At 48.0% G+C, this 70,699-nt stretch overlaps 2 protein-coding genes and 1 long non-coding RNA gene across 8 annotated transcripts; all 3 read right to left on the bottom strand.

Annotated features, from left to right (window-relative positions):
* Positions 1 to 4,311: 4,311 nt before the first annotated feature.
* LBH (LBH regulator of WNT signaling pathway) lies at positions 4,312 to 16,686 on the bottom strand. The gene is made up of 3 exons (XM_063328149.1): positions 16,468 to 16,686; positions 15,579 to 15,681; positions 4,312 to 6,825 (listed from the first exon to the last, which is right to left on the bottom strand). The coding sequence occupies exons 1-3, from the start codon at positions 16,491 to 16,493 to the stop codon at positions 6,628 to 6,630; spliced, it is 327 nt and encodes a 108-aa protein (XP_063184219.1). The 5' UTR covers positions 16,494 to 16,686; the 3' UTR covers positions 4,312 to 6,627.
* Positions 16,687 to 42,994: 26,308 nt separating this feature from the next.
* On the bottom strand, positions 42,995 to 53,464 carry LOC134513787 (uncharacterized). The gene is made up of 4 exons (XR_010070509.1): positions 53,386 to 53,464; positions 46,470 to 46,599; positions 44,805 to 44,917; positions 42,995 to 43,787 (listed from the first exon to the last, which is right to left on the bottom strand). It is a non-coding gene; the product is annotated as an uncharacterized LOC134513787 (long non-coding RNA).
* Positions 53,465 to 56,337: 2,873 nt separating this feature from the next.
* On the bottom strand, positions 56,338 to 69,350 carry YPEL5 (yippee like 5). 6 transcript variants are annotated; one of them, XM_063328142.1, is made up of 7 exons: positions 69,234 to 69,334; positions 67,675 to 67,767; positions 65,597 to 65,739; positions 65,428 to 65,492; positions 65,099 to 65,250; positions 60,166 to 60,338; positions 56,338 to 58,486 (listed from the first exon to the last, which is right to left on the bottom strand). In XM_063328142.1, the coding sequence occupies exons 6-7, from the start codon at positions 60,304 to 60,306 to the stop codon at positions 58,262 to 58,264; spliced, it is 366 nt and encodes a 121-aa protein (XP_063184212.1). In that variant the 5' UTR covers positions 60,307 to 60,338; positions 65,099 to 65,250; positions 65,428 to 65,492; positions 65,597 to 65,739; positions 67,675 to 67,767; positions 69,234 to 69,334; the 3' UTR covers positions 56,338 to 58,261. The 6 variants fall into 6 exon arrangements, with proteins under 6 accessions (XP_063184212.1, XP_063184214.1, XP_063184213.1 ...); XM_063328144.1 differs by lacking the exon at positions 67,675 to 67,767 and having other exon boundaries at positions 65,597 to 65,633; positions 69,234 to 69,350; XM_063328143.1 differs by lacking the exon at positions 67,675 to 67,767 and having other exon boundaries at positions 69,234 to 69,349.
* Positions 69,351 to 70,699: the final 1,349 nt, after the last annotated feature.

Raw genomic sequence — 70,699 nt, 5'->3', positions numbered from 1 at the left:
GGGCTCCTGAGCTGGCTGAGGGCAGAAAAAGAAGGAAGTATTGAAAATAAAAGCAAAGCTGCTGTGACATTTTCATGCTTGGCTTCTGACATCCTCTCCCTCTTGTACAGTTGACTTCCTTGCTTATTTTTATCAGATGAAGCTGATGGTCGCTGCTACGGTAACCCTGTGTGGTTACAGCTCTGGCAGTGAAGAAGTGCTCAATGCATATTTCCTTTGTGGCTTCCCTCCCCGCTCCGTCTTCCCACCCCTCAGGGCTCTCAAAAGAGCGTGTTCGACTTTGTTATGCCTTAGTTGTGAACGCTGCCTGTTGTGATGGGCAGGAGTTCACCCCTCCAGGCTCTGCTCACTTGGCCCACTGGCCACTGTTGTCACCCCTTCTTCTTGTCCTACCTCTGCTGTCTTCAGTGGGCCTAAGTAAAGGTCCTTGACCCCAAGTACGGGGTTGCGTTTTTCCTGTTTTAACGTCAAAAAAGCACAAAACAACTCTCCCAGGGCTGAGAACTTGGGTTGGGAGAAAAAGCTCTTCATTGACAGGATAAAGTCTGATTTGAAAAAACAACAACCAAAAAAAAATACTTCTCTTGCTTTAAGCGCACTTCTTCCCCCTTTAGAGTCATTATGGGGAAGGTGGCACCAGAAGATAAAGGCTGGTGCTCCCTCCTACACCATGGAGACCAGCTCATCTCCTAGGGTTTCCCATTTCCCCCAAGTGGTGATGACCCATGTCTCCTGGGGTGGTGCCAGAGCTCATCAGTGGATTTACCAGTGCTCCAGTCTCATCAAAGCCATTTCTGTTGATGGTGTTTTACTAGCAAGGGTCATGGCTTGTTGTACTTGAAGAAATTTTCAGGCTCTCAAGCTCTTCCCCAGCTTGTGGGTCTCCAGTTCTGGTACCCAAACTGCACCAGGGTCTTACACGCAGCTACCCCAGGCCTTCAGCTTGCGTGGTGGCTGTCAGTGCAGCATGACAAAGCCAAGCCCCACTCGCCCCTTCCTCCAGGTGAACTTCCACCAAGTAAACATTAGAAGCTGTGGAGGCGGATGGGTGCCCTGGGGCATGTCCTGGCTGCATGTCCAGCCCTTCAGGCATGAAACCACGGAGCACAAAGGACCTTCAGCAGCACAGCCCCCCGCTGTCGCACCTCACAACCCCATCCTCCTCTCCTTGCTGCCTCTAGCTAGCAGCCACCCACGGTGCCCTTCCTCACTTGGCAGCAGCTCTCATTTTCTCCATCTCTGCTCATCACCATGTTCACGCACGGTACTACCAGCAGTCCTAGGCATTTCCTGGGCGAAGGTGCTTTCTCTGAACTCAGTTCCCCCTTAGGTGTTGGGCCTGAAACCTCTTCCCTCCCCCTCCTAAAAACAACGCTCACAAGCTTTCATTTTTGCTATGACCAGTTTGCACTTGCTTCAGCAGAGCTGCTTTCCAGCCAGGCTTGCACAGCCCTTTCTCAAGGTGGATGACAGTGGTAGCTGTAGAAAAGAGACACCTTTTTAAACAGAGTGGCTGAAAAGCCGATGTCGCTGTGCTGTCGGCAGTGCTGGCCTCTGGCAGGCCCCGGGCAGAGCTGAAGATCAGGAGATGCCTTCAGAGGCAGTGCTTCTGCTGCTGGGATCCCTGGCACGCTTCACCGCTGCACAAGCATACCCGGGCACAGAAACCCTCAACAGGTCACAACCCTCACCCTTTAATTCCAGCTTTTCAGCAGAAGACACTGAAACACAGCAGCAACAACCTCGCAGCAAGATGGGTAGATGTGTACCCACAACGTGGCTCCTGGAAGCACAGATCCATTTACATGCAGCACACTTTTCTACCAACACCGGACTGGAGAGTAGTTAAACTTTGTGGTGCTTCTGTCAGGTCCAGGCCCAGCTCTTTGCTTCCCTTAAACTGTTCCTTTTCTGTCCAAACATAAAGAAAAAAAGGCATCGTTTGAATGATGAAACGCTCAGAGCTTTTCTCCTCAAGCGAGGATTTAGGGATGGTAATTGCTCTTGTTCACATGGGGATGCTTGGTGCCCAGGATTGCTTTTGGAGAGCTTGAGCCAGGTGCATTACAGGCCATTGCTCCTTGCATCCCTTGTTTTCTTTCAGGTGACTTCAGTTAGGGGACTTTGTTTTGGTTTTGATTGTGCTTCAAAGCGTAACAAAGCAGATCAACACCACAGGGCTGAAACTCCATGTCCTCAGCTGCTGGGAACTTCCTGCAGGAGCCGAAATGGGAAGGAGAAGGCCCAGTTTATCCTCACGCGGCAGCTGGAAGGCCATCCGATTCTCCTGTTGTTCTCAATGATGAGGAGGAGTGTGGTTACAACAGAGCAGGACTTTGATGCACGCAACGTGGACCTGTGTCCAGGGCATGGCTGCTCCCCGTATGCAGCGTTGATGGTGAATTATCTTTGCGCTCCTGCACAGCAACAATTTTGCCTACCTGCACCCAAACCTAGGCAAAGCCAGGTGCCAAAATTTCATCCCTACAGTGTGTTTCAAGTGAGTGTGTGCTTTGACGAAGCCGAACAGAAGTGGATACACACTGAAAACAACAAACCAAGCATTTGGTCGAGTGAGCACAGGCTGACCTAAGCAGGGCAGCAGTGCACAGCCTGCAGTGTCATCAGTTGCAACTACAGGGTAAAGCTTCAAGGAGGACAAATGCCTCAAGTCTAAATGAGATCCAGAAGAGGAAACATTGCTCTACATGCAAAGAAAGGTCCCTATGCCACCCATTAAGTTCTTGGGATGACTCAGGGTCACCCATTCAGCAGCCAGCCCATTTTCATTTGGTTGTGAAAGTTCCAGTTTGACCGTAATAGCTGGAGCCGAGGACCAGGAAAGTGTCCCCATCCCACCATCATTCTCCTGCCAGCACTGCTCCAGGCTGATACAAGGCAGAGCAAGCCCTGCTCAGAGGCCAGCCCTTCTGGTCTGGCCCCACAACAGCATGATGCATCAGGAAACAAAGTGAGTGGCTTCACTCTGACATGAGCCTGAAAAACCTGTTCATGTGAGGCACATGGAAGTAGCAGACAAGTTCAATTCATTTGCAGTGAATTAAAATACCCAGTGCTGTGTATTTTAATCAGAAACATTCTGGGGCAGGACTAAACTTCTTCACTGATTTCAAACCAGCACTTCAACTTGGAAACGCTGCAGTGGCTTCTACAAGGAAAGTAACTCCATGCCTAAGGAGGGGAAGAAATCAAGGCACCTTAGCTAGAGGTTGATTGAAGAAAAGGAGAGGGAAGCTTCAACATTGCATTTATACTTCTATGGCTTAAAAAAATCCACCAGGGTTGAGCATGACACAATTCATCTTTGAACTGCAGGGCTCGTGTTCAGCATGCCCTCAGTTCAAGCATTAAATCTGAGGGTCATTAGTGTATTTAAACCAGTCTCATGTAAACATAACACTCTAGCCTCAGCCCAGCTTGTTTGCATAGGTAAGATTACAGTCTGTTACTTGCCAAATCACAGGAACTTCTCTCCATGTATCTGAAAGATAGGGGTATTCCAGGGTATTTGCTTCTTATCACCTGCTTTTAGTGGAAAATTTAATCCCATTAAGCACACAATTTGAATTACTGAATCCTGGCGTGGTCAGATTTCTACACTCGGGACACTGCCTTGGTATGAAACAAGCTCAGAATTGCACTCAGAAAATGCAGTCTCCTCCAACAGCACTGCGAGTTGTAGCACACAGCCATCGGTGTGTGGCAAGGCACAACTGCCTACTCAAGAGTTGACCTCTAGACCCAAAACAGGCAAAGCAGGCAAGCCCAGGTAGCTCAGCTGAGACCACAGCAGCACACAGCATGGCAGGACTTATCTTCACACTTGTTGCCCAAGTACATGCACAGGGAACATGCACAGGTACTACAATAGTACTAAGAGCAGCTAAGAATAGCCTCCACTCTCCATGACTTCATGCTCTGTAAGGCTAGGTAAGGGGTCAGACATAGATTATAGATATATAAATACAGATTTTTCAGGACCACGTAAGTTGGAGCACCACTTTGCTGCAGCCTTTCACACAGCAGTAAGCAACCATAGGAAGGTGGAAGGCAAAGATGCCGCCCATCACTCTAAGTCGATTTAGGCTTACAGTCCCATAGGGCATGCTCTGATGTCAACCACATGTTTGAGACAAGTGTCTCCAGGTTTACAGAACAGCCTCAACTGGTAGACATAAGTCTCTTCAGATATTTGCATTAACCTTGCAAGTCAGCACACACAAGGACTGGTCATTATCTGGAAGGCTGACCATCCCACCCCGCTTTGGCAATAAGAACAAAGCCAGTATGTTTGGAAAGCATTTTCAAACTTTATTTACAACTGTCACAGTGACAAAAATGTAGTTTGAAAAAAATGCTAGCTTCTCCCTGAGGCTCAAAAAAGAATTACAGAAATATAGAATGTATATCATACAACAGGAGGAGTTTTACTGGAGTGCTTTGTTCTTTAGATACGTTCAACAACAAATAGAAATATACACAATACTTCCAAAAAAAGGATGCAGACAGAAATATGCAAGTCTTTAGGGCAGACAGCAGGTCTGAAGTCCAAGGATTGCCATCTCATTGCTGCCCACATGGTAATATCTTTGATATACAGCTTTGACTTGGTGGTACAGACGGTAGAGACCAATAGAGAGTAACACTTAGAGATAAGACGACTGGCTGGTATGCAGGTGTACAAGCTCATTCCAGTAAAACAGCAAGACTAGAACAAGTGTTACAGATACAACAGCTGAATCCATCACTAGAGAAAATGGTATCACCATATCATGACTGTTCGGTGATCAACTGTCCACCAAGATGGGCAGGGAGCATGTATAATCGGGTCTGCATTGCTGGACCAGAGACCAGCCGCAGTGTAGGAACACTGAAGTTCTCCTGCTTTGTGCTAACTCATCTCCAAACTCCTATCTGCCTGAAACAGTTATGCAGAGCTGATAAGTTATTGCCATTATGTTTAAACACAAGCAAGACAAGACTAAAACAGTATGTTAAAAGCAGTTCCCAACCCCCACCAGCGTTTAACTACTCATGAGGTATTAAAAATACAAATACACACATGTCCAAATAGATTTTAAAAATGGAACCAGTTATAAGCAAAGGGGGGTGGCATTGGGATTATTATGAAAGTTTGGTTAAGGCCTTGACATTTCTTTTTCTCTTCCATGATCCCAGATTTGGTTTAGGTGGTAATTGTTCTCATCCTATCCCAAGACCAACTGGCTCCCAAGCTGGTCCCCGAAGCTGCGAGATCATCACTTTCCAGGAAAGCAGAGGGTTACCCTGTCTGGCAGCAGACTGGCCTCCTCCCCAAACAGAGACAGATGACTTCTCCTTGGAGCAGGACATGGTGAAGGGGACACAACCACAGACTTCACAAGCCAGTCTGCACTTCATTAGACATGCATGAACATTTCACCTTTGCTATGAAGTAGAAACACATCTTGGCTCAGGACTCCTGAGCTAATCCTCTCTCAACAGACCCCTCCTGCAACCCCCCCCCCTCCCACTGGTGATCCACACTAGACCTGGTGTTTCATCTTTGGGTTACCTCCAGGTCTGGCAGTACTCCCCACCAGGCATGACCCTACCAGCCTGTCCTGCACGGCCAGGGCTCTGAGGAGACTCTGCAGTGCAAAGCTGGAGGAGATCCCCCACAAGCCCATTATTGACCAGCAAGTTGGAGACATGAAACCCTACAGCCTCAAGGACACCAAGGTAAGGAGGTGTAACCCCCACCCTCTGGCTTTTGGTGCTGTACAAGACAAGACCAGCCACAGCAGCCTCAGCAAATAGGAGAGAAAAATCTGAGGTGTTCAAACCTACACGAGCTCTTGCTGCAGACAGAAGCATCTTTACATCCGATGCGCATTACCCCACGCTAACCACCTGCAAGATAAACTAGGGCCTCACAGTAGAGATGACAAGCAGCAGCCTAACATTATCCTGCAAATACAGCTGTTCAGCATTGAAGAGTCTAAAGGCAAACAGAGGGGAAAACTGCTTTGGGAAAAGTGGCTGGAAAACAGGCTCAACAGCGAGAGCAAGAAACCCAACTACTCCTATGGATGCTCACGTTACCCCAGGAGGTGCTGAACCAGGGAGAGCTACAGGCCCCTCGTCAGTAGAGCATTTAGCCATGCTTTGCTACGGACACCCTTCCACCCCCCGATACACAAAATGGAAGCTGTAAGAAAGGCAAATCTGAGAGATGACGGCTCTGTTCTCACACTTTAAGCCAGAGGCAGCTCCTGGCTGCGAGGTCCTGCCTCCGACTTTCCTCCCCCTCCCCAGGCTCCCCCCTCCAGCAGTCCTTCCATGGTCACCCTCTGCCATGTGCTTGGAATTTCACTGCTGCCTCCGCCTCGGAAAAATACAGATAGTGATCTCGAGAACAGCAAACATTTCTCTGCGTTACTTCCTTCCTTCCTCAGGAGGTCTGGTGACACCGAGGGCTTCAGTTCTCAATACAGAGAATACAAAAAAACTAAGATCTCGCAGGTGCAAAATTGAACTTGTCTTTTTTTTTTTAAAAAGACTTTCAAAAGAAGTGTGGCTCTTCCTTCAGAAGGGTGCAGTCCCTTGCCTTTCCTCAGATACCATTTATTGCTCCTTGTTGTCCTTCTTTGCATCTTCACAGTTTTCTTCCTCCTCTTCCTCCTCCTCCTGCACAAGGAACTCTTCGGGTGGCCATCTCAGCTCACCGCTCTCCACGTCGCCCTCCGTTGGCTCCACCACGATTGAGGGCAGGCGGTCCTTCAGCTTACAGTAACGGTCAAAGTCTGAGGGATCAGGGAAGATCTGAAAGAGCCAAGAAAGAGTCTGTGAGAGGGGCTGCATTCAAGCAGTCTTATCCAAAACCCAACTCTCAAGACACCTGGGTCTTCAGGGCAGAGTAGTCTGGACACAGAGTAAACCACTGAGCGATGGGAAGACTCTTGAACTTGTAAATAAGCTTCTCTAATCTCTGAGTATTGGAAATAAGTGCTACCCAAGAGGCTTCCAAAGCACATGCTTGCCTGGATAGTGCTCAGCAAACAGGCATCTGCCCTTTTGGATATTTATCCAAACACCTCACACGCACACACACCACCACTTTTGCATTAAGCTCAGTGAGCAAACTCATGAGCGTATCTCAATCTGACATCTCATTTCCTGCTGCTGGTCAAGCTACACAAGAGAACAGGCTTGTGCTCCAGGCTCTGCTGCTGGAAGGGAGAGGAGGTACGTGGCAACTCGGCGCTAGAGCAGTCCAGGCCCTTGCAGCAATGGCCTGCATCTGGTATTGCTCCAGGGCCACAGCACCACAAGAGAGAAGTTCAACTGCATTTTAAAGGTAGTTTCAGCAGCATTCCGCATGCTACAGCTACTATATATCAGCAGTGAAACTTATTTCAGAACACTTATTTAAGAACACTCATTTTGTGGAAGGGTTGAAGACTGGACTAAATTTCTTAGGGCAGGAGGTTCCTGTGGCATAGCTGGCAATTAAGTACCCTGGTGTGGAGGAATATGAGGACCCCCTTATTCCCAGCACAGAGCAGTACCTTGCCCCTTCCCTCCCACCCATAGCTTGCCACATGGGTGCTCAGGCATTGCAGCAGCACCAGGACCCATACTTGCTGGCAGACCCACTGGGAGGCACACTCTGATCCCACTAGGAACCAAGGCGAGGACATGGGTGCAGGAAAAACTGCCAGTGCAGCGTTAGCAGGAAGTTCACATGACTGAATCGCAATGTGACCAGAAGAGGTTGATGTTATTTTATAGGGATGCCCTAGGAGGGGAACAGTTTCAAACCCCAGCTCATCCAGAAGTGAACTGATGGGTGACAAGAACCAGCCACCACATCAGATCCTGGTTGGTAACCAGAAGATTAAACAATCGCCACCTATTTTAAACAATTTTATCAGAGTGATGATTTCACATTACAGTTGCGTTTAAACACCCCAAAGAAGATAAATCACAAAATGCATTCTCCCCTCCAGGCTGCAGATGAGATGAGGAGCCAAGCACAGTGCTCTTTGAAGACCAGCTGCACTCAAGCAAGCAGTCAGAGCATCCTTGCAGGGAACAGCACTGCCAGCCTCACAGAGGCAAACTGCTCATGAGTACCTCAGCTTGAGAGCAAGATTTGATCTGCTTTGTTTTTTGTGGTTCCAGTTACAAAAGCAGGTTCCCCATCCAGAAGCATTAACCATGAAGCATCATTCTCCTCATGCCAATCATCTAGGTACCCACCACCTTGGGAAGCCCCAGCCCAAACCCCAAGCAAAATATCATCGTACAGTCTAGCAACCACTAACCACACCACTACTTCCTTATCGATATTCAGTCTTCTACCGTCCAGCCAGATTTCCCCCTCACATCCAAAGCTTTGTGGCAACCAGGCTGCCAACCTGAGAAAGCCATGGGGTTGCTACTTCATGCAAAATCAGGCAAGAGGGGTGCCTGGGAAAGGAACTCAGCATGAAGGTGGTACACAACAGGTGGGCTCTTTGCACAGAGCCATCTGGGCCCAGGGACAGTAGTGCCCAACTCCTGTGGCACCCACCATCCCTACGCTTTTCAGGAGTTGGGCCTTTGAACGCAGCCACATTAACATGGACGCTGCAGTATGAGCTACTTGCTATTAGTCACTGCCAGCACAAGCGAGACAGTAACTGTTTCTTGGAGCTTTGTGGCTTCTGCTTGGCCAAACAAAGGCAGTTTCAGACACACAGTGCATTACTGGAAGTAGAGTCAGTGGCTCTTCAGCATCAACTTGTTATCTAAACTCAGGATAGGAAAAAAATACCCTTGACATTGCACGGTTTAGAACACTGCAATGGAAAAAGAAGTGTGGTTCAGGAGGTTACATAAGCTGATAATGTCATGAAAATAGCCTCCTGTGCAAGAAAAATAGCCATATAATAATTAAACTAACCCTTGGCTGCTATCATTTTAAGCACATTAGGTCAAATTGGAGCAGTTTCTTTGAAAATAGTCCGCCAGATTTTTTTTCCAGAAACTAAGTAGTAGTCATTTCCTTACAAACAAAGATCCCCGAAATGTGGTGCGCAGCTTTTTTAATAAAAAAAAAAAACCTAGCACAATCTTATCTCAAACAGCTGCAGGACAGGCCGAACCCAAGAAGGTCAGGATTTTTTCCACTAAGTCATGCTTTTTAATCGTCGAGGCAGCATGAAGCGAGATGTTGCAACTGCACTTTCAAGGGGTGTGGACAGTCAATGGAAAAAATACACAAAGGCAGATTTCCTTGCATGTGATGAGCGGGGCGACGCAGCAGGCCAAGCACAGGGACCCAAGGAAAAAGGGTTTCGGATTAAGACTCCATTTAGCACATCTAGGGATGCTGGGTGGAAAAGTTACCCCAACCCACCTCCCCACTTCAAAATAAGCTGCGTCGCCAGACTCTTTATAAAAAAAGATAAGTGAACACTAGCTTTCTGCTGTCACACATGAGTAGTGCCATGCTGCATTTGTTGGTCCCATATGCCCCGTATCTGGTCCCACTCCAGATTTAGACAATGGGAAGAAAAAACAACTCTAAAACTTGCAGCCAAATCCCCATTGGGAATGCAGCAGCTCAGCTCTGACATGTGAGCTCAGCACCCTTTCGCACAGCAACCAGGACAGCTTGGCCAGCAAAACCTGCCTACAAGCCTTCCCACTCACCTTACCCAGCTCAGGTGTGTGGGAGGAAGCCTCTGCATCTCCCCACCACCCAAAGAGTACAGCAGCAACAGGTTAACTTCTCCCCCTCATTTGTCAGAGGGAGCCACCTCGCACACAGCTGAAGCAGATGCCTACTTCTGGCTGACCTGGTCACTTGATGGGGGACAAACGACAGCCACCAAGGCAACCTAAAAGCAAGTTTAGCAGCAGTTCAAAGGTATCTTCCTCCCCCTCCCTTGCACGACACAGCACAAGGAGCTACCACTGCTTCTGCAGAGCCCCCCCCTTCCATAGCTGAGCCCCATCTCCTGGCCCACAGAGAGACACATCCAACTCCTTTTAAGCCCATAAAGGACACACATACTGCTTCTTACACTACTCAACACAGCTTCTCACTCACAGCAAGACTACTTTTCACGGGCCTGTCCAGATTATGTTTTGGGAACTGCTCTCCTCATGGATTGATTCGGATCACGTACAAATTGACCGAGCTCTTGCCTTGCAGCTGGAAAGGGCAGTGAAAAGCAGAACTTGAAATGAAAGCTTGAAATGATTTTAGAAAGATCATGTTTGCCTCTGTTTCGGATGATCTAGCTCTACTATCCTTGAATGAAGTCTTGGCAGCAAGAATGGAAAGTTTTCATTGCCCTGGGGAGGCTCATACCCTCTCTCAGCATTCACAGGGATGGAGAAACACCAAAAGCAGGAGAGATGTCAGACAATTAAGAGGATTAGCTCAGAGCTACCATAATCCAAGTGACACTTGCAAATTCAAAACAACTTCCACATGTGTACTCCATACCAACAACCATAGTTAAAATGCTTGTCTCCCCTCTCAGGGGGCTGAAAACTATTTCAATTATATTGCAGGGAGACTAAGGTAATGAGATCTTTCCAAATTGAGTTACTGGTTTGGGGGGAGGCTTTGCTTCATTGTGGTAATGCTATACAAGACTAAGTCTGCACCAAGAAGCATACACTTCAGGTATAAGATACACCCCTGATGTACACATATCACTCATCCTCCCAATACTAAAAAGCTAAGTTTTGTGTCTCTTCAGCAGTATCAAGTCAACATCCCAAATCAGCATTTAAGTTCTTCAAATAAAACTTCACTGCCATCGAAAAGCATGGCTAACTCATTTCAAGAAATACTTAAATCGTCTCTCAGCATCTTCTTTGGAGGAATTTTCCAGCTATAAGCAGCAGTGCTAATACATACATTTACTCTCACAGTAGTCATGAGTCGAAAACAAGCTCCATCTAGTAAGCGCACAGCAGCCTGTGACTCAGGTTTATGAACTATGACAACTCTCCAGTCACGGACAGATTGCCCTATCTTGGGGGACGGTGGCTGGGAAACTTCATACATCATAACAATTTTCCATCAGAGTAACAAGGGAGGAAAAAAACATGCACTGCGATGTTCTGATTAGCTGCTGTCTTCAGTCTGCATTTCAGTGGAACACTTTTTTTTTGGCATAGCATAGCTGCTAACATGATTAGTTTTGGCTCTGTTTATCCCACATCCTGCTTCTTTCTTCATTTAAGGTCCCAGGCCCTGGAATACACATTGACTCAGCCTACTAATCTTGCCTAGTAACCACGCATCAGATGTGCTATGTGAATAAGTTATCCTAAACTCGCTTGCTATCACCACCTTTTTGCAGCCCAGTCTTAAGACCTTCCCCAGTAGCGAGCGCCAGCCCTAATTCAGGACCTCCCCTGCACAAATCGAGGCTGCGCGGACGCAAAGGACCTCAAACAAAACGATCACAAAGGAAGCTCAGTTTCCCCCCTTTGCCATCAGCCCCCTGGTCAGTAATGTGTTGGTCCCCCAGTTTAGATGGGGAGATGCAGCCCAAACCCCCCAGCACCGAGCATCACAGCTCCCCGAGGGAGTCAGTGCCTCACTGGTGCTGGCCAAGAGGCCCTGCATTCACCAAAAATTCTTTCCCCACCAAGACGACAACCCAGATCTTTCGCCATGGACACTGGATGGAGCGTTAAGCCTATTTACCTAGATTCAGTCAGTCTGACGCGATTCACAGCTAGCTGTGGCTGCAATTAACCTAGACAGATCCCAGCGTGATGCGATCATGACATAAAGAGCTCAAGCTCCCCATGACAACCAAACCCCAGCTGATGGCATGAGGCAAGCTCAGCCTCCGCATGCCAATCTCCTCAAAGGGCGCCTGAGGTCCCACAGGACCAGCGAGCTGGCCAGACAGCCCGTCTGCAGCCAAGCAGCACGCTCAACCCAGGACACAGCGTTTGCTCAAAATAAACGCTTTGGGCATCAAAGTGTTTTCGGTTGCGCTCAGACTCCGCTCCGCTTCCAAGAAGTGAGGCAAGATTCGGGTGGAGGCACTGCTTTGACAACAGCTCTGCGAACTGATTGATCAGGCCATGTTTTCAGTAGCATCGTTCATGCTGCTGCGAGATGGCATTGGAGGACAAGCTGGCAGAGCACTGATGAGGCTTTTCGGAGAAGGGATATATCTAGGGGCTGGAAAACAGCAAACGGTACATTAGCTCCAACTGGCAGTGAAAAAGGCCTGTCTCACCGGAGACTGGCAGGCAGGAAGCACGTGAAGCGCTCCGTAGGCGCATCTGTTTGTAGCAGGGGCATCTTGAGCCATCAGCTGCATTTCAACGAGTTTTTTGTTTAGTAAGTCCCATGGGAATTATGGGACATCTATTAAAGATCCAGAAATAGCTCTTCACTGCAGGCACAAGACCCAGCATGACATCATCTCTTCAGCTGCATCTTCTGTTTCGTCTGTGCCGCCCTGCTCAGGCTCATGCCCCGGTTTCACCATTCACTTCTGCTCAGGCCCTTTAAATCTGTCGGCTGAACCATCTTCGGGGGGCTCAGAGAGCAGCTTTACATTGCAAACACAGTAATAAAACAGCTTTATGTAGAAAGGTTTTGAAATGAGCGCCCTAGCTTACAAGCATTTTGTCTATTAACTGGAAAAAAAAATTTCTATTTTTAGATTTCTATTTCATTCCTATGCTGAGAGAGCACATTTTGCAAGTGAAACTGTACAAATTACTAAGCCTACACAGGCCACTTAGTTATCACTGAGACGACTGCTGCAGTCTGAGTTTTGACATCATTGCTTGAAGAGTAGCGATGGCCAGCCCACCAAAAGGCCAGGACGCTTCGGCAAGGGGGTGCACACCTTCCGCTGGTGTCTAGACAGACAGACACTCCAGGGCACGAGCGGAGGCAACAAGGGGGTGGAGGAGGCTGGAGGAAAACCTTAACAAGTCCAGTTCCCTCCACAGCCAACGAGACAAACAGGAGCCCTGAAGTTCAGTGAACTCCATGAGGCAGAGGAATCAGATTGCTGAAGTTCATACTCTGTAGGAGGTTGTTTCCTCGGTTTACTTCCAAGGCAAAAAATCCTTTGAAACAGCGCTGTTGGTTGGACAAGCCTGTCTGCAGTTGATACTGGTGTGCTTTACAGTTCCAGCAAAGCTGCCGTACCACCTCCTCTGGTCCAGACAGTTTCATATCCCCATATGGTGGTAGAAGCAGCCCCCAGGCTCACAGCTGGGATTCTACGGACCAACTCCCAGGCAGTCCCTGCTCTACACAGCCCAAAGGGGGACATTTTGAACCTCATTTTGAGGTCATCTCTGCAGTGAAATAAATACAAGCTCTACTACTAGAACAAGAGAAACTTTTAAAACCAAAAGCTTGCCTCTCCCAGTTCTGGCTCCACTTTTTTTGCCTCTTGTAGCCAGCCAAGGGCTGTTACACTCACATCGTGAGTGCCCAACTCCGCAGATGAGTGAGTGGAGGAACATGTTGCAGCTTAGAACAACAAGCCTCAGTGTAGGAGCAGTCATGCACCATTAGCCCTGTCTGTTTTTAAGTTATTGCACTACAGCCCCCAGACTAGCATACAATTTTCCATGTACCAAACTCTCTCCACCAGCAAGATGAAGCGCGAAGTGCCAAAGTCTGAGGTAGAACAAAGAGCTCACACTGTGATTTGCATCAGATTTGTCCTTGCTGTTCTAACTTGAATTTTCAACTCTTTAAGGATGCTTTCAACTTACCTTGATGCATACTGTGACGTTCTCAGCACAGCAGCCAGAGGAGGAGGGCTGGAACCAGCTCCCCAATCCTCTTTACACTAACCTGATTCAGAGCCAGACCTCATACACAGCCCACACACCACTAGTGCCCCATCAGGATCTTCCATTTCAACACCTCAGCCCTTTCCACCATCAGTTTGGTTTATATCAAGTACTGGCAGGCAGTTCCCAGCTCTTGCAGGCATTTGAATAAAAAAAAAAGTCATCCATGACTAGACCACTACAGAGGAGAGATCCAGGATGCATAAACCCTGCATAGATATGAGTTGTCAGCATTTATGACTAACACACCTTCAGGTTCAGATGATCCACTCAAAACTGAACAGGCCTGTTCCCCAATTGGCCCAAGCAGACTTATCAAGGTCATTAGCACCTGGGGAAAAACCTCACTGAAGCAATCATTAGAACAAGCAGAGCACCTAGATTCTGCCTCTCACTGGAAAATTTGGGTAGGTGGAGCCATTTGACCTGACTGTGTTAAGCCTCTCCATCTGGTGACCCATAAAGACAACTGAGCATCCCATGCAGGCTGGTTTGATTGCTTCAGGTTTATAACCATTCTCATTGCTGTACACTCCCTAAAGGAAAGAGAGGCCATATGCTTTCCACTAACTCAAGCACTGAAGCACAGCACAGCTATTTCCACAGAAAGTCAATAAACCAAAGAACTTGGACTATCCAGATCCAGAATTCTGACTGAAAAAAAAAGCAATGCATCCCCTTTTCCTCCTGCAGCTTTGGCTTCTGCTGGAGGCCTCAGCCATGGCCCAAAGTTCAGTTGATTTCATGCTTCAGTGCACTGTTACTGTCCTGTAGCTCATTTTTCAGATGTAAATATGCAAGTACACAACAGCCCACCTCATTTGAATGCACACTTAGAGCAACTGCCTCTGTGCAGGTTGTGTAACATCTGCAAAGGAAGAGCCCTGCATCAGGATCTATTGGTAAGAGTCACCCAATGCACAGACCAGATGTAAGTCATCTGCATGCCCTCAGCACCTGTGTTAAATCTCATCAACAAGTCTCCTGGAAGAGTAGGAAAACATGGATCTAGTAGGCTAAGATCCACAATCCCTTTGATTAACTACCAGCTAGGGAATGAAAGTGATATGAAGACTAAAGGATTAAAGCTCAAGCTAGTTTTTAAGACCACCTCTTCACCCTAGTCATTGATCTTGAGGTTAATAGCTAATTACATTGTTCAGAACTTTCAGAATGAATGCAGCTCATGCCTTCAGCTGGCTATCTCCAGTGACATTTCGAGGCTTGTTTCAGCTGTCTCTGGCCTCACTGTATCTTATAAAAGATGTTAACCCTCTCCAATGAGCCCCATCACTCATGAAAACCAATACATACATCAAAACAAAAAATCTAAGCGCCACATAAACAACTCTCTCCTGTTCTAGGCAGATCATTTGTATGCTGTGTTACAAAGTATCAAGAGTCCTCCCAGTCCAGTGAATGAGGTGACACTTCTTTAACTGATCTCCCCGCCTCCCACTGAGCCCCCACAAATGCTGAATGAGCGAGGGCTCGATCGCTTCAGAAAGCACCAAGTCCTTCACCAATCTGGTCTGATACCGAGTGATATTTTAGACAACTGGCTACTGCCAAGCAAGCATTCCAGTCTGTTGACTAGTTCTCACTACAGCAAGACCTGCTATTAGGTCAGGCTACGGAAAGGTACATTAGACCAAGTTTGCAGTCCAGCCCAGGCAATTCCACAGGGGATTACTGCCCTAAGCAGCCAACAAAGCACTCACCTGATACGACAGGCCATCCTTGCGGGGGCTTAGCCCAATCTCATCCATAGCTGGGGTGTTCATCATCACTTCAGTCATTTCAGCTGATCTCAGATAATCAGGGCTAGAAACAAAAGACAGCATTCAAATCATCTGAGGGGCTCCAGAAGGGCTGAGCGAGTAGCATCGGGAAAGAAAAGCAGGCAGAGGAGGCTGTCGGCAGTCTATTTCTGGCCCCTTCCTTCCTGCCCCCCCTCGGAAGGGGGTGGAAAGAGCTAGTAGAGACCGGCGCTACATCCCCTGCCCCTGGGAGCAGCTCCCTGACTTTCTCCCCAGGAGCACAGCCCAGGAACACCTCGGGAGGCTTTAACAGCAGCCGTTCACTTCTAACTCCGCTTCCTCCAGCTCTGCCCCCTAAGGGGGGAAAGTAAAAAAACACAGTAAATAAGTGCAAACGCTGGGGTGGTGTTGTGTTTTGCGTTTTTTCCACTTTTTTTAAGCTGGTGTGTTTCAGCTCCTGCTGACTTATTTTACAACCTCAGGGACTTCCACACCAGCGGAGCGCCCGGCGCCAATTCCAGCCCTGCTTTTTACAGCCTTTAATGGCATTTCCAGCCGGAGAAAGCGAAGCGAATTCCCACAGTCCGCATTACCTTTATTGCGGATCATCCCGCTATTGCGGGATCAACCCCGCCGCTACCAGCCTCTTTCTCCCCCGCTATCGGGAAATCACGTCCCGGGACTTCACGCCGCCCCGCCTCCCCCCGCGGCACACGGCGGGGAAGGGGGCGGCTGAAGCCCCCCTCACCCCCGCGAGGGCTCCGCTTCAAACCCTCACAGCCCACAGCAGCGGGATAGAGCCTCCTCCCGCCCCCCTCGCCTCCCCCCCACGCGGGAAGCGCCCACTCACCAGGGCAGGGGACACAGCACAGACATGAAGTCCCGGCGGAGGCTGCCCCGCGCCCTCGGGGGGGGTGGGTGGCGGGAGGGGCACCCAGGCACTGCCCCGCAAACGGAGGGGCTGAGCGGCACCGGCGGACGCTGCGGGGCGGGAAGGGAATCGCTGCTCTGCCCGACGCTGCCCCGCACCGACCCCGCCGCTGCCACGGCCGCCGCCGCCTCCCGTCTGAGCCCCGCAGCCGCCGCCGCGCCACTTTAAATGGCCCCGGGGGGCGGGGCCCGATCCGAGACCCCGCCCCCTCGCTTGACGTCAACATTTTCATGAATGACTTCGGCGCGCGCCACCTTCGGCGGGGGGCGGTCGCGGGGGGGGGGGGGGAAATGCGTGTCCCCGCGGTCGCCCCGTCTCCGGAGCGGGAGGCGGTGGCGGGCCCGGATCGGCCCGTTCGTTATTTTTTACCCCGGCTGGTGCGGCCCCTCCGGCCCCCCCCCCAGGATGGCCGGTGGCTGCCGGCCGGCGCCGGGACGCACCGAGCATCACCCCGGGCACCATCGTCACCCCGGCCCGGGCTGGGTTTTCATCCGCGGGAGGCGAAACCCCCTTCGTGGGGGTGATGGCGAGGGGAGGCCCGGGGCAGGCTAGGGGCTAAGCCGGAGCGGGAGCCGGCCCCGTTGCTGCCGCCGCCCGGGGGAGGGCTCCGGCACACGGTCACGGCCCGGGGAAGCGGCGGCAGCCGCCCAGCCCTGCCCTTCTGAGCACCTTCCGTGCCCAGCACCTCCAGCTGGAGTAAAAGCTGAGTGAGAAGCTTCACGAGGCAGGGCTATATTTAGCAAAACAGTGTGAATCAATAACGGGAAGGCGCGGGAGGAGAAGGAGGCGAATCCGTTTGCCGATGATGCTCAGGCAGCCTCCGAGGAAGTGCTCCTTAAGGGCAGCCACCCAGGGCAGGTGCCCCCTGCGCCACTGCTCTTGGTGAGGGGACGGGCCAGGCCCACCAAGGCTGCTGAGGGATGCCCGGTGGGTTTGGGGACTGCTCTCCCCTCTCTTTTCTCACCTGGCGAGCGGTATCTTGCTATACGCTGGCAGGTAAAGTTTAGCGCAGGGACTGGGTTTGTCCCGCCTGTGGCTGCTTGGACTTTGGCAGCAAAGTGGATGACCAAGCGCACAACTACAAACGCTTCTCGCAGTTACCGTGCCTCACCTGCTGCAGCACTTCATATATATGGCTGTGCACAGGCATATATACACTATTTGCCCCAGTGTTTAGGCGCTAACAAGTGCAAGTTCAGTGTTTCTGAAAGGAAGCTTCATCCTCAGCTCCACTCAGCCAACCCCCGGACCATATAGAAATGTGTACATACATACGTGCATGTGTTTCCTCAGACCGGATAGTTTAATCTTCTTAGATTCATATTATATAATGGGAGCGTATGTGGGTGTTTTACATCAGGCTTCTGCAAGCTGCTGCTTTGTGCCAGATTAAAATGAATCACAAGGAGCTGATCTAGACCCTGCAGACGTGTGGAAATTCAGACGGGAACGGGTGAATGCGCTGAGAAGGGCTACCAGTAACCTTACTGGTAACCTTCTCCAGCCTTCACGGGAGGGCGGCAGCGGGGCAGACTTGATGTGCACAGCCCCCCTGCCCCCACCCAAACCTCCTGGCAAAGAAGTTTGGAGCTGGGGAGAAGAGTAAGAAGGCAACCAAGTCTCCAAAGTGCTGGGGAAACGGCTCCCCTGCACTTCACTGGCCTGGCTGCCAGGACCCCCCTCTCCCTGCTGCGTACCCCGGGACACACATGCTTGTCCTTACTGGCTTTGCTGATTTCTGCCCTAAAAGAAGACAAAGGCTTGACTTTTAAAAGACTTTTTTGAAGCTGAACGGCCTAAGTCAGTGCCTGATGGTAAATGCAGGGGCTGGGAGACCACTCCGGGAGAAGGAGAGAGGCATGGTGCTGCTTCAGGCGGTGTCGATCCATGTCATGAGGTCTCTTCAAATTAACTTTACAGCCTGCCCCAGGTGCTCTCATCTCCCACTGTGTCCAGCTGAAACGTGGAACATGAGATGGGGCCATAGCTCAGTTCCTTGGGATGTTTCACCAGAAACAAGCCTGCCTCTCTCCCCCAGACATACACATATTTGCTATGGATTTCCTGGTCCTGTTTGTAGAAAATAAAAGCTGACAAAAAACCCACATGCTTCCCTGAGTCACTCTTGCACCAGGCACACCAAGTTGTCTCTCTAAATGTCCTCCTACACTTGGCAGGGCTTGAGGTCCAAGATTTTCCGCTCCTTGGAAAGCATGTTCCTTTAAATATCTAATTCTTGTTACACCCGAGCCCCCAAAGGAGATCTAAGGACAGGACTGGGGCTCTCCCTCTTCTCCATCCACCTTTCAGGGCTCCCGCAGCCACCGCTGAGAAAAAGCAGCTCAGATCAACCCTTCATCCATGTCCTCTGGACACCCATTTTGCCATTCCAGCTGGCACAGGCAGATAGTTTCATGGTTCCACTTAGATAACGGGCTTTTGAGGGAGAAAAAAAAAGGACCTAACAAAAATCCCCAGGCGCCTACGTGCTGAGGGCGCAGATTATTTCCCAGCGGCTTGGTGAGAACATCAGCCCCAGCCCTGGCCAATTCCCATCGGGAGGCCTGGGGATCGGTGCTTTTATTGCTCGCTTTGGCTCTAAGCCACTGCGAGATTTATTCGTGTGATTAACCATAAGCGCGTTAATTAAGTCCTTTTGAAAGAAAAGGCACACCTCCCGTGATTTCCATCAACCGCGCTCGAGTGCTTTGCTGGATCAGGCGTAGCTTAAACCCCCCCCCAGAAGCGTGATGGTTCTTGGGTGAGGTGTGTACCACAAAGGGCACCTTTGGCCCTTCCCTTGAGGAAAGTCTTTGTGAAAGTATTGAGGCATCCCCAGGGATGGGAGATGTTTTATAAGCCTGGAGAGGTGTTTTCCATGCAGGGGAGTTGTCCTGTAATAGCTGTGCCTCCTCCTTCTTTGTTTACCCCAGCCAGGTATGAAAAGCTGGGGCTACAGAGGCAGAGCTGTTGTACCCTCAGCTGCAGCTCCTACCTTAATAAGAACAAGCTTTCCCTCGTAGATAAGCCTTCATAGCAACATCTGGGCTGAAAGTGAGGGAGCCCATTAACCCTTGAGCTGCTGAGCCACTCCCTTAGAAATCCGCGTGTCCAAGCAATCAGTTTTCCTTACGTCCCAGATGCTAAGAGGTCAAATTCTCACTCCTCTCGGGGGGCAAAGCAAAAGGATTTTCCTGCCATCCGTGGCTCCACAGCCGTGAAGCAGAACATGGGAGGACAGAATAAAATGGGATCAGATCAAAGTCTTTAAATGCAAAGTATTTAACTGCAAATGAGAACTGTGCTCTTGCCTGCTCCAGGGACGGGAGCAAGATGCAAGCCCTTCAAAGTGCTGGGTTTTTGCCTTTTGTTTTCAGCCAGTTTTAGCAAACGGAGCCCAGCCTGCCCCGATTTCCACTTCTTTCCTCATCTCACACACCCACCAGACCCCTGTTTGTTTCACTGCTGCGTGGCTTTGCATTAGACGCTTGGGACTACCTGGTCACCTGGGGGTAGAAGCAGCAGCAGCTCTTGGACTCTCAGCTGGGGTAAACTGATTTCCAGGGCACTGAGCCGACTGCAGCCAGATGAGCTCTCCAGGCTTTTGTTTCGTTTTGTTTTTCTTCAGTTACTTTTATAAATCTCTGTAACATTTGGGGGTTTGGGACAGTATAAACAAATGGAAGACAAACAAGGGCTAGCAGCCATTCACTCCTACGTTCCGCATCAGCAGCAGTCTAGCAGGAGCAGCACGCCGGTGAAGAACAGACCATGGTTATCCCCACAGAAGGCGCTTGTGCGTAACCGCAGCCGAGGAGAAATAAAACAACTGCGGGGGGTCATTTCCCCAGGTTTTCCCCCTAACCTGCTTGCAATGTAAGAGTTTTCACTGCGCTTACCTTCCACCATTCAAATATAACCATACTACCCGTCCAGATTTGGATGCATCAAGGGCCACGGGGGCTAACGGCACGATAGCCATGGGGCTGAGCATCCCCACAGCAGCACTGGCATCCCAGACCCTCCGCAGCCCCACACGCTGCCATCTCCCTTTTGCCGAGGGGGTAAGTAAGGCTTCATGAGGCGACGTGACCGGCACAGGGTCGCTCCCAGGGTCACCTCCATTTGGGAGCAGAGCTCGCCGGCTCCTGTCTCCCAGCCAGCGTCGCGAATCCTACGGGGAAAGTTTCCTAGTGAAAAAATAAACTCTTCTCACTCGGAATTTAAAAACAAAACCATGGAAACATTTCTCTCCATCCTAATGTTTTGCAAAAAGTTATTTTAACAAATTTAAATTTGGGGCTTGATTTGACCGGCCGGTGCCCTTTGAAATAGTTGAATCCAGGCCATGGCCGCAACCGTGTCAGAGCCAGACCTCAAGCTCCGGCTCGCCTGACACCCCCGCCAGCACCCGGGACATTAAAACCCCTCTCCTCAGGCGAGAGGGCCGTGGTGGTCAGCCTCTCCCCGATTCCTGGTACCTGCACACACGGGAACTGCCGTGCAGCGTGCAGCAGCTTGCTTTGCTCCCCCTCCATGTTTCATGGCCCCCTATAAATAGTTTGCATGCCCGGGGATGCTACGGACAGGTTGAAACTGCTGCCAGCCGCAGCCTGCCACCTCAATAGCATCAACAGGGACTGTCCCATATGCCTCTGCCCAGCAAAAGCTTCCTAAGGAGCAGTGACTAATGCTCAAACAAACTCCCGGTTGTCCCTGTGTGGCCCTACCTGCGCCTGACCCGGCACGAACCCTCTCCTCTCCGTGCTTGTGGTGCACGGTCTATTTATTTCCACGGAAAAAAAAAAAAAAAAACAAACGCTCTCACGGTGTCATTCTTTCCAGCCGCTTTCCACACAGCATCGCATTTCGCGGTGACTTCCAGATGGTGCTTGAGAAGAAAAAAGCCACTCGACACGTGGCCGTCCTGCCCCGCACGCCTGGTTGCAAGGTGGGTTGGGGGGGCAGAGAGGAAAAATGGGGTTTGTGCCCCATATCAAGAAGCAAAGAGGGTGGACACAGCCGGCAGAGCGTAGGGGGCTGATTTTATGGACCCGTATGGGGCTGCTAAAGGGGATGGGAATTGGATCTGCTTTTGCAACGTTGCCTCTGGTTTTATTTTACACTGGCCCCCAGGAAGGAAGGGGCCGTGGTGGGAGCTGAGCCCGCAGCCCTCTGGCGAGGCTGGCCTACGGGGGAGGGGGGTCAGCAGGTTTCCAACCAGCTCTGCGGGCCCAATTCTGCAAAGCCCTTAAGCTTGTCCTGATAATTAAGTTTGTGCTTAAGGGCTTTACTGAACTGGGGCCTTTGCTGGTGTGGTGGCAGCTGCTGTGGATAACCAGGAGGAGAGCAGAGGGGGTGGCAATGGAGGGGAGGAAAGGACAGAAGACACGATCACATCTCTGGTTTGAGAAACCTAAAATATGACGACTTTGTTTTCTCCATGGCCTTCCTCGCTTTTCTCCTCTGTTGCCAAAGATAGCACAGCTCGTTGGCCCCATGTCCATCCTGGCCAGTGTTTCACCCAGCACCTGGCCCTGGCCGTGTCCCCATGTAGCTGTCAGGCTTCCCGGGCACGTCTGTCCCTCGGGGATGGTCTCCACAATGGGGACAAGGGGAAGGCAGTGCCTGCAAAGCTCTTCCCTGACTTTCCATGCAGATGCAGCATAAAAAGCATGGAGGATGGGGAGAGGGGCAGAGCAAGGGGATATAAAAACAGTCCATGCCCTTGCTTTCTGTGCTGTTAAAAACTAGCGATTGGTCGGGGTTTGGTTTTTTTTGGAGTCAACAGCCAAGGGGCTGAAACAGCGTCATCCTTACTCTTCCCTGGCCCTCTCCCTCGCCCACAGTTCCCACCAGAAGGGCAGAGGCTCACAGCCATTTTGCAATAAGGTCAACTCCACTGAGCAGCAGAGAATTGGGCTCAAAACCCCGGGCATGGTTTGATGATGGGGACTTCCCATGGCTTAGATGTCCCACTAGCACCTCCTTCAGGTTCCTGCAAAAGGAGGTGTCATCTTCATCCTTCTGCTGAACCCTGACAGCACTTGCAGGAGATGTGCTCCGAAACAGCATGGATGAGCAGTGGAGCCCCACCTTCAAGGGAGAAGAAAGCGTTCCTCACTGCTCTGCTGTGGAGATGCACCAGGAACCCAGAGTCCACAAGAGAGCCAGCAGGAGATGTGAGCTCTCAGCGCAGCTCCGGATCATGCCAATACGAAAGGACACATGAAGAACAAAGAGTGTCTGGGTTAATATTTATATTCTGTCAGGGGAAGTGAAATGCATTTTGGCTGGAATTGGTCTATGGAAAATATTTTCATTTAAAAAATTGAATCCTTTACTGAATCACTGCACTTCGCCTTTTCATTATGCTAGGGTTTTATTTATTAGCAGTTGGTTGTTTTTTTTTAACAGGGTGTCCCGCTGGTATTTATTTCCCTTTTCTAATCTGTTGGTCAGATGAGTAGTTCCCTGAGAAGAGCTGGCCCTAGAGGCAACACCAGCCCTTCCCACTTTCCGGCAGGTCACTTGCCAGCACCAGGGAGACAGCAGGGCCCTGAGAAATGCAGAGGCGAGTCCCCTGCCCAAGAGGGAGAGAGGCAATGTGTAAACCCAACTGTCAGGAAGGCACCAAAACACAGGAGCTGACCAGGGGAATTTATTGCTTCTGTAGGATCTCGTCTCTTCTTTGGGTCTGCTGCCGTAATTAAAGCAACAAGGCTCTCCGCTGTGGCTGCTGCTATAATAGCACAAAGCAGCTTTTACACCAGTAATACTATTTTTGCAAGGAAAGAGGACTAACATTATCAATGTCAGGCACATCTGTCCCGATATAACCGAGCCAATGCTCTGGCTTTGGCTGCTGTAAGTGCAGCTAAACCATCGCATCCCCACCACAAAGCGTGGGAGAGGCTGAACGGGTGGGTACAAGGCAGCCCCCAGGAGCTTCCCCAGCAGGGTTGGCTTCATTAAGAAGAATTGAAAGGACTGGGGAGAGAAAATCAGTACTGAAAGTTTCATGAAGTTAGGAGGATAGGTGCTCACCCAGCACTCGGCCCCACACTCCACTGGTTGTTGGATAAAAGCGTTTTAAAGGCAGACTAGGAGGAGCTACGGCCACAGCGCAGGTGAGGGGCACAGGACACCTGGACTAGGTGATGCTGGGAGGTCTGACTCCTCACACCCACCCAGCTCCTCCAGGGTCGTGGTACTTCCAGACTTTGGGAGCAGATCCAGGCACTCAGGTTAGAAGGACTCCGACCTCAGTCTTGGTGGTGATCATCTTCCCGCTCTCTCCTGCACATGCACATGCGTGCAAGAGCCAGCGGGTCCCATATGGTCATGAGCCTGTCCCCATCCTGGTCTTGATGAAAGGTTCTTATTGGTGCCTATTAAGTCAAACCATGATGCTCAGCCCCAACTTCACCTCTGACCTAAAAAGACCTATATCTGTCAAGGAGCGAGAAGTAATCCCGTAAAATCCTCAGCTTCCTACTTAAGAGCAGAGGCTAGTTATCCTTTTTCCTTCTGCCCCAAGAGGTCACTAAGACAGGGATCGATGCAATAATTGCTTCTTTGGGGACTCGAGGAATGAATAGCTAAAGTCGCTCAGCTCTGCAGTCCTGCGCCTACTCAGCGGCAGCTCTTCCCGCCCTTTCCAAAGGCGGCAGCCTGGCCCCAACAGGGACCAGGGTTCCTGCTCCCAGTGAGGCATCTCGCCCCCTGCTTCATGACCCACCGCCCAGAATAACGATGTAGCAGGATGGTTCCTCCCTCCCCTTGCCCACCACTACTCCTGCTGTTCCCAGAGCAGCAGGAAAAGGACCCCGGCCCCAGCTCCTCACATCCCATACGGTTACAGACGTGGGGGTGGGACACAGTCTTCACCGTGTAACCCCTTCTTCCAGCAAGGCCCCCAGCGAGGGTCCCCGCGGTTAGTTTTGCACAGTTCTGGGTACTTCCCATGGCAGGAAGGGGCCCGATGGCTGCTGTCCTCTGGCAGCTGCATCGTCCTGTCAGCCCGCAAGGGACGGGAAGGGCTTTATCCTAAACCTGTCACTACTGTTGAAAAATTGTAATCAGCCAGCCCAGTCATGCCATGACAGAAGAGACAAATTCTCTGCTCACCTACCTCACCTACAATTGCACCAGGGGAAACCCCACCTCCTTTGCCCCGCTGCGGGTACTGCTCCCAGCGGCTGGGGGCACCCAGGACACATGGCGGCCCCCATCCCACCCTGTGCCCGTAGGTGGGGGCAGCCCCCCTACCTGCCCCCGAAACCTGGGCACTGAAACTCACGCAGAAAGCGTGTTAGTGGAAAATTGCCTCCAGATCTGCACCAGCGGCACAAGCTGATGCTCGTCCAGGTCCAGTCACTCCGGACCGGTGTCAGGCACGCTAAAGCTGCATCCGCAGCCCTGGCGAGCAGGGAAAGCAGCTGGCTGCCGAGGCCTGGATCCACGGCTCTCCTCCTCCTCCTCCTCCTCCTCCCTGTGTGCGAGGCCTCCTGTGCTCTCCGGCGTGTGCGGGACACGCTCTCTGCCGGGAACGTGAGGCCCTGCAGCATCTCCACGCTGTTTCCTCTGCGGGAAGCGGCCGCATCCCGGCCCAGGGCGGGCGTACACATCTATTTATCTTTACGTACAGGACAGACGAGCCACGCCATATGCAGAGCTGCTCAGCGTTTTCGCAGCTAGGGAGAAAGCCTGTGTGGCGGTTCTGTGGAGGGGACCCCCGTGTAATAGGCAGACGGTGCCAGAGGGTTTGTGGGTGGGAAGGTGTCTTTCCAAACACAGCCTCAGCCGCCACCAGCTCTGTCTTGCAGTCAGGGTGCTTCTGCAATACGGAAAACTATCACCATGGCTTCCCCCCCACCCCCATCAAAAAAGAGCACTTGACAGCAAGTTGTGAGCACAGTCACAACCGATGCTACAAGAAGTGGCACTCATCCCACAAGCAGCCTCTCAAAGTGCTCAGTGAACCCCACGCATGGGCACTGCCAACACCTCCATGACATGCAGCCACCCCTGCAGGAGGGTTTGCTAGCTGGGCTCCGTAGCAGTTTGACAGGTATGGGGAAGGACGAGGATGGCCTTCACTTGAAATTAAAGGCTACATAAGCAGGCAGGAGAACTTGCAGCCACCCCTGCCAGGGCTGAGTGAGGCGGCTGGAGCTGACATCAGGTGGCAAATGTCCCTGGACCTTCAAAGTATCTTGGTTTTGTATGGAGGAGGAATCATCCTCTGCACCTGGCCATGGACCACAGGGTCTCACCGTTATGAGACATGTGGGGGCCAAGCCTGCTCACACGTGGAGCCACAGAATCACTGAGGCATGCTGGACACGGACAAAACCTGTGGCTCAGCTGCAGTGCCTGGATGCAAGGTATGGGATAGGGCCCCAACCAGGGATGCTCTTTCTTATAGTAGTACCAGCTACTGCACCGCCATCAAAACCAGCACCTTGTTTGAAACATGGTGTTCCCTGACCTGGCCAAAATCACACTGGGCTTGCAAAGTGGGACGGGCTGGATGAACATGGAGCTGCAGAGGACTCAGGCACCCGCAGCTGTGTCTGCAAGGAAGCTCCTCTGCCTTATCAGCACCAGGGTTGACCCAGCCTCACCAGCGTCTGCGTCGTGAGAGCTATCAGCCTCGCCATCCTGAGGGTGCGCCTGGCACGGGTCCCTGCAGAGATAACCCGGCTCCGCGGCGGAGAGCATTTCTGCTGCCACAAAATGCCCCACTTCTTGCAGGGAGCCCTTGGACCAGAAAAGAGACCCATCGTTGGGGAGATGGGAAGGAGGAAGGTAGAGCAGCGGGGCTGGCAATCACTCACGCTCCATCTAAAGGCCTGTGATTTAATCCCGGGGGACCAACAAGGAGAGATCCAAGATAAACAACATCTGTGCATTCACAAATAGGAAATGGAGTTGCTTTCATGTCCTGAGCCTGTTGATTAACCAGGGTTATTGTTTGGCTTGGCGCTCTTGGAAGGAAGGTAACTAAAAGGGAACGTTTGGTTACACTCCCTGAATTCAAGTATCTCTAAATAGTGTGCGGGTTTGCGTTTTGCCTGCAGAAGACTGATGGGAAAAGGTAGCAGAAGAGTGCAGATGGCTATCAGAAGGGAACCTGTGTTTAGTCTGCTTGTGCCAGATGGGAATGGAAAGTCCGTTCTCTTGCCAAGTGTTTAAAAGAGGAAATAGGATGTGATATTCTGCCTCCCACTCCTTTCTCTCCCCTGAAACCAGCCCGCTGCTCTACTTCCATTTGTTGTAAAAAGGAAAAAAAAAAATGCCACAGCTTGGCCCACGTAAAGCCTTGGAGACGGTTAGAGACACACCTCATTCCTTTTCAATGTGTTTATTATGTGGAGATGGATGGAACAGTATATTTTTATACACAGCTGGGTCCAGCACTGTGCAGCACCTGTCTTTCAGTCTCTCATATTAATCCCTGTAACAGAAACAAAACTGCAAGGTCCCTGAACCGCAGAGACGCTCTGCTGTCATCTCCTTGTCTCTGGCAAGGAGGTGATGAACCCCTACCACAGCTCTCTTCTTCCAGCTCCAGAACAAGATTTGTGTCAAACACTGTGGCTGAGAAACCTACCTGTGAGACAGACCAAAACTTCTCACCCGAAACTCCCGTGATTTCCCCTGGTCAATAAAGCCATGTCTGCCCCGAGCTGCGGCTGCCTGGGGACTTGTGGAGGTGGTGGAGGCTGAGATGTCGCAGGGCTGAGGCTGGTTCAGGGCGTTGTTTTAGGGAGTCCTGGGGGTCAACCCCAACACTGCCCCGTTAGCATCAGTGCTGTAGCAACCTCGGTGATGTGGTACATCATTCAGCTTTCAGGTTAATCTCAGAAATATCTCATGCACGTGGATGACGTGGACCACAGAATCACCAAGCAGCTTCGGGCAGAAGGGACCAGGTCCAGGGTCTCCTGTCCAGCCCCTGCTTGGAGCCAGGCTGCTGGAGCTGCTGGAGCAGGTTGCTGAGGGCTGGTCCAGCCGAGCTATGAGCACTTCCCACCGCCTACTCGGGCACCAGTTCCAGGGCCTCACCATCCCCACCGTGAACATTTTTCTCTCTCTGTAACCAGAACTTCCCTCGCTGCAACTTGTGCCTGTTATCTCTTGCTGTGTGCCTCAAGAAGAGCCTGGCTTCACCTTCTCACCAACCCCCCACAGGTGGTGGATGACAGTAGTTACTTCCCCCTCCTTTGCTTCTTCCTCTCCAGATGGGACCAACCCACCTCCAAGTAACTTAATGTCCTAACCACAATAATACCCACCCAGCTGGTCTCAAGCACGGCCATTTCAGCAGTGTCCTACAGCTGTGCGTTCTGTAGGCCAGCTGTAATCACTTATTTCTTAAGACAATTAAAGAATATTTCTATGAAACCTTTTCATAGAGGTGAACGGCCTTTCTCTGTGCGCACCCGGCAACAAAGCCGTGACGGAGCGGGGCAGCAGCTTGTGTAACGCTGGAGCCATGAAGAGAAAAGCAAGCACGACTTTTATCGCGTCTTCCCAGACAGCCTCCGGGCCGCCCCGCCAACACGCCTGTCCCGTTCACAAAGCCATGGGGCGCTGGGTCTGGGCACGGTCGCCACCACTGCAAAGGCCCCGAGGAGGAGAGGAGCAAAGCCCAGAGCCCGCCTGGCTGGGGATGCTGCAGACACTGGGCACTGGCCACGCGGCCATCTTCAGCCTGGAGGGGACACAGGTCCTCGGAAGGGGGACAGGGCACAGCCCGGTCCCCAGCCCTGCGTGGGAAGCCACTGGGCAGCTGCTCGGCTCCGAGGAAGCAGAGATTTAATGAGCAGTTTCGGGAACACTCTCAGCTTTCCTGCAAAGCTCTTTGCTATCTCCGGCGCTAATTACTAAATGTTTCCAAAGCCTCCGTCTGTGTGAAACAAAGCCCTTCGTTATGGCGACGTTGTGGGTAGCAGGGCGATACTTGGCGGGTGTCTGCTCTGCCCGGGGAGGGAGGTGTGGATGTTATTCTTATCTTTTTCTCATGGGGAAAGAAAGGAGAAGGCCTCCCTCTCGCTCTGGAGAGCGGCACTCCTGCTTGCCTTGCCAGGGGATGGGGAGCCCCGCCGCTGCTCTGGGAGGACGCAAGGCTCCCCCGGTGCGGGGTGCAAGGGAGGGGGCAGAAATAAGGCTGCCCAGGACATGCGTGACGACCTGCCTCAGACAGGCAGGAAATCCAGATGGAGACTGGTGAGACCAGTTTAGTAGAGACTGGATCCCAGGAGAGGAGGGGAGAAGGAAAGACAGGGAGGGGGAGAGATGAATCCGAGCTGGCTGGGTGGCTCGGACCTGACTGGCAAGAAACGAGAGCTGTGGAGTTAGGACAGGGCTGGGTTCACACGGGGACAGTTGTGGGAGCGATGCTTGGGTACTGCCGGCCTTTTTTGCATAAGAGGTGGTGCCGTGAGGAATCGCCCGCCAAAGGCCAGCCTGGCCCCTGCGAGTGCCTTTGCCTTCAGCACGGGCAGGGCACAGGCAGGCAGGGGACAGGGCTGTCCCCCAACTCTGCCCAGCAGCCAGCCAGGGTCCCATCCCTTCTCCCTTTCCTTGCCCGTAAGAGGCAGGGAGCAGTGCTGAACTGCATCCGGAGCCGGGTGAAGCCCTGCTGCTCTGCAACAACCTGTTTTGCGAAGCAACGTTCCCTAGGTCATGGACACCTCGAAGCTGCTGGATGGTCACATCCTCCCGACAATAGGCAGCTCGGCAGGGTCCCGCTCCCCAGCTGCACACCTTGCTCTCGGGTACGGAAAGGTAAAATCTTTCCAGGTGCTTTGGGCTCCTGAAAGGTAAAGTTCTGGTTAAGGAGAGCTCGCGACAAACAATTTGACACGCCAAGTTAGAACTGCAGAGAGCAGCGGCAGCTGAGCAGGGGTGCATCTGGGGGTGCATCCCTGCTGCAGGGCTGCTGCTGCCTGCACTTAGGCAGGGAAGGATTTAGCCCTAAGAGCCTTAGTGACGCATCTTTGGGAGACTTAGGCTGAGCCCGGCTTGCCGAGACGTGACCCGTGCTGCATTTCCTGTGGTCACCTGCCAGTCAGCATTACGTGAGCTGTCACCCGCTCCCGGACCCAACACGTGAGCGCGGTGGCACAGGGGCTTGGGAGACAAGGATGGGGGGAACCAGCCCAAGCCTTTACTGGGTCCAGCCTTATGCCTGCGCCGAGGCTGCCGAGACAGGACATGGGACTGGTCCCAAAGGACAAAACCCACTGCTTACAGCTGGCAGGGAACCAGCGGCCAGTTTGCTGTTGCTTTAACTGGAAAGAGGACTCTCATCCCCCAGAGATCCCTCATCTCTCAGTCATCAACAGGAGAGTTCTTCCCGCTGCCTTGGGGCATTCAGCATTTAGGATAGGGGAGAGCCAGGACTGTGGTCGCTGAGCACTGGCTCCTGTTTGACCCAAACTTGCAAGAATTACAATATTAGTCACTACAAACAAAGCAGCACAGACCAAGGCAGGATTTAATGACATATTGTTGATGATAATCCCATCCATAGGTGTACTTTTATAGCTGGAGAAAATGAAAAAAGGAAAGTAAATGTCTTACTTCGACTGGCAAAAAAGGCAGCTCCAGGGCCAGCGACAGCATTCGGAGCAAGGAGCACCCACAGAGAGCACCCAGGCGGTTTTCAGTATGCGGATTTGCACACAGGGAGTCTGTCCGCCCCAAGAACCGACCTGACTTCGGTCACCACGTTCAGCTGAGATGAAAAGTTGAAATAAGGCCGACTGTAATCCCCAAGAAACCAGGCCACTCTCAGGACAATCAGGTCCCATTAAAAAGCATCTGCCAGTCTGATGTCCCGAGGGTTTCATTAACTTTCTTAGCTAGAAGTCATTGGTGAGGACTGATCTCCTGCAGACTTTGGAAGGAGATTGAAAGCCACTGCGTGCCAGCGTCGGCACAGGGCAGTTTCAGGGCAGTTTCAGGTGCAGCGATGTTCGGTTTTCCAAATTTCTCAGCTCCCAAAGGCAATGGGGATGGTGCCCCGGCAGGCGGTGCGCTTGGCTGACGCACTGAGACACATGGAAACTTAGGAAGAGAAATCTAACAATCTGGGAAGTGAAAAGGGAAGTGCTTGTAGTAATCGGTACAGGACAGGGCACAGCTAATGAGCAGCAAAGAGGACACTGTGAAAATCCTTGCTGTTGTTTTCTTCTTTCTTCGGCATCCATTTGTCTTTTGATGACTGCAAAGTCTCTGAGCCATAATTAGGAACGAACTCATTGCAAGAGTTCCCAGATCTAATTGAGCTCTCTTGAAACTAAACCATTTATAACAACCCTTTGCAAGGACAAAACACTGTGTACTCTCCTTCGGTACAGCCAAGAATATGCTGTCCTGGGGCCTGACGAGTCCCACTGCAGCTCACAAGTGACAGGCAGCAATTTGGAGACCAGCTCCTTGCTCCAGCGGGCAAACGGTTAAGCAGCTTGAACCCAATCCCATTGAAATCAATAGGAATTTTAAGATCCCCTAGGCGGGAATCTTGGGATGAAGAATCTGGCTGCAGGGGATGTTTTTGGTGGAGAGGAACCAGAGTGGGCTGTTAGGAAGATGTTGTTTTCATTTCCAATGCATCTGACTTTCAAAAGGCAGTAAGTGAGATCCCAAGCCCAGCCCCTAACTGAAGTGCACCTAATGGGACGTTTATTTTCTTTTTTTAAACGACCAGGCACACTAACCGCCCTGCAGGCCGGACAAAAAGGCTCACATTACAGTGGTGGAAACATAGAAGGCCAGATGCAGAGCTCAGCTCATGTTCTGGACCCCTTGCTCCTCCTCTCTCTTGAACAGCTAGACCTGGGTGGCAGCTGAGGATTTCCTAGTGTATTTTTGGAAGAGAATTCTGCTAGCTGTCTAGAAATCATCCATTTGCCTTTCTGCCTGTCTGGGGCAAGCGCACATGATGCCAAAGTCACAAGCTGGCCCTAGCTGACACTCGGGCACCCCTGGCTAGTATAGGAACAGAGCTTAGGGCCATGGGGGTACCAATCATTTATCTATACACACACGCACACAAAAAAAAGGTTGGTTTGGACTAAAGAAGGTTTGCAAATGCCACCCTAAGTCAGCAGACAGTTACACCACGGCTGCAGACAGTAGGGTTAAAACCAGGTCCAAGGAAGCCCCTCCTGTCTGGCTTCAGACCACTTCTTTTGGGAAAGATTTTTCATTTTGCTGACAAAACCGAACCACCAGAAACGTTCGCTTCGGCTTGATCTAAAATGAACCCAGTTGACCTCCTTTCTGATTTGATTAATAGGAGGAAGAATTTATTATTCGTACAGTTTTAATAACAAGCCATGAAGGAAAAGCCCTGGATTGGAGGTAAACCGTGTGGAGAGCCTCCTGGAGAAGGGAGAGGTGTCCCAGTCTGGCCCATAGTGGCTGCAGCACCACGAGCTCCCCAGGGCTCAGCCAGGTGCTTGCTCATCCCAAAGCCCAAGCCCTGCACGTTGCAGCTGGATGGCACCCCTCATAGTTTGGGGGTGCTGCCAGGAGTGCCCACATTATCAAAAAAATCCTCGTCGCAGCAGGCTTTACAGGAAAGAGCAAAGCCAGCCCTGGAGCATTTGGAGTGGGGATGGAAAGAAGAAAGACTTGCAACATTCTTTTACTATTAAAGTTATTTTAAAATGCTGAAATGTTTCTAAAATACAAAAGGCCACCAGGCGGAACTGGCCAAAACCAACATGATAATATAACAGGAACTCATCTGCCCTTTTTTATGCCCTCCTGTCGTCCATCCTCAGCAGACTAAGCCCAACACCAGACAACTAGCCTCATGTCCAAAGAGGTCACGATTTGCAAGAGCAAAGGGATTTGGTGGAAGCAGCAGTTGCAGAGCAACATGGTAGAGCAGCAGCTTGTTTCTTTTGGGAATGGGGAGGAAGGGGCGTTTTTAAGTAATAACCGTTATGCCTTTAATCCTCATCTCGCTTTTCTCACCCTCAGCCCCTCCCCTACCAGTAAATTTACCTGCCATCACACACAGGTGGCACAACAGTGACCAAGGCACAGGAGCCCTCAAAGAATGACCTGAGCAGCAGCTTTACCCGAGGGCCAAAGACTTCAGGTGCTACTGGAAACAAGCAGACGTTGCTAACGGTTGCTCCTCCTCCTCTTCTCTCCTGACACAGACTTTTTTTTAGGCTGTAGCTGGAAAAATGAGTCGAGCCTGCTGCATTTTGCGGGGCAGGGTGAATGACCTGCCAGGGGGTTTTATTTTGTTTTTTTCCCACCCCCGACGAAGAAGAGCCGCCGGCGGTGCGGAGATGCCCTGCCGTGGTGTTTCCCGACAGCAGAGGGGGTTATTGGGCTGCTTTTCCTCCGCCTCCCCCCGCCTTGCGGAGCCCGCCCGCGGAGCGCCGTGCGGGGCTCACCCCGGCACCGCACCGCACCGCACCGCCGGGCACCCCGAGGGGCTTCCCCGCTACCCCGGGGCTCGGCGGGGTGGGCGGTCTGCTGCTCTCCGTGCCCACGGCGGCAGCGGAGCCGCCCCACGGGCCCGGCGGCTGCAGGGGCGCGGGGGGGTTTCGCTCCCCGGGTGGCGCCGGCTGGGCGGCTTTGTCACCTCGTCTGTGCCGGCGGGGGGGACACACGGGTGAAAGGGGGGAAGGGGCGCAGCAGCTCGCTGCCCGGGAGGGAGGTCTGAAGGGGCTTTTTGCCCCCTCCTCATCTCCAAGGGCCTCGGGTGTGGGAGGGGGCGGTCTCGCCCCGGACCCGCCGGGGAGATGCACCGCCAGCCTCTGCAGCTCCGGAGCTCTTCTCGCTCTCCGTCTCACAGCAAAACCCCGCCGTGGGCAAAACTCAGCAGCACACCTCGATGTCCCCTGACGTGTGTGTGTATGTGCGTGTGTGAGGTGTCTTGGTGCGGGATGAAAATTCATTCCCACCGCAGAACTGGAAGTCCTCGGCTCTGCGGGACCTCAGGCTGCAACCGTCCCTGGCCAGAGGCAAATGCAGCAAATGGACTTGGCTCTGAGCAGATACCAGAGCAGGACAGTGGGACGCAGTGCTATACACCCTCCCCAGTGCCGGCCCAGTCATGTAACTGGGCCTCATGTAATGGTGGATTTAATGGCAAGAGGAGACCGAGTGGGGTAACAGTACACCTTTTATAAATTGCTTTAGCTCCTGGGGATGAAAGGTATTCTATGAAGCTAAAATATTAAAACTACCCTGGATTATTCATTAAGCATCAATTATCATCACATTTACTGTCAGATGTTTCAACATTGCTATTCTGCTCTAGGAGGGAACGTATTTTTAGGGTGCTTTCTGAAGGAAGGAAGTTCTTGGGGTCATCACACAGTCTGTCTGTCCTCACCAATTTGGGAAACTCCTAGTTCATTTCAGACAAAGTTTACAGAAGGCTGGAAGTCTCCAAAATCATAGAATGATAGAACGTGTTGGGTTGGAAGGGACCTTTAAAGGCCATCTAGTCCAACCCCCCTGCAGTAAGCAGGGACATCTTTAACTAGATCAGGTTGCTCAGAGCCTCATCCAGCCTGGCCTTGAATGTCTCCAGGGATGGGGCCCTCCACCACTTCTCTGGTCAACCCGTTCCAGTGTCTCATCACCCTCACTGTAAAGAACTCCTTCTTGATGTCTAATCTAAACCTACCCTGCTCTAGTTTAAAACCGTTGCCCCTCGTCCTATCGCTACATGCCTTTGCAAACAGCCCCTCCCCAGCTTTCCTGATACTATATTCTATGTTCCTGCAAGTTAATGAGCAAAGGGGATGGTGGGGGAGCCCCCAGACGCAGCTAGTGGCATGGGTGCAGGAAGAGCAGGCACCGGGTAGGGCGGACACAGATGCTCCCAGCTGCAGGAGAAGCTTCAAGCAGGGTGGCCATCACCACCGGCACCGGCAAGCTTGGCCACAGGACACAATGCCACAGGAGACCAGGCTTCCCTGACTCCGCTGCCCACCGAAATCATTTACATAAATACCTGTCAGGTATGAATTGGCTATTTATTTCACGTTCTTCCTGCTACTGCTGCCGCCCCTCGTTTGTACTTTTATAGCATTACAAAGTTGGAACAAGTCTTGGTTTAAGAATAAAGGCAGCTTCATCCACAAAACAGGATGTTCCAAAATAAGATCTAATTTTCCTTTGCGAGAACCTAAGGCAAAAGTAAATTGATACCCACTCTAAAGGCAAACACAAACAAGGACTTATTATTTATCACTAAAACATCTTAAAAAGACTCTAGAGCCCTAAAAGCAAAAGTTTGATGCTGTATAAAAGAATTATGTTTCTGAGATGTATCAGTTCAATAATTAAAACAGCATCTATGAAATATAAATGTAAGATATTAATAAATTAAATTAAATTAAAGCCGCTGAAAGCCAATTATCTAGTAAAAGATCTCTGATAGCTAAACTAATGAGATGTAGAAAGATTAATTTAGATCCCCATTTTAGGAGGTGGTTATAAATTGCTATAATGCCACATCCAGTTACTAGGTTGTTATTGAAACTTGTGAAATACATTTGGAAGGGCTTTTAAATATTCAGAATGAAGTAGAAATTAGAAAGGAGTTAGAAATAATTAAAAATTAGCTGTCTTGTCACATTTCAGCTTTAATCCTATTACCTCTTCTAGTTTACAAAGCTTCAGATGTCTCTCAAAGTATTGATCTGGGGGGATGGTGGGGTTTATGAGCAGGGATTTATGTATTTTAATAATTGCAGAACTTCGGATATTTCTCCTTTTTTCACTTATTTGGGGAATTGTTTCTTTGAAGGATTATTGTGCTTGCCACCAGCGCTGCCTGATGGATTTCTTTGGCCAAAGGGCAGGTCAGGCCATCACCTGAGGTCCCACCAAGCCCCCAGAGACCCACTTCTTTTCTTGCAGCTCCTGGTGAAAACACTGAGGAGCATCAGTCGTGGTCTTTTTGGTGAGGGCGAAGCACAAGGCCTTTGCTCCTCTATTCCTACGGCTGTTGTAGCTCTAAGCAAAACACAGGGCTCCTGGGGAAAACAGAAGGATGATGGTGGTGCAGTGCATGCCTATAGCCCATGAATGATGGTCTTGCCACTGCCAGAGGCTGGCCACAGAGGCTTGTGAACCGTGCTTTGGTTGGGACTTGCCATGTGGGGAGCTTCCCTCGAGCTCTGTAGCTCTAAGAGCTACCACATAATGACACGGGACCCTCACCCACCTGCGCTCAGGCTTTGCTTCGCCTGGTCCAAGAGGTGCCGAAAGGCCTCCAGCAGGACGGCGGGATGTATTTCTCTCGCACAGCAGGAGCAGCAGCGGGCACAGCAATCAGCCCCTGATCCAGGAGGAAAAACCCAGTGTGGGGGTGCAGGCAAAGGAGGGCAGCGAGGCCTTGAAACCTCCAGCACAGGGTGATACCGGCAGCCCCGGCGCCATAAACTACTCCCCCACGGGCAACCGCTGCTTCAACAGAGGGAGGTGACCTTGGGGGCTGGGAAACACCACTCTCGGGCAGCAAGGAGGGCGAGGAGCAGGTCTGCAAGGTGTGCACAGCTCTGCCTGGAGGGTCAGTGCGGATGTACATGGCTCTGGGGACCGAGGAGCACGGCGGGGTGGAAACAGCCCCAGGCAGACTCTAGCAGAGGAGGAGGCAGAAACCCCCCCAGCACCACCTTGGAGAGGCAGACGGAGGGGCTCCATCATCGGCATCGCACCGCTTGGAGGTGAAGGACTTCGGGGGCCGCGACGCCCGCAGCCTCCCCAGGCAGCGGAGGGGTGAGCATAACCCGGGGAAAGCCGCAGCGGCTGAGGGAGGGGGTGGTTCTGGTACTGTTAAAGGATATTTTTTTTTCCTTTCGTCCCCTTTGTCTCCAATATTCTAGATAACATCGTCTATCGTTGTTAAGTGGATTGATGAGCACTCTTTGATCAGACTGTTAAAACTTTTAAAAGGTCAAACAGCAGGTTCTCCTGTGTACGAGGGGTTTCTCTAGCCGACATAAAGGCAGGAATCGCGGTGCCTTGAACTAGCGGAGAGGGCAGCAGCCCTCCTGGGAGCCCTCTCGGCATTTTTGTGAGCAGCCCTTCTGGGAGGGCCTTTTTCAGGTGCCATCCTGGGGCAGTGGGGGACAGCCAGCAACAAGGCTAACCCTGTGTTCCCATAGCCCCAGCAAGCGTCTTGCTTAAAGCATAGCACCCAGTTTTGGGGGAGCAACAGAGGCACTCCTTTAAAGACTTGTTGAAAATCTGGAAGTGGGAAATCCAGCAGGAGAGAAAGGCCTCTGCCTTCTGCCCAGGAAGAGAAATGCTCAAGGGATGCCCCTAAGTATCCCCAGACAGGGGAATGAAAGCCCTCTCCCTCTCCTGTGAGAAGAGCTAAAATAGAAATCTCTGCCTGGGGGGTTTCTTGGTTGAGAAAACCTTTTGGGGGATAGAAGTACACTAGAAAAACAAGAGAGGAGCAGCCCAAACTTGGGTGAGCCTCTGCTATCTTCTCTCAGCCTTTCTGAGTTGTAGTTTGGAAGCAGCCTTTTCTGTAAAGCCTGAAATACCTTCAGGGCGGCCAAAAAGATGTCAGAGCTGGCAAACTGGGTTATGCAGTGGGGACCAAACCCCTGGGGTCCGAACTCTTGCAGAAGTATCCAGCAGGCAGATCTGGAGTTTGCCAAATTAAAAGAGACGGCTAAGTCTAAACTCTTCTCCCAAAAATCCTTAAAATGTGCAGGAGTGTGGGCTGTGTGGTTAGTGGCCAAAAGTTTGGTTGAAGAAAAACAGGCAGCCCAGGTAGAAATTCAGAACCTACGGGAGGAAAACAACAAACTGAAAGCAGAAGTAAAGGCACAGCGGCTTAAGCTTGAGGAGAGTAAAACTCGAGAAGGAGTTGCGGCTGTGGAGCAAATGCAACGCGCTCTCCAGTATCAAGAGGTGTGTGAACAAAAAAAGGCCATTTTGACTGAGCATCAGGCATTGAAGGAAAAACTAGCTGTCAGCACGAAAGCTGTAGAGGAGATGCACAGAGCAATCCGGCTGTTAGTGCAAAAAATACGGATCCTAAAAGAGAAGGGCGCAGACCACCGAGCCTGCGAGGCCAAGGTGGAAGAGTTAAAAGCAGCGTTAGTGGCGCAGCACAACACGGTCACGGCCCTTATGAAAGCACCCTACCAAGGAGATGATGAGTGGTTGGACAGACAAAGACGGTTTAATCCGGAGGGCAGCCCCTCGGTAGAGGAGTGCAAGCCTGCGAGCCCACCTTCCGTCGTTTATGAGGTGCCGCCGGAAAAGTTTAAAGCAAACCTCGTTTCGCTTACCAGCGCTCAGGTGGCTGTGAAAAGGGAAGGTGGAGGAGCAGAGGGGGGAAGCCAGGGAAACGTGCAGCCACAGGCAGATCGGGTTATCGGGGGGGAAGCAGCTACTCTCGAGCCGGCTCCGCAGCAGCTCAAACTGGGGAGCGCCCAGGGAAGGAGCAAGCAGTTGGCAGGGAGCGCCTGGGCGAGGGAGGATAGAGAGGGCTCCAGGGGAGGAAGGGGCAGCAGAGGAAGGGAAAACCCCAGGGAAAAGAGGGACTCGGAGGTGCTGCAGACCACTGCCTCCGCCAGTGCGACCCCCCAGGTCCCCTCTTTGGGGAAAGGGAGGAAAGGAAGGTGGCACGGCAAGAGGCAGTGGCAGCACGACGAAGCTCCCCGAGTTGTGGCACAAAATACCGTGGCCAGGAGGGAGCTGAGCACAATGCGCGTGGACATATGGAGGCAGCTTCGGAAGCACGGGGAGGATATGGCCCGCTGGGATAACGCTCCCACCAGGGTTTTGCTGGATCGCCTGCTGGAGATCAGCGGGAGAAGAGAGGGAAGCGGGCCCGGGGCCCCTGCCCTCCCTGTAATAGTCTAGGGCAGATGGTCCCCCCCTTCCCCGGGCTCGTGGTCAGACCACTGGGGAAGGCTCCCCGCTGGGAGCACTGGGGGATCGGGAGCAGAGCCCGCGAGGTATCGCCGGCGCTACGTGAAAAGCCGGGGCACCGAGTGCAGGCTGCGGCCAATGCAGGTTGAGAAGTGTTTCATGCATCTCCTCTGATGGAGAAAACACAGGAGGAGTGAAATGTTAAGGACTTTTTTTTTTTTGTTTGCTTATTTTTACAAGAGAAACAAAGAGGGAGAAGCTGATTTTTCCAGCAAGGGCAGCCAGGGCTGGGGTGGGCAGAGGCTGCTTTCCCTCCGCCACAGCCGCCCTGCTGCCCCCCTGCAAGGAGTCCGGGCAGGGATACCAAACCCTGCTCGGGCCAAGTCAGCACGGGATGTTTTGGGGAAAAAAGCAGGTGGATTTAAAGGCTGATAAAACACTGGAGCGAGCTGAGAACGGGCTGTGGGTATGAAGGATTGTGCGAGAAAGGTTATAGGAGTTCCAAGCACAGTATAAACCCTGAGGGGGAAGCAAGGAGAAAAGAATAGCATCTTCTTTCTGGCTCTTCTATAGGCTATACAGAAGGATTTGGACATTAAAAAAAGAAAAGAAAAAAAGAAGCATCATTTTCAAAAATAATACCTGCCTGTTATCAGAGGTAAAGGAGCTAAATCAAGAAGTACAAGCAGAGCAAATTCAAAAGATACCAACACAAACGAAGCAGTTCACACTTAGCACTAGTGTTGTTAAATCCAGTAGCATGTTTTCACATAAGCATGTGAAAGTATGTACAGGAGAGATATTTCGGAGTGGTATCAAAAAAAAAAAAAAGAAAAAAGGATTGAAACAGAGGAATGCTAACTAAGTGCTAGCAATACATATAAAGTTAGAAGCTGGAAAATTGGCAGATTAGGCATGTATATATGAAGGTTTGAGGGGAGGGTAATTAATGGTAAAGTATTCTAATTATCTTGGGACAGAGTTCACTCTGAAAGTAAAAAGTTAAGCCTGTAATACATGATTCTAGTCGACGTGTTAGCACCAGCATTTTTTCTTAGAGTGAAGAAAAGGTAAAATAAAAAAAAGAATTTTAAAAGACTGATCATGGTAAAGAGTATGCATTAATATAATAGATTTTAAATTAAAATATGAAGTTCTTCTGTTACAGAGAAGAGACGGAACCAAATGAAAACAAAGACGATGGAGTATCGGTGAGCAGCCATTTAAGACCATAAGCAAATAAATTGTATAAAAATATGCAAATATGCAGTTTATTAGATCCTAATATCATCAAAAAGTCCTATAGTTGTAAATGATCTACCTTGGTTAACTAAGATAACTATTAATAACAATCTTTGCTATTTTTGTCTTACATAGGTAGTACAGAAGAGTACGTAGTGATTTCAAATTATGGATATCATTAATTATGTGTTGCTTAGGGTTTTCTTTCCTGCTTTTATTTTGCATTATAATCATAGATGCATAGATGAAGGGAAAAATGTAATCTTTTTTTTTTTAGATCAGTTGCTGTAGCTGAAGTTCAAACGAGAAAAGTATAAACAAACTGGTGACAAGGGAAAAATGGATCCGAGTTAAAGGGGTCACGATCTCCAAACAAGAGAAACCCCATTTCCCTTGACGAGGATGGACGTAGCTCCTGTTATTGATAGCAATCGTGATTAATAGATCACCAGCATAAGATGCAATGCCTGTGTATACGTAACACAGAAAACACACAGCTATGACTTTGTGCATCTGCAAAACATGGTATTTTGAGTACTATGAGAAGTAAAGATGAACAAATTAGGTGTAGAAATTTCTAGTAGGGTAGGTTATATTTTTGAAATGCATACTGTTAGTGTGGCTTTGCAATACTAGGACAACTGCATAGAAAGTTTTGAGTGTAATTTAGAGCACCTACATATAAATGGGTGGTGCTGGGATGGGTAGAAATCTAAATTCCCCAGTAATGGGGATATCAAAATATGTAATCCTGTATTGGTCTGATGAAAAATGTTATTTTGTTACGGAGGAGACGATGAGGTGATTTTAGAAACTTAGAGCAGGAGGGTTTCTGAGACGAGAGCTGGACGCCAGCAACGATGGGCAGCCCAGCGAGGTGGAGCGCTCCCAGCTGCATCTCTGGAAGGACACCAGCAAGCGGGAGGCACTCACACGTGCAAATTGCATACAAAAAGATATCAGTTTTCAATACGTTTAGAAGAGAGTTTAGCCAGATGTGAATATGAAATATATCCTTTTGGTTTTAGTGGGTCTGTAATCACTTATGTGGGATCCAGCTGGGTTTGTGTGTACAATCAGCATCCAGAAATCACCTCTGCGCGTCTAAGCTGTCCAATAATGCATGTAACGTAACTTTAATTGAAGTGTATGATTTTAATTACACGGTGCTTTTAGAAGTGACACTAAAATTACCAGAAACTTTTTAACTGTGTACTAAACAAAGCCTAGTAACATTTGGTTTAGATTTTGAGCAGTTGTTGCAGATAGCAGAGCATCCACTTGTAACATTTGTGGTCCCACAAGCAGTAAAACAAGCCCCCAAAGCAAGGTTTGCCGTACATGACGGGAGTGAGCAAGTTGTTCTTACTACAACCACAAGAAAGGATGCCAACCATCGTTCTTGGTGTAAATCCCTCCTCAGTGGGACTCCCATCAGCTACTGAAATTTTTAATTTGGCTGTACAGTCTAGAAGTGTAATCCTGGGTATGGTAAGAGATTGGTTAATTGTGCAAATTATCCTGGCTATAAAATCAAATATTAAGTAAACCAAGTAGTGGTTATGCACCAAAGCCAAGAACTACAGGCCACCCCCAGACCCACATGAGGCAAGACCAGATAGGAAAGAGCAAACGCCTCCGAGAAGATCAATTGCTCGGTCCTGGCGAGGAGCCTTGAGCCACAGGAGGGTTTGCAACGTCCTTGCTGGACTCGTGTGTGACAGCTCGCATCCCTGGACTATCAGGAGGGGGGTCTGTATGCCTACAGCTCAGGAAATACAGTCTTGCCACTGCCAGGAACAGGTCATGGGCTGTGTACTAATGCTGCAAAACCTAATATAGAGGTTTGTGAACCGTGCTTTGGCTGGGACTTGCCACGTGGGGAGCTTCCCTCGAGCTCTGTAGCTCTAACAGCAACCACCTAATGACACGGGACCCTCACCCATCTGCGCTCAGGCTTTGCTTCGCCTGGTCCAAGAGGTGCCGAAAAGCCTCCAACAGCATGGCCGGGACATATTTCTCTGGCACAGCAGGAGCAGCGTTCAGTCCTTGATCCAGGAGGAAAAACCCAGCGTGTGGGTGCAGGCAGAGGAGGGCAGCGAGGCCTTGAAACCTCCAGCACAGGGTGATACCGGCAGCCCCGGCGCCATAAACTACTCCCCCACGGGCAACCGCTGCTTCAACAGAGGGAGGTGACCTTGGGGGCCGGGAAACACCACTCTCGGGCAGCAAGGAGGGCGAGGAGCAGGTCTGCAAGGTGTGCACAGCTCTGCCTGGAGGGTCAGTGCAGATGCATGCAGCTCTGGGGACCAAGGACCTCGGTGGGGAGAGCCTTAGACAACAGGGTGGAAACAGCCACAGGTGGACTTTCACAGAGGAGGATGCAGAACCCCCCCCAGCACCAACCTGGAGAGGCAGATGGACCATTGGCATCGCACTGCTGGGGGCAAAGGACTTGTTGGGTCTATGATACCTGCAGCCCTCCCACCTTCTCCCGGGGGACTGCCAGCACATCTGAATCCAGTGCCTGGGCAGCGGGGTGGTGGGCATAACCTGGGGAAAACTGCAGCAGCTAAAACGCTCTCTGTGTGTGTTAGTTTTGAACTGTTATGTTAAGGGGTTGTGTTTTTTTCTTTTATCCTCTTTCTCTCCAATATTCTTAATATCATCATTTACCATTGTTAGCATCCTTGTAAGTGGATTGACGACGACTCTTCGATTAGACTGTTAAAGCTTTTAAGCAGACTAACAATAAATTGTATGTCTTCTCATAGAAGCTGTGTTTCTCTGGCCAACATAAATGGCACAAATTGTGGTAAACCAACCCTGACTTCTGTAAGGGCAGTATTTGCTAAGCGGAAATAACAATCAAGAAAAAGACGAGCAGTTACCTCAGCAAACTAGGTCTGGTTGAGTGTCATCCTTCGTTGTCTTTCCAGGTTACAGGATCCAGCTCAGGCCTTCTTGGCCTTTCCCTGCAGTGCTGCCGCTCCCTCAACATAGGATTAAATGAGCTTTCTCATTTAATGTGCACGTAAATCAGTGAAATGCCCAATTTCCAAAGCATCACAGGTACTCAAAAACAGTGGGTACAAGCCCCGTCTCCAACACCAACAGCCCCGCTACAGAGCGTCTTCTCTTGGCTGTTTTAGGATGTAGACAACATTGTTCCAACACAGCGCAAGCTGCTGGCTCCTACATCCCGTTGCGGAATGAGTGGAGTACAAATGTGGGTCAGGTCAGAAGAGCAGCCGTTTATTTACGATAGCTACAGGAGAGAAGACTGAGCAGCAGGGAAGCAGGCTCTGCTGATGCGAACGCCGTGCTTGCAGAGTGGATAGAGAGTTTATACTCTCTCAGAGCTGCTATGTAAAAGACAGATAACGGGGTGTAAGTTTTACACATCTGTTACAGGCACAAGGCCACTGTCTCATACAACCAGTCTGGATTCTGGTTTCTTCAGCGCAGGAACTAGCTTACCACTACACACACTGTGATTGCTGTTCAGGAGACAGGGGGAAGGTTCAACCAAGAGGCCTACTTACACCCTGGCATTTCTACTTCCACAGTTGTTCATTACATGCAGGGAGACTGCCCATTACATGGGGACCGGGCGCTGCTATCAGCTATGATGGTGCGGGCAGCGGTCCTTTTACCCCAGGCTTGTTTCATCGAGACGATGGGTGATGCAGCCTTCACACCGTGAGACTCAGCTGCTGCATCACATCGCCGATACCCACATATCGGCTTGCATAAATACCTTCTAACAAAATTCCTGACTTCCCACTGCGAGCAAACTCAGTCCCACAGGAGAGTCACCCCGGGGGCCAGAGCATTACGTGGTGCAGCCAGCACAGCACCTACCAGCCACGCTCGGTGACTGTTCCTATTTCGCCTGCCAAGAAACGGATTTGAAAAGGTTTGCTTTACCTTGGCGGCGGGCTTTTACACACCTTCTCATTCAGGGTCCCACACACAGTCTTCATCAGCTCTGTGCCAGTGGAGTTTCATCACAGGCTACTGTCCCAGGGGTGAATGGGGAGGTGATCCACCAGCCAAGGCCAGGTACAGTCCTTATGGAGACAGGAGACTACAGTCTGGGGAAGGGGAGGGCGGGGGGGGGGAAATATTTTAGTATGAAACATTATGAAAAGAAAAAGAAAATACTCTTTTTACATGAACACCTACAAACACTCCCATACCAGGGCAAGGCCCCCAAACCAGCAAGGTGAGTATTTACAAACTGAGAACAGCAAAGCCTGATTTTCAGAGCAGGCAGATACCCGTACCTCTCACTTGCTTCTGTGAGAGCAGAAGATGCTCGCCGCATCCCTGCAAACCCAGCCCTCAATTCCCCATGTCGAGCACCGAAACAGCAGCAGCTACTAAGTGCGGCTGCCAGCTGGGACGAGCCCAGCGAGCCCGGCACAGGCACGTACGTACAGGAGCCACAATGATTCCCCACCCTCCTTCAAGGCTGCACGTAAACCTGCCCCCCTTATACAGTGTACGTTGCTTGTTGGTCCATTCCTCAGACAAGGATCTCCTAACAACCCTGCAGAGCCTTTATTTCTCTTTAAGGGGGCTTTAAACTCCCCCTAACGCACACCCTAACTACAGCAGTCATCAATTTGTGCCGATACTTTCTTTTATCATCCAAATTCCTCTGCTTGCTATGTTGCCTTCCTGGCCTTGGAATTAAACTTTCTGGCATATCTTAAAAGCACCAAGTATATCACACACTCCTGCACACCTGACCCATAAAACATTAACACTCTTCCTTTCTTCTTGCTCATTATCTCAGATGGCCTTTGACTAAAAAAATCTGGAGCCATATTTTCCAAGCTTTCAAATCCTGGCTTTAGCTCGACATAATATCAGGTACAAACCATGAAACCGGCAATTACTTCTGAAATTTGCTGAAGTATGCTTGCATTTGAAATAAAGGTTTTGATTCAAAGCTTTCAGGCGTCAAAGTATCCGTTAAAAGAATGGTACAATTACAAATTGTCTATTAGGTCTGACATATAAATCATTTCAGTACTTTCTGCCTAATTACAGTGAACCAATGAAAGTGTGTCTAAATTAGACGAGGGGAAAAAGGTATTATTTACATGCAATAGTGTTTGTTTCCTTTCTTCTTTTCTTTGGCAAAAATGATAGAGAAAAATGTTGGGCGCGAGCCTCAGCCTTTGTCTCCCTCTTGTTGTTCTTTTCCTTTTGATGCCTGGATAAAAGGGAGTAAGAAAAGATGACTTCCACAGAAATCCATGCTGCAAGATTTACAGCACAGCTTCTGTGTTTATTGTTCCCCAGCATATTCTAAGCCTACTAAAGCACTCTGAGATAATCAAGTGAAAAGCATTGTGGAAACGTGTTTCTTTAACAGGAATCCTTTGTGCAGTTTACAGATCCAAGCAAGCGTAGCGTATCCAAGGCCATGCTGCCTTCATACAGGCAGGCCCCAAACCGGCCTGTTTTGCTACTCACATCACAAAGTCACATCCAAAATGTTCCCCCCAAACGTTAACGGTATTCCTGCACGACACCCACTATATCTCAGCTATTTCAGATGCCGCAAGTCTCTCTCACAGAGAAGCAAATTTTCCCCCCTCCAGGACATGTATTTGCATTGGTATAAACTCCCAGCTGCAGATAATTCCTTCGTTATATCACAATTCAGCGAATCCAGTAAACTCATCGGTCTGGCTGGAAAAAGAAAAACAACAACAAAAGCAGGGAAGCTGTTGAGGCATTTTGTAACTGTTGCTGCACTCTTTTATTCCCCTCCTCTTATTTGATATTCCCTCTTTCCTCCTCCTATTTCACGATATTTTTTGTGACTCCTTCAGTGTACTTCAATTTTGGTAGAAAAGTCTACTTTTAGCCCACACCACAGATGTTTCAAAGGCAGTAACTGACTCAAGTTAGTCTTGTGATAGAAACTGTGTTGTAGCTTTATGTTGCCATGGCTTCTTTAGTTGACAAAATAATACTTTGGACGGGCAACTTCTGGGTCTTTCATAGCCCTCTTGTTTCACACAGGATAGGGGCAACTTGAAGGACAAAAAAAGTGAAGTGACCTTGAAGGAAAGGGGTCGTGGCAGAACCGGGAGTAGACCCGAGGCCTCTTCATTTCCAGGGCTGCACCAGCTGCCCTCCTTCTTACTCAATTTGATGAAAGCAGGATTTTCAACAACAAAATTTAGCTCGATGCTGCTAAACGCTGATTCACTCAAACAGTCTATGACGACATGCTGGGTTCAAGGAAGCTTGACTGAGGTGTGTTCCTGTGGTCCTCCGCAGAATCTCTAGTCGGGGTGATGCTTATAGCAGCTCCCCCTCCCCACAGTGCAGTGTTCATGGTCTGCAAAGGGGACTTGGTTTTATACCAGAACCTACCCACACATTTTGGGGCAAGGACTTTCAATTCAGTGCTTATAAAGCTACAGTGAATGCACTGGCCACCAGCTATTAACTTCTGCGTGTTCCTCCTCTCGTCCTTTGAGGAAGGGGGTGTAGCGTGTATTAATCAGGCACCAATGTTTAATACTGCAGTGCAGCCCTCTGCAGAGATGGAGAAAATGCCTAAATCGGTTCCTGTCAGATGTAGGCGTTAAGTCACGTTCACCCACTCTGCAGGCTGTGCATCCCAACTTCACCAGCCAGAAGCTGGCGGGGATCTTCCCTTATTCTTCCCCATAAAATGTATTATTAAAAAAAAAAGAGAGAGAGAAATAAAAAGACATTGGGAAGAAAAAGAATCCGTCAAAACATACCAGCTACTGCTTCCCTCTGCGTTTGCATCTCAGCCTCATTATGTCACCCGAACAATAGGAATTCTCCTGGTCTATTTTAAGGTGGCAGTTGCCTGGAAAGCTCCAACTCTGACATCCTCGGTGCAGAACTCTGGGGAGATAAAGTTGCTTTAGATTTCCTATAAATACTTCTTCAACCAACATGAGACTGACAACGTCTGTCCCAAGGCTTGATGGTGCAATAAACAGTGCTGAAGCACAGCTTTGGGAACAACCTGACCTGAGTTTTATTTCAGAAGGAAACAAATAAGAACTTGAGACCTGGCCTGAGAACTTGAAGTGACACAGATGTATTTTACGCCAAAGATTATAGACAGATATTAAATATCCCTTCAAGTCAGTCACAAACACTCATCCCCCAGTAACGTTACTGGGTTCTTCCCAGTAAGGGCAAGGTACCCAGTCCCCTCAGCTAAAAGTTAGGCAGAGGAGACCTGGCAAGGAAAGCTGGCAGGACCAGATCTCGAGGCTGCAGTGATTCAGTGAAAGTCCAGCCCGCTCCTCTTTTGCTCCCAGTTAATCAATAATTTGCAGGCTGACAAATTTTGCTTCAGCTTTCACTCCTCAATGTTTCTAGGTCTCGAAACTTCCACAGAGTCCCTTGTGCTGTCAGAAAATAGCTCTTCATTAAAATATGGGGCTGATAACGTAGGCATGTGGTACATACCCAACCATTAAGGCTTTTCGACCACAAACATTGATTATTACAATGAGCACATCTCACTGTAAAGCTAATGAAGGGGGAGCAGGATGCAGATGCCCCCAGGAGGTAAGCTGGCACTGAGCTGCATTTAGACCACCCCGTAAGGGTCAGCTCAGAGGTGACGTTGGAAGGGATTGCAACAGCTTTTTCTTAACAGAAAGCTTTAAAATAGAGCTGATGCGTGGAACACTGGTGCTTCGCAGAGAAGTTGGATTTATCCCACCTGGACAGGCGAACGAAGCAACACATGTAGTAGAAACTTGACAGTGGCTGGCATTTCTCTCTGGGATCTGGACACATCGAATATCAGAGACGCACAAAATACCCCTTTATAGAGTCTTGAAGGACTATGCAAAGCAATCCACCATCTGGCACCACATACTGCGGTGCCCAGCTGCACTATTCTCTTTTTCTATTTTTTCTTAGGCTAAGGGAAGTAAATAATGGTATCTCTATGCAGGGGTCCCTGTCGCTGCTTGCTTCCCCTCCTGTAAATTAGTCACCTCCATCACACCCCCACCAGATGCAGTCAGGTCAGCTTGGAATTTTATTAAAGGTAAGCTGGGGAGGGTGATCAGATACACTCAAAGCATGGAGGCAGCAGCCTAGTCAGACATACTGCATTTGTTGAGGAAGCAATGGAAATGATCCTACATTAATCTTAAGGACGTCCAGGCTCAGTTTCAACACAGAGATAGAACACCTGTGAAGGACCCTTGTTCGAGTCTCTGGCACGTTTCACACCAATCCTACCTGCAGCCTAGAAAAACAGGAGTCAGTAAGAGCTCTGAACACCACTTGATTTAGTGAGAAACCAGAGAGATTTGGTGAAGTAGGAATAGGATGCAGAGAGTAGCAAAGGCCAACAAAAGAAAGTATGTGCTGGGACTGGAGAAGGGTGAAGGTCAGAGTAGGTGGGAAGAAAAGTGAGCAAAATATCTTCAAGACGATGGTGGTTTGGCAGGATGTCACGATGAGAAGCGTTCAGCTTGTGATGAGCAGATGGAGACAAAAGACAGGACTGAAGGCAGGGAAGAAATGAAGATGGCCGAACTTGCTTATCTAAGAGGACTTAAAAGGAATCACTCTGAAAGATGACTGAAAAATGACACCATTTCATTGCTTTCAGTCATTTTAATTCGGTATTAGTCTAAGCCCTGCCATAAGGCACAACTGAGTTAATATTTGGGACAGTATAACCTTACTGACTGTTACCCTCAGGTTACACATCCTCAGTGTACCTTCACCAAGCAGCGCTTCCCTGCCACCACAGGCCAGCCGTCCAATGTCAATGGACAAAGATTTTTACTCAGAGTCACAAGCTGTAAGACCTCAGAACTGTAGTGTTGACTCCGGCTGAATCATCTGAAGTCTCTGAACATCCATATGCAAAAGTGAGTAGTCATTCTCAGCTTTTTTTTTTTTTTTTTTTTTTAAAGCCTTGAAGTCTTTGGGTTAAAACCTTAAAGAAAAATGCTAGGTGGTATCATTCTCACCTGTCAAATATAAACATGTGCAGCACATGGCATACAGCATGGAAAACTGATGATTTGCTACAGCCATTCCAAAACCGGTCACATCTGTTACTAAGCTTGATGGTAGGAAAGGACTCCGCTTCCACTCCATGCTACAGCATAAAGCCGAAGCTGTGAGTGGCTAGAGCACGGATTTCACCTGAGCTGCCAGCTCTTGGACCTCAAACCAGGACTGTATTTTGTACTGCCTACCGAAAGACAAGAAACAGTTTAGTGTTCTTATAACAAAGATTTTGCTCTGGTCCTCTAACTGGTACAGATGGGCAAATTTTCAGCTAACAGCAAGTCACACAAAACTCTAAAGAACACCTGCAGAGGTATTTAGGGAAAAGGTGCTTACAAGTACCCTTCAGGAGACTAGCGATCTCAGCATGTGCGCACAATGTCAAGTAAAACCAAAACCCACCAGTTACTGTGATTTCATTTCTATTCTATAATTTCTCTCTAGATATGTATAGATGTTCTGTATATGCACAGAAATAGGTATATATGTATATGTATTTCTCCTCACACCAAGCCTGTAGAGAATGAGTAGCTCCAATGAAGTCATCTGATGACAAGAGGGAAAAAAAAAAAAAAAAAAAGCAGTGTAAAGGAGAGAAGAATCACGTCCAGAGTCTTTCAAGCACTGATTATTTGGCAGCTAGTCAGTGCTGGAAAAGGTCACTGAACTAAGCCATTTCTAAGACAATACTGTAAACACCTAATTTTATAGTGTTAAAAGATGGACAAAAACATGCGCCTGTGCTACATTTTATACAACTACCCATACAAGACAAGAAAAACCAGATGTATGTTTTCTTCCTGAAAAGAGATATCAAAGCACAATAAATGAAAGGCAAAAGTGAAGCTTTCCATCCCTCTGTCCAAACTGATGCACTTTTTGGCAGCTGGGCTCTCCTTTCTTTTCCGGCAAACTGAAGTGTCTGTGCAAAAAGTGACTCCTAAATTAAGGCTGTTTGGCACTTTCTAATACACAGCTCTGCTTTCAGCTGGTTATAATCTCACTTACCAAGCATTAAACAGTTGGGCTGAGGTTTTCCATGCTGGAGGTCCGCTTCAGGATAGGTTATTGTGTTCTAAAATAGTTCATCTAGAAATGGTTAGGCATTTCTAAAAACAAGGCTCTGGGGATGTATATAGTTTTGCCCTTTCAAAACAAAGCTTCCAATTACTTTGTTAAAAAAGTTTTGTGACACAATACTTTGGAGCTGGGCCTTGAAATTGGGTAGCATTGTCACACCAGTGCATGCCTTTTGCCTGCTGCTTGCATGTCTGCAGAGGGATGTGTTAGTGTTCCAGCGCAGCTCCTCATCCATGCTGGGCACCAGCCCCTTGCAGAAGAGGTGAGCAGAGCCTTCTCCATACCTGTCTCTCTTGAGCATCTGTGCCACCAGAGCAGGAACTGAGAACAGTACACTCACTTCACTTGTGTCTTGTGTTCTTCATGCCTCCCTGGCAGCAGAGAAGAACCAGGGATAAAAACCTAATTTCAGAGATAGTGCCAGTGCTAGAAGCCTTGGCTGCTCTTCGCATCACCCCCAGCAGTCTGCTAGCAAGGCTGCGTGCGCTGTTTGCGTGACAGCCCAGTGAATCAGACCAGCAACAGACTTTCTGTCTCCCTGCACCGGTTCACCATACGGCCACGCCACCAGCATTGCTGTCAACAGCGCAGGGGTGAGGAGGAGCCTGCAGCGAAGAGCTGAGCCCAGCACCAGAGAACCACAGCCTCCGATGCTATGCTGGGAAGAACAAGGTCACCTGCTGAAAACTCCGCGGGGCTGCAAGGAGCAGGGCAGGAAGGAGAGAGAGGAACGAATGGCAGTGTGGGGAGACGACAAGAGGCAAGAGCACAGGCTGCAGAAGGAGGAACAAACCACAACAGGGCTGCAGAGAACAGGGAGAGGAGTAGAAAAGGAGGAGATGGGTAAAGGAGCCAGTAATGAGTATCATCTTCCCCAGGGCACCTGGAGACGATATCTAAGCATCAACACTGCCAGCAACTATCTGCAAAACCTCTGCCAGAGCACCCTTCTCTGCCTTTGCCTTCCCCTCCCTCCCTGTGTCAGGCTTCCACCAGCTTCTCCTTCAGCCTTTTGACATAAAAATAACAATGCTGCTGATCTGAGTTTTATGGGGGAAATAACTTTTGTGTTTATTTTTGGTTTCATACAAACACTGGAATTTTTTGTCCTAAATCTGCACTGGACTGAATGTTAAAAGCTGTTGTTTTTCTATGCCTCAAGTTTGTTTTGACAGGCAGCCAAAGTTTCCAGAAGCCCTGAGCTTACCTGCAGCTTGATAGAGCAAATGAAGCAGGGTGAGAAAGACAAAAATGTGGCACATGAGTCACGGGGCATTTCTCTCCTTGATATGGAACACACAGGGAGCAGGAACCTTCCCAACTCAGGAGGCTGAGGCAAGAGAGTCAGTCAAGCAGCTTGGGTAGGAAGTAGAGAGTAATTTTCATCTTCCCATCTCTTCCTCCAAAGCCCTGTGTGGGGCAGGAAATTCACCAACTCCAGGCATCAGGAGGGGAAAAAAACAAAACAGGAACAAAACCACCCCTCTTCCCTCAACCTAACACCAGCATACAAACTGAAAAAAAAAAAGTTTCCCATCGCTTGCTGAGACCTTACATCAAATTAAAACCTTCAAAGCCTAGGTCTGACTTCACACTAGAAGACTTCAGAAGGCTCAGCCTTCTTTGATGGAAAGCTTCCTCCAGCTGCTGGTTAAGTATCAGTCAGCCTTGGAGCTTAAGTTGTAAAGGTTACTGCATCAAATGAGGTTCCCAGTTCAAATCCCAGTCCTGAAGATGCCAGCAATTACAAATACTTAATCTGAGCTCCTTTTACTTTTGCCAGTTAAATGCACATTGGAAAGTTCACATCCAAATTACCTTTAGAAACAAAATTATTAAAAAGTCAAACAGTGCAAAGTTAGGAATGGTGGGACAGAGGTGGTAACTACAAGCTCAATACATACCTATAAAAGGGTGACGATGGTGCCATGCTTATTCTTGTGATCACACACCGATTTCACCCCCAGGCTGCACGTATGCAGGGACAGGATAACCATGTGCTACCCAATCCATTGGAAATCTGGCACTTTTTAAGTGTTCTACTTTTTTGACCTAAATCGTATCTCTCTAACGTACTTTCAGCTACAATATGAAATCACACTGAGAAACTTCATCCCAAGAATGGAGGCTTATTGAGTACATCACTAAGCTAATCCCTCCTCAGCAGGGAGACAAGGAATAGATAATCCATCGATCCCTTCTGAGCTGAAATGACTAATCCATCATGCTGGTATAGTGATACTAGAAATGACCCTCTAATATTGCCAAAAGCAGGCACTTTCCAAATCTTTAAACTGTGCTAATTCTGTAGGGAAGGTGCAGCAATCATTACAGATTCATGCAGTTATGGCTTTTTTTGCACGCATTTCCCCACATACATCTGTGGGTGCTGACTGAGCTAAGGTCGGTTTTACTTTCACCCTATTCCCTAAAGCAAAAAGATTGCCCTAAGGAAGCCTGAGCAAATTGCTCTAGTTGGGGGCATGGGCAGCTGCACTCTGTGTGGACTAAAGCATACCTGCATATGGATTTCCAGAACAGACCAAACCTAATAAAAACAAGTAGGACAGGGGAGAAAGATCTGCTGGCCAAATACCACCAGCAGCATAGCCACAGAGGTTGTTTCTGCACCCTGTCCATGGGATGCACCTGAGTTCTCACCACCTCCCTCAGAGCATCCCACCTTCTTGACGGCACACTGGAGCAAAGGTCCACCCCTGAAAAGCAATAAACATACACTTCCTCCTTCTGTAGTCACCAGGTAGTTGTGCTTCAAACACTTGCAATGACGGGAGGTGGTGATACTCAGACAGATGAAAGTCACCAGGCATTTTTTTGGCTAAGCACCCTTGTATGAGCTAGCCATTCTGCCTTGCATTCCCCTAGTAGGAAAGGGGTCTGTCTCCCTAATTCACCAACTGCATCTATTGCAATGTCTGCCGTTAGTCTGCGAAACAATTATGGCATGCAGCCTGTTGGAATTCAGTAAACTTACTGTTTCAAACACTTGTAAATGTTTACAACAGTCAAATCAAATGCTTCCAAAAGGACAAAGCAAAATCCAAAATCTAAACATCCTTGAGTCCTAGAGCACTGTACCCTGATGTCAGGCAAGCACATCTCTCTCCCATGGTCAGAGCCACAACATAAGGTCTGAACACCCTTCTCTCCCCCACCTACTCCTGCCAGACACTTAGAAATACAAATTAATGCCCTAGCTTTTTGTTCCTTCTCCCATTTTTACTTCTGTAAGAAATGCAAGTTTCTGATAGCGTTAAATGCTTCAGATAATAAGAACAAAAACAGAGCCTACTTTGAAGGACAAATGCTTTCCAGCTGCCTTCACCCAAACACAGAGGCCAGAAACTCAGCTCTGCACTTGGATATCAGTGTCCTACAGCAAGGACATTCAACAAGATTTCTCAAAAGGAACAGAAATGCTTACATTCAGTCTCTTCCTCTGTTTAGCAGGAGAACTTAGATCCTCTACAGTGCCCAGGTGATTTCCACTTTCCCTGAACCCACACAAGTCATAAAGAAAAGGTGCAAGCTTACCTCTAGAATTTCTCCCACCTCTGCTGCTTCTGAGTGAATTTGTCTAGTTAAGAGTTGAATCCCCCCCTCACACACAAACACACACACACAAAAATGTTTTCCTTCCTTGTTTATCTGGGTTTCTCTTCCATAACCTGCCTCCCATTGCAGAGACATTCTGGCTATTTCTTAGACAAGTGCCAGGGTTTATTTTTGCAGTAGGAACTGAAACAGGAACACAGCCACCCCTTCAAAATGAGCAGAAGACAGAGCAGCCTGTACCAAACTGTAAGTATTTCAGGCCCCTGAGAGAGAAATGCCACGTGCAAGAGGCACGGACTGCTGTCTCACAGTCACCTCTGTTTTAAAAGGAGGAGCTGCAATGCAAACTTAAGCAGATCATACCTACAATAACATCAGATGGAAAGAGACATAGCATAGCAATGGAATGGAAGCGTCCTGTGAACAGGATGAATGAGGTCTTCCTTCACATCACCTCTACCCAGAGCAGGATGTTCAGTCAAGTACCATTCCCAAACAACCTCTGCCTAGACCTGAGGACGAGAGAGATGATAACGTCACTAATATCCTGCTAGAAGGGCCCTTACCTAGTGAAAGGCTGGCATTAGACCGCCAGCAGTTTTACTAGCACCACAGAAATCCATCCAAATAAGAACAACCCGATTAGTAAACAAACAAATGGCTGGAAGGCAAATGTGACATTTCTCCCTTTATAATTTCCTACACATACCAAAAATCCTTACACCAGAGAGAAGTGGTGAGGGAAGTAATAATGAGACCAGGAACAGCTCCACGCTGTCAAAACTAGACTTGTCAGAAGCTGTTGAATGTCTTTGTCACGTAACACTTGATGAGACAGCCAGGAGCTCATTTTCTTTGGCCATAATATTTCAGATTTCCTGAAAGAAAAAAAAAAGGCCTACAGAGTGACATCATCAATCAGGTCATGCTCCTCGTCACTGCTCCAAGTGATCTTTTTAAGTTAGCAGGCACTTTTAACTCCAGCTTATGAAGAAAAGGGTCTCAAAATTGCTTAGTTCTTTAAAGTCCTGCAAAAACAGGGCCCAGATTGAAGACTGATCCTAATCAGTGCCCCAACTGAACAAAGTCTGAAGCATTTCATCCCTGTCAGGCATCAAGGGGTCCACAAAGCCCTTAAGAACCACAGGAAACCAAGCTTCACTGGATTTTTTTTTTTTTTTCCAATCGTTTTGCTAAATAGGTGAAGGCAAGCCCAGGAAGGAAACACAACACAGTTTCTGGCTTTTGCAGAATGGTACCGCAACCTCACAGCTTACGTTTCTCTGCTAAAATAGGGGTGATTAACCAGCTAGCCTTTTCCCACGTCAGTGCTATAGCCTTCCCAGTCACCTCTTCCTCATACCTGGCAATTGTGTCCTGAACTGCAGCTTCACCGCTTCCTCACCTGTTAATCCAATGATGATCTGCTGTTTCCTACAGCTCTGGCAGAAATCTGAAGAGACAAGTTTGCCCTGTAAGAATAAGCCTGTGTCAGCTGACCATAGCCATCCCCAGAGCCCAGTGTAATGCTACCTTTTCTAACAGAGACGCAAGATACATATGCCATTCCAAAAGTTCTTTTGAACACCCATAGAAAGCATAATTAAGATGCTTCTTCAATCCAGAAGCGCATCACCCAACCTCTTCATCTTCCCAAAGCTGTGTTTTGCTGAAATGGCAGTCAGCAGCTTTAATGAAGTACTTCAATTTTGGGTACACCTACATTGCAACTACAGGATGAGATCAGAGCATGGGTAATGTAAAGTCTAATAGGGCTAACATCAGGCAAAAGCCATAGCACCACTGCTAGCCCAAGCTGCAGCCCAAGTTTCAGCCCAAACTGCAGCCTAAGAGCAGAAATTCAGAGGTCTCCAAAAGCACACAGTGGAGTCTGTTGCACAGTGTAATTTCCTTGCTACCTTCTTCGCCTAAGACAGCATAGGCATAAATTCACTGTAGAGGCACATTTTGCTGTGCCAGCCATGCCTTGTTTGGGAAACCAAGGCTACTGCACTAATACAAAACAACATTTAACACCAAATAGCAATGTCTTCTCAGTTGCTAGCCGTACTGTAACCAATCATCTTGTTCCCTACAGATAAGTTATCAGTATTCACACACAAAGCGCCTCAAGGAGGAGCAGTCAAAATTTACAGGCTAAACTCTCCCACAGAGTCATTAAGGTGATACAGAAGGGAACAGCACGTAGGCAAAGAGCAATCCAACATCTACTGTTTTAAAGCTGCAGTGGACTTGCTTAAGCCTTATAGGCTTTTAATGAATTCACCTCAATAGTGTTTTTCAAATCGTAGACTTTGGAGAAAGTAATCTTTAACACCTCACAATCTAACATTCTACCAAAATGAAGAGATCTTAATACAAGTTAGAATAGGCCCCTCAGGCTCCATTGCACCAATGTAACAGTCCCCTCACCTCAGTTCTTCAGCCACAGCTTATGAAGTTGACCAGCCGTTAGCAGAAGGCTTCTCCCTAAGATTTGCACGTAAAGAAAAAAGGTCACAGAATTCCAGATACACAAATTCCCAGTTCCTCAATTCCCAAGCCATTTCAGAACCTAAAACTTCACATTTCTCGCAGAAGGTGGAGTTTTGCTTAGCTTGCTGTCTTTTCACAGACAGGGAAAGACATTTGGCATCCATAGTTCCATTAAACGAGCAATTTCCTGTTTTTGTTTTTTATCGGGAGTAAATTGAAGGCTTTCAAGAGCCCAAGTGGTATGCACGAAGCTTTACTTAGCACCTTCCAAAATCAACAGCACACTCTTTTGCCACATATTCATAGAGATACTCATCAACAGCTTGTCACTGTGCTGTAGAAACACAATGATTTAGTCAACGTAGCGAATGGAAGACACGTTACATCATTCAGTTGACAAACTCCATGAAAATTACTCAGAAAGAACAGCACGTATCAATTCAGGACAAAACATACTTTATTGTACTGTAATGTCGTAAGTACAAGAAAAGTACTGCAGAGAACCATGCTAACGGGGCTTTTAGGTCTGTGAAGGACAGAAGTACAAGATAATGGGGTACTACTGTACTCAGTGCAAAAACTGATTCATTTGAGGCACAAGTACACTATTGTTTAAGCAGCTTGATTCAAGCACAGCTCTGGTATGTGATCTACTCTGTTTTCTTTCTACGTGACAATTCTATAATAAAGCTACTTTTACATGAAATAGGCAGTAGATTCAAGTCAGGGGTGTCCAAATTGCCACTTGGCAACGAAAACAATTAAGAAAAATACTCTGCATAGTCACCCTCCACATTTTAGTTTCAGATATGGAGCTGTGGCTAGTGAAGAAAAACTACTCTGAAAGGTCAAAGCCCAGATCTGTTTGGTTGGGTGGTGGTGGGGGGTGTTCCCCCCTCTTGTACCTCTGTGGGTGACTTATTTCACGTTGACCACAATTTTCCAATAAAAAAAAAATAAACTTGTATCTCTGATAAGGAATCATACATATCTAACATTCAAATTAATTTCAGCCCTTGAGATCTTAACTTATGGCTTAAGACACAATGAAAGTGTTTGGGCACCCTTGAGTTAAGTTAATGAAGAGCATTTTTGCTAAAGAGGCAAGCAAGATCACCATTTTAAACAGAGCTGACCTCTACAAGAAAAAAGCAGGAATCCAAGTCACTAGTTACTACTAGGCTGACATGTACTGCTGCCCAGAAAGATAAAAATGTAACATCACAATGAAAAGGTTCAACAAAGTTGAAAGATTAAGGTTTCAACACCAGAAGCAGCATTTGAAAACAAGCTGTTTAAGTTAATCTTTTCAAGAGATGCAGATTGCATAACTCTAGGCATGAACAAACATGCTGGCAATCTTCTCCTTTTACACAGCAGCTGTGTTTAACATAGGAAGTTCTGGGTTTAAAGAAAGCTACTTGAAGAAGAATTAAGATTTGCAATTGCCCATCTACTTAATGAGATTAGTAGAGAAACGAAAAAAAAATTACTACTGAAACAGTAGTTTCCTCAGGGGATCCCTATCATTACAAACACAGCTTCTGATTTGTAAGCAACGCAAGACTAAACAGACAACTATTATTTTATATTATTACTATGCTTATAAGTTACATCAGTTAAAATTAAAAAAAGCCAAGCAGTTTTGCCCTATTTCAAGAATAGTTTCCAATCAACACCAGTTTACATGGTGAATGGGACTTCACAAATAAACAAGGAATGGTGACATCTTTGGGTCAAGAACGACAAGAAATAATGGGCTCTGTGCTACCAATCAACCTCAACAAGAATATGGCACAAGGGCCAGCCCAAGCTGTACCAACACTGAACCTTTAGCACTCGGCACAAATTCGGATCTCTTTACTTTAGCTAGCAAATCAGGTGAAAAGACTGGGTAAAAAAAAACCCTAACTAAAAACGTAAGCCAAAAATTGGAATATACTTTTAAAAAAACATCTGTAGTTTTAAAATAACTTTATGCTGACATCAGTTTGTGCAAACTAAAAAAAAAACTCATTGATTTCTCTCTAACAAAAGACAAATCCCCCAAATACTTTCCTTTTAGCCCATTGTATCTGTAGATACAATCTCAAATCTAACAGATGTAAATGCAAGAGAGAAAAAGTTACAGCATCTGCACAACATTCTTTCTACAAACAGCTGCTGGAGGGAAAGTGAAATATAAAAGGAATAAAGAAAGGAAGGTTCCATCTGAAATACTCTCACAATCTTTCCCACTCTGTAGTCCATGAATCCGACTCTGATGCTAAGGTGACAGTGTATGTAAGCAGATTTTTTTGTTGATTTTATTATTTTTGAGTTTCAATTGAAGAGAACCTGCAAAGAGACTCAAGTCTCTTCAGGAATTGTCGGATGGAACATGCTCCTCAAATCCTTCACTCTCTCGGACCAACGCTCTTTCCAGGATAACACGGCCTTCCTTGTAGCGCTGGCTGTCTTCAGTGGCAAATTCATAGATCCAACCCAGTTTGCTGTTGCAGTTCTTGCAGCTCACGTCTCGAACCATGTGGCGGCCAGTGAGCATGACCCGATCCTGAACTTCACTGTATTGCAGATTTACCACCTGATACAAACACACAGGGGACAAGAATAGAAAGGATTAGTCTGCCTAGAGCAAAGCTTGCTAATAATGTGCATGACTATCAACATTTTAAAAGTAAAAGGCCTGTGCCACTGCACATGAACTGACAACTGCAGTGTAATAAGTCAACATTCTTTGAAAATCTCCTGCTTGAGAAGGTAACACTTTAGAGACGTGCTTCTCAGGGATGTATAACCCTTACTGTTTAACTGAGAGACATGAAATGCTATCAAAAGACGTATGAAAGTGCCGAGCTGTGTTCAACTTTGGTGAGAAACTCCTGGTGAACAGCTTGTAAACTAACTGATATTAATCCGCTTGTAATATATGTAACCCATTTCTGTAACTGATGTGATCACTTATTCCCAGAAATCAGAACCAAAATATTAAAAGAGGTACTTCTTTAAAAATCTTGGGGTGCTTTTGAAATAATAATCTAAAAAAAAAAAAAAGGAAGGCTCAGTGGCTGAGAGCATAGGCATTAAACATTCACCTTTCTTTGTGTGCTATCTCATTTAAAATACACTTTTAACTTGTTTAGGCAGCAATACCACAGAACCAGGATGTATAATTCTGGTTGAATTAAACGTTGATGTCAGAACTATATCCAAACTGCTAATATGCAGAAGGATTCTAAAAGACGGGGCTGCACTGCTTTCTCAGCTTTCCACATGACTGTGCTTGCTCTCTCTGCTTCAGATGTAAGGCTTCTGACTGCAGAAATGTAAAAATCAAATTTCTGTGATTAAACCCCACTATGTAACACAAGAAAAATTTTAACCCCAGGATCCAGTGCTTATTGGATGAGAAAGAAATCAGATGCACAACTCAGACTAACGCTCACATGTAAATACTACTGATATGATTCAGCATACCAAAAATCCCAAGGCCAAGCACAGTTAACTGAAGACATTACTGATGCCTTTATCAACTCTGCCAATGGCCAAATGGCTTTCAAGAAAAAACCCAAACCAAAAGACACCAACGATTACATGATCAAGGTCTTTGTGAGAAAGCAAAGGACGATTACTGTTTTTCAATGAGTCTGATGGACAAATCTATATAGAAGAGTTAATAAATAAATGCTACAATTCACTCAGAGTTATGACTTTCGTATTTCAATCTGTTGAATTAAATCAAATTTCATCAATTAAAAAAAAAAAATTAACTAACTCAGAGCATTATTGCCCATAAAGGAGACTGTGGTTACCTAAAGTTGCCAAACTACTGTTAACTTAAATGCATTTTAGAAATTAAACAGAATATTATCTAGACTTTTTTTTTTTCACTGAGTAGAAATACAAATGCCTTTGGAACTCTCTGATAGACAAAAAGATACTCTCACAGTGAATTTGAGTTTCTTTTTACAGGTATCTCAAAGTTAAAACTCCATGCATTTTGGCATGATATCTCTCTATATACAGTCCTCTTTACAGTCTTTTAGTACTGCAGATAAACTAATTTAGATAGCTTACCATCAACAGTAAATGCCTAATTTGACTTCAAAGACAACTGAATAGAATAAAATAAAAATAAAAGAATTACAATAGCAATTACACAACACTTCAACCAAGAAGTTTTTGGATTTTGATGACAGAGTCATATCCCACAAACTCATTTTTCAAAAGCAAATAGTCGTTTCCCCATAGCTTCTTACCAACCTTGTTAAAAAGAAAGGCTCTTCCCGTGGCCCCTGTAAAACGAGTGGAGATGAGTTCAGAACGATTGGTCAGAATCGTGTCGCAGTTTGCACAGGAGAACAGGCGAGTGCCACCAATATGATCCAGAAAAATTCTTCCCATTTTTAGAACTTACGTAAGTTTATACTCAAGACCTGAAAGCAAAAAGAAAGATCACGTACATGTAAAAAAAGCATTGCAGAAAAAAAAAAACCACAACCCAAACCAAAAAAAACCAACCACCACACCCTATATATATGGCAGAATATTCTGCAAACCAATTCAGCTAATGATTGCAGAGGGCTTTCTTTCATAGATGAATTACTGAACTTACAGACTGCATTCATCCTTTATCAAGACAAGTTCTTTCCCAAAGTGACCATCTAACCAATAAGATGACATACCTAGATACAAACTAATTACATTAAAGAAGCAAAACAAGCAAACTATGAACTGAAACCTTTAAAATATAGTTCAGACATTTGCAGACCACTATTGGACCCTACAGTTCTCAAACTCAAAAATCTTCTACTTCTTTCCTATTTTCTTTTCCTTTTTAATACAATACTGAAATTCCATTCTAGTATATTCCCAACGACTCACCCATCTTAGTCAGCACTGGGAAATGAAACACTGAGAAGTACATTGAGTCACCAAGACAATTATAGTTTAATTTTCCCAAGTCAGCCCCCCTTTTTTAAATATATGTTTATTTTGTCACTTCCCTTAGCTTTGCACAATTTATGAAAGGCAGCCACACACCAACACCATCCAGGATGCTTCTGTCTTCTAGTATAGCAGACTGGGATACTGTATTTGACTTGACACTGACTGGTTTCATATACATAACATAGGAAAGGTTTGGATGCTCTTTCACATAATAAACAATCCGCTCAGTCTTTACACCACACAGTTTTATATACAAACATTTAAAGCTGTCAAATCTAAATGCAAAATACAGTGTCATCTACCCAAGCTATTTCCAAAGCATCATCACTAAAGCACCTGAGCAACTCCAACGAGCAGAAAAAAAAAAGCTTAGAAAGTTGAGAGCAGATCTGCATACCTGATAAATAAACCTCTTCACTCCTTGGGAAAATTAAAGTATCTCACCAACTTTATACCAACTAACATAAATTACTCAAAGTTAAGGAGCAAGTAGGCGCAGAACATATCAGACAGCTGAAAATTCAAATCACAAAGGATAAGATACCTTGACAAAAGAATTAAATGATGATGTTATTTCCATTTCAACCACAGAAAAGTTTTATGACTAAGCATCTATAGTTAAACAAGTTAAATATACCTCCATTTATGAGGTGGAATCAGAAAAGAGTATTGTCTTGCTTTTTCCACGCGCAGCAATGAAAAGTAAATCTGACACACTACAATATTAACGTTGTGTGGGTTTTACTTTTCAGAGCAGGAGACAGCGTGCCGTTCAGATAGAAATTAATCAAATTTTGTGCTCATCAAGTTGAATATTATATGTCAAACGCCTTTAAAAAGCGCAAATACCCAAATTAAACCAATTTCACGTTTTAGGGGATCAGTTTCTTAAAGCTTACTCTGACATGCACAAAGCACACACAAAATTTTAAACACCATTTTTACATGTAAAAATCATAAGTCATCCTGATTTTTTTTTCAACTATTTCACCACTTTGTTTTCTTTCAATGTGTGGCAATAAAAAGCGTTCCTAGTATTGAACAGAGTGATTTTATCCAAGTTCCTTACATTTAGGTTTTTCTAATCACTATTGTATCCCATCTGAAGGATACATAAAAATTCAAAGCACTGGAATGACTCCTTCTGTTAAAGGTGGTATAATACCCCTTTCTCTTCTTGAAAGGATAAATAACACAGGTGTTGAGTTCGACAAAAATATGTCAAAGACTTAGCTGAGTGTAGGGGTGTGACTCCAATCAAAATAACAGGAAGCATTTTCCATCCATTTCTCTAAGCATTATACCTTTCTAATATGCCTCTATATTTCCTAGCAAGTGAGGGCAAGAGGAAAAAAAAAATCAAAACGTGCATAGTGACAGCATGAAGGAAAATCAACAAACAGTAAGTGTGAATAAACAAGTATCAGTCAAAGTCTCCAACCAGAAGAAACCACAAATACAAGCAATAAAAGCAATTGTGACAGATATGCCCATAAGGCAGTTGGCCTAGCTCCACATGCCATCCTTACTAATTTTGGATAATGTTATTTTTGTGTTGATTGTATTGTGGATTAAAAACAATTAACCGATCATAAGTTACTATAAATGTGGAATCAACATCCAAAGGGATGTAAAATATTCTTTCAGGGTAAACACAATGCTCCCCCTGCCAGTATTTTTAGAAGCTAACATAAAACAAATCAAAAGAGGTCCCTCTTACCAAGAGCAACACAAACACTAAGCTTGATAAGTGACAAGCACAGATCCATTACACAGACTAACTGTGCAAAGTATGCCACTTTGAAAAATATGCATCTGAACACTTAAAATGCAAATACCTCACCTATCTAAATACATAATTCACGTTACTGCATCCAGAAAAGCAGTAACCCAAAGTCACTAAAGCCAAAATTTAAATACTTTAGATGAAAGCACGACCGTAATTCTTAGAAGCAAGGTAGAAGTCAAAGCAACGTACAAACGTATTACTTCTGGATATGGCATTATGCATGGATTGAAGTGTTGAGTCCTGAAGATACTGAACACCAAAAAATGCACAAAGAAATATGTTCAAAGACTTAAGGCTGAAAAACCTGCCTAAAATACAAGGCCCAAAATTTTCATTTACTTATATCACCCCAAAAAGCTGAAAGTAACCTCATCAAGTGTCTAAACGAGAAAGAAACTACCAATAAGACGTGGTTCCCAAGGGAAAGACAAAGCGAGATTCATTTGATGGTAGCATAAAGCTGTGAGAATTCAGACTAAAGTTACAGCAGAATCTAATAAACCAACTAGTACCGGAATGATTTTCTTCAGAATACAGCGCTTAAGAAAACACATATTCTTGAAACAAATAAATACACATTTAAAAATTTAGAAAATTAAATTCTACAATCTGCATTATAACTATCAAAATAGTCTAGATTTCAAGTATGTTTTTTTAAGAAACTGCTAAAATAATGTAATCCTACTAGAATGTCTAATAGTTTAAAATAACCTCTATGCTTAACTGCCCCTGATAGATTTCATTTAAAATAGACAGCAGCCTACAACTGTCATTAGCTCTCAGTTTTGATTGCTACAGGATTTCAATGGACCCATAAGGGTCCGGATGAAGTGCTGTAAAACCTTACATTAGTCTTTATATTACTGCTCACAGTAGTAAAAAGTAGGAAAAAAGTTACAAAATGACTGCTGGTAAGGCAGCTTTCAAATGCCACATTTGATCATGAATTTTCTAAATAACCTAACACTGAACTTTTGCTTTTTCCTCTCATATAAGGTAGAGAAGTTAATTTCATCTTGGGACCACTTCACACACTCCCCTCCTCTTCCACCCCCCCCAAGCTAAAAACATAGTATTCACTTATAAGACCAATTCAGAAGGTACTTGCTGTGGATAAAGACTGTTCTCTCCTTATAGAAGGATCCTGAATCCTGTAGGGTATACTCATTGTACCCAGAAGCACAACAGAACAAGGGAAAACAATTTTCCATTGCTCATATCCCTTACATACCAAAGTGGTGTGTACAAAGTCACCCAAGATAACTGTGTAATTTTTTTTTTCCTATAGTTTTCACTTCCCATGTAAAAGGAGTGGGCGTCTATTTATGTTCACACATACATAAATGATCTGAAAAAAGCCACTTATAGGCAGCTTTTACAGGCAGTGGGAGGGCGCTCTCAAATGAAGAGAAGTTAAAGAATTGTGAAATATTAAAGCATTTCTAAAGCCTAAGATCCTCCAATTAGGGGGAGGAAAATGCAAGAGGTGCACTTACCCATTCATTCACTCTCTACATTTGCAGAGAACAGTGAAAATAATTTCCATTGGTTCAGAGAGCCAGTCAAGTTCCCTATCACTATTCACAACCCCAGAAACTGACACTACCATATCACACCAATTCCAGCACGCTACTAGCAGAATTTTCAGAAGCAGTGGACAGGAATCTTAGTTATTCACAAAACCAAATGCTGAGGAAAGAACAGAGATTTTTTTTGGCCCACGATTTCACCTTTAAAATCAGCTAAGCAGTCTTTGTTGGATACGTGTCAGTGATGAGTCCTGGCGATCCTGCCCCCAGGCAAACTACCAAACACAAGTCATAATATTAAATTAATGGCTCCAATGTAAAAAAGGCAGACTTATTTACCTTCATTAATGGGATATAAAGTATTTACCACTTGTCAAATCTACACAGGTCAAAGAGACAGGTACTTCTATGAACTAAGAGATGATGCCTCTGTTATTTAGTTGGCATCCGGATCACCACTATCAACCTGCATTCTTGAGACGACCTTCAGCAGAACAGTCAATGATAGCTCTTACCATTACTAGCTAGTAAGGCTTGCTGACAGTGCATTATTTTGACAGTACAAACCTTCATACAACTTTCTTAGTCATCCTGTGAAACATTTCCTGCCTGCATGCTTCTCCCAGTGAGTGCATGGACAGACGGGAAACACAAGTACCGTGGCTGTGTGCTATAACGTGCATTCCTAGAGCAGTGTGCTCCCAAACTTCCACCTGTCTTTCAGTGTTGATTTTGGCAACACTGAGCAACAGCTGTCAAAGAGCTGACATTCAACAGCTTAAATCTGACCATTATCTGCACACATAGCTGAAACCACCTGAAGCACTACATGCTTGGTATCTGTACTACCTAATCTGCCTACCTTCACAAGCAATAAAGAACAAAAAAGTAACACAGAGAGTTATTTATTAACACTTTTAAAACTAACAGTCAGTATTTTCTTGTCCCAGAGTGCATCTCTTGAAGACACAGGACCATCAGCGTTTGGGAGAGCCAGCAGGCACTTTTTATATACACACTGGACTGTGGATATTTCAGGAGCCTCAGTGTTGCTTCAGCACCATCTACTGCATCTCAGATCTACAACAGAAAACAGCTGCTAGTTAAAGGATAAAAAACTATGACAGCCTCTCTTTTGCCATTTCACTGACTAAAAACATTTTCCTTTGTACGGTGAGCCAACATGCACTCTCTCCCCCTTGAAAAAGGGCCGTGCATTTCCCTAGGCAGAATAGGACATTCTTAAGATGTACTTACTCTGGAACCAGGCTTAAACTTCATCTTCACATCTCAGGAGCCCAGCTTAAGCTTCCTCTTCTCATCTTAGAGATGGACAAAAGAGGGAAAAAAATACTTAGCACAGCTACACAAGACGACACGTTAAAGAATCACTGGGTAAGCAAAAAAAATAAAACTTGCTTCTTACCTTCCCAGGTTTCTGCTGCTCACAAGTGGGGGTGCATCTGAAAATATACACGCGGTCAGTCTCTTAGGAGGTCTGAGATTCAACCGTCTGCCACTGACTTCTGCGACTGTTGAAGTAAGCAGGGCCCAGCCTCTGGCCTCTGCCTGTATGTACAATTCGTTATCAGAAAGCACCACACGTAGCCAAATGTGAGGAAAGAAAGTGAACTGTAACAGTATGCTATGCTCATTAGAACCATCCAGATACTGTAGCAAACTGTACAAAGAAGTTAATACAGTCAAATGACTGAAGAGGCTTTGGCAAAGTGATGAAAGCTGTGCCCAGATGCAGCGCACAGCACCAGTCTAGAACAAGCTGCCTCACAGGATGAAACTGCATTTTTAGAAGTTACACTGGTCTAATTTTCTATTGCAAGTTACAGTAGTATTAATTTTCTATTGCAAACTGGCTTTATTTCCAGGTAAGGTGAGAACGTCACATTGGGATACTGGCATTTAAATACATTAACAGAACATTATATTGGTGTATGCAATAATACAGGGTAGTTTGTTTCAAGTTTACAGAGAGCAGAGCCATACAGATGGGTGCTTGTTTCTAATACAGCCCCCATATCGCAGCGTCTCCCACACAGTAACTTACACCCTCACAATACTCCTGCTAGATAACATTCAAAAGTATTAGCTTACAAATGGTATCAAACTCAAATTAACTCTTTCACGCTACTACACAAAGAATCCGGAAGCAGCAAATATTCCTGTGTGTCTGTTTCTTTTCTCCCCTTCCTTTTGCTCCTTCCCTTCCCGCCTCCCCTTTCCCTTACCTAAGGGAGGAAAAGGATCACCTTTTTCTCTCTTAACTCCTCAAATGTTTTTAAGAAAGCTGTATTTCCTGGTTTTGTAATAAATTTATTCTTACACTAATTAAGATGAGAAAACTTTTGCCTATTAATCCATTCTGCAACTTCCAGAAAGCTAAACTAATTCAGATTTTCATTCAGGTTTTCATTAATTTTAGTGCTGAAGTGATACAAATCTTTACCTGAAGGCACCATTGATTTCATGAGACATAATAAAAATAATAAATAAACTTTAAAGAAATGGTGAAAAGACAATGATAATCCAAACTTCCATACAAAGTACCTCCACCTGGCAGAAAGGGTGCTAATACGCTTAGGGCATCTCACCAAGAAATTTTTATATTAACTAGGAAACTCCTAAATGCAGGTAAAGGCTCCAAAATTAGAGAGCCTTGCTACCAAACATCCACAGTGTACAGGCACTCCCTCTACACACTTAACAAGATATATTTAAATTAAATCTTGCTTAAGGGAATTACGTATTTAGGCAAGAGCTGAGCAACTCAAGATTTCAACATAGGTCAAATGATAGTAAACAAACATGAACCAATGACCTAACTTGGACAACATAACTTCAAGCTTGTGATGACTACCAGCAGAGGGAATTCTAAATATATATATATAAAAATATATACATAACTTGTGTGCTTGTGTACAACTCTCGGTCTGTCAGATGACAAGTAACAAATCTCATCTGTTCTTGTTATCTTCTCTACTGGGCTATGAGGTGCAATTTCTTTTGTCCTCACACACTTGGCAGCCACATCTGAAACTCACTCATCATTATTATTAAAATCTATATATAAACAATTAGATCTCCATTCTGTAAGTTAAGTACTTCCATAACTACGGAAGTGAAAGCAGCAGATGACAGATGCCTCCAAATAATATTTCTAAAGACTAACATTAGAAAAAGAGAGTAACACTTAAAAATGGACAGTTCCGTTTGTCACAAACATTACTTGAGTTCAGCTATCTGGAACGAGTCTATAGATAACAGGTTTATACATAGCTGTTATGTAGCTATATATAGAGCTGTATAGCTCTCTCTATATATAGAGAGCTATATAGCTCTACAGCTGAACCAGCTGCATGAGGGAATCTGTACAACCTCAGAGCAAGCTCCCCTCACTTTCTACCATCAGTCACGAGCATGAGTTACGCTAACAGTTAATCTATTGCCATTAGTTGTTGGCATCAAGAGTTGCCCTGTGACACCTACCACTTTGAGAAGATCCGTGGCCTGTGCTTCCCTCTCACAGGACTTTCGTACTTGCTCTGTTACTCCCTCAGTCTAACCCTAACACAGTGTTAACTGTTTAAAGAGGATAAAGAAAAATAATTTATTAAGTTATATTAGTCCAAAACACAGCTTTTACTCTGAAATAAGCACGTTGGATTAATCTAATCTGTATCTGCTGGCACAGTATGGCCGAGGTCTGCACACAGAGTCACAAATGAACAGACAGATGACAGTCTGCATTCCTTTTTGCTTTGACTAGAACCTTTTCCAGAGCAGAAAAAAAAGCGCTTGCCAAATTATTTCGGTTCCCCGGGAATCCATACTTCCACGGGCAAAACACGACCTGCGAGCTGACAGGCGAAGCCGGCTGAATTGCTGAGAGAGCCGCCAGCACAGCCTCCATCAGCAAACAACCCCCATCGCTGCGCTCCGGACACCCGGCCTCCCCTCAGAGACACCCACCGGCCCGGGACACGGGGTGGGGGGGGTGCACTCGGGGCTGCTTCGGCGGCGGGCGAGTCTTTGGGGCTGGCGACCGGGGGGGGGGGGGGGGGGGGGGGGGGGGGAAGGGAACGGGACACGGACAGCCGGGACCCACGGAGGCGAGGTGATCGATCCCCCGAGCGCCGGCAGCCGCCACGGCCCGGGACCCCCTTAATCACGCTGAGGGAAGGGGCGGGGGGCGGCGATCCCCCACCCCACGCGTGCGCGGTGGGGCGGCGCGCGCCGCGGCCGTTGCCCCCGCGCCGCCGCCGCCGCTCCACACAAAGCCCCGCGCGGGGGCGGGCCCCAGCTGAGCGCCGTCACGGGGGCGCGCGCAGCCAACCGCCGCCGGGCTCGGCCCCCGGCGCCGCCGCCGGGCGCTGCCGGCAGCGCAGGCAACTTGACAACAAACAGGAGGAAACAGCTGACGGGAGGCCCCGCCGCCGCCACCACCGCCGCCGCCGTGAGGGGCACCTGGGCCGACCACCGCTCCCCCGAGCGGCCCTGCCGTCCCCACTCACGGCTAACCCCCCCATCCCGTTCGTGCGGTGTGTGGAGACACGACGCGGGGTGGGGGGGTGGGCCAGGCACGGCTCCTTGTCCCCCACCACACACACCCGGGGCCCCACACAGGAACCGACTCGAAAAGTTGCCACCGCCCCGCCGGGGAGGGGAACCGCCGGCGGCGGTGCCGGGCCGGGGGAGGAAGTTGTGGCCGCGACGAGGAGGGGGTGCTCGGTGCCGGCCCTGGGCGGAGGGCCGGGCAGGAAGGCTGGGCGGCGCTGGGAGACGCTGACGGAGGAGAGGACGGGGTGGGGTGGCGGGGGAGGCCGGCGCTTTGTCGCGGCGCCGGGCCGCAGCGGGGCAAGCAGGGCCGGCGCTTCCCCCCTCCGCGTCGCCGGGGCCGAAGCGGCTCGCCCGGGGTTCCGCCGCGGCCCGAGAGACACGGTGCTGCGGCCCGGAGCGGCGACAGCCACCACCCTCCCCAGCCGCCGGCGACCCGCCCCGGCCTCCCTGGACATTGCGGGGCGCGGCGCGGCCCCCCGCCCGGTTACCTGGCGCAGGGGAGCGCTGGCAGCGGCGGCGGCTCCGTGCCCGGTGCCTTCCCCCCGCCCTCCACAGCCCCGACGCTCCGGCTCGGCGGCGCGGCTCCGCCCCCTCGAGGCCCCGCCCCTGTCGCACGTCAATCAGCGCTGCCGAGGCTCCGCCCCCGCCGCCTCACGCCCCGCCCGCGGTCGCCTCACGGGCGCGCCCGCCGCAGCGGCGGCGGGTCAGGGTGCGGTTCTCAGCGTTGCGGAGACGGGTGGCAGCGCTCTGTCGTTCCTTGTCTGTCAAGTACCCTTTTGTACAGCCGCCGCTCCCCGGCCCGGTGCCCTCCGCTGCCCGCATCTGCCTGCCAGACCCCCTCCCCGCCTCTCAGAAGCTCCCAGGCCTGCTCTCTCCCCAGGGACTCGGCCTGCCCTGGCGGTGAGCTTCACCAGTGCCGCAGACCCTGTGAGGGTTTGAGGAGGGAAAAGGCGCTGAGATGTCCGTCAGCTACATCCCCAGCTCCGTGAAGCTGTGACTGACCCATGTTTCAGGCCGCTCAAGTTGAAACCTGCGTGGATACCTTAAACGTTGCCCGTGGCAGAGTTGAAAGATTGGGGAAGAAAGAGGTAAAAGTGTTTGTGGCCCTTCTTGGCCATTGGTTGCAAGCATTGTTGATTCCCTGCCAGTTTTAATGGCTCAGTGCTCGCACACAGGTTGCATCCTTGGCAAATAAACAGTAGTCCTGGCCAAAATACAATGGAAAAAAATCCTTTTGAGCTGTTGGTTATGAAAAAGACATGAACAGGGGTGGGGTTTTCCTTCTATGGGGCAAGCCATGCCAATTTAAGGATTTCTGTTCTAATAATATCACCTCCATGGTAGAGAGTGTATTTTTCATGTACAGTGATTTCCTGGGTCTATCTGTGTGGTATCATCAGAGGAGCTGCGGTAATTGCAGGAAGGAATGACTCGGCAGGACTCTTCTGTCATCTCATATCAAAGGCAAAGGGACATCTCTGTGAACGTACGGCAGGCAGCACGTACTTACATGCTCAGCTGTTCTTCAGCTTGTGTCTTCTTGCATGGGTTCTTTTTTTGACTGTTAGAAATAGGTAGGTAGAGGGGGACACAACTGCCTGCATGAGGGTAGGCAGTCAGGGGTGGCTCAACATCGATATGTTAAGAGCTGCTGTTTGCTTTGGGCAGACCTCGAAAAAATTGCATCTCTTCAGTATGGTCAGCTCTGGCTTGATCCTGAACAGAGCTGAGCATTGACATTTCTCATTGACCTGTCTTCACCCTCTCTTTAGATCATGCAAAGGAAGCAAAAAGCATTGGAGCAGTCTGTCAGACAGCAATAACCTCTTAGTTAATGGCAGGGGGACAACAGAAGTACTAGGAATAGTGGAAGGAAACCATAAAGGCTATGCCTGGGGTTCCATTTAACACCAGCAAATGGAGGAAATAACTGGTCTAACATGCCCTGTTTGCC

This window comes from Chroicocephalus ridibundus, chromosome 3 (genome assembly GCF_963924245.1).
Source record: "Chroicocephalus ridibundus chromosome 3, bChrRid1.1, whole genome shotgun sequence".
NCBI classification, from domain to species: domain Eukaryota; kingdom Metazoa; phylum Chordata; class Aves; order Charadriiformes; family Laridae; genus Chroicocephalus; species Chroicocephalus ridibundus.
Note: the sequence above shows the minus strand (reverse complement) of the source record. Positions and strands in the feature narration are given on the sequence as shown.

Coding starts and splice junctions, on each gene's coding strand:
- LBH (XM_063328149.1), bottom strand. CDS start 16,493: ATGTCTGTGCTGTGTCCCCTGCCCTG. Junction 15,682..16,467: donor GTGCTGTGTCCCCTGCCCTG/GTGAGTGGGCGC, acceptor TTTTGTTTCTAG/CCCTGATTATCTGAGATCAG. Junction 6,826..15,578: donor AGGATGGCCTGTCGTATCAG/GTGAGTGCTTTG, acceptor TGGCTCTTTCAG/ATCTTCCCTGATCCCTCAGA.
- YPEL5 (XM_063328144.1), bottom strand. CDS start 60,306: ATGGGAAGAATTTTTCTGGATCATATTGGTGGCACTCGCCTGTTCTCC. Junction 58,487..60,165: donor GAGCCTTTCTTTTTAACAAG/GTTGGTAAGAAG, acceptor TGTTTGTATCAG/GTGGTAAATCTGCAATACAG.